This window comes from Tubulanus polymorphus, unplaced genomic scaffold (genome assembly GCF_964204645.1).
Source record: "Tubulanus polymorphus unplaced genomic scaffold, tnTubPoly1.2 scaffold_8, whole genome shotgun sequence".
NCBI classification, from domain to species: domain Eukaryota; kingdom Metazoa; phylum Nemertea; class Palaeonemertea; order Tubulaniformes; family Tubulanidae; genus Tubulanus; species Tubulanus polymorphus.
Window position 1 is genome coordinate 16018 of NW_027437463.1, and position 72089 is coordinate 88106.

Consider the following 72089-nt stretch of genomic DNA (forward strand, 5'->3'; position numbering starts at 1 on the left):
TGATTACTTGGAATAATACATCACATTATTAGAGATCACCTTAGCATGTTATAAGTATACATTGCCGATACCAATTATATTAAACTTGATATGATTTCAGATTTTATGTCGACATCTTGATGATCATAAAGCAGGAAGAAAGAAAAGGTGGAAGTATGAATAATGGGCCATATTTGCTGAATGTATCTCTTGACCAAACTACAGTGCCAGTCAGTAGTGGAGGTTTTATTGATGTTTGTATCTTCGCGCGTTGATAACTTTCTGTTTGAATGGTCTAAAGGTTATCTTGGTAAATGAAACAATTACGTTGCTCACGCATGATAAACCCCGAAAATATAGCACTTCTGCTGCACTTACAGCATAAGTCACAGTAGTTTAGGGATATCTTTTTCAATTGACCTTCCAAATAAAACATGTTGTATCTACCAATCAAATGAATAAAAGGGGCCAATTTTTAGATGAAAAAATACCCACAAGAAGCAAAATTTTCAATTCAATCATGATAAAGCCCATTTTTGGAAGGATCATTTGCTAGTTCTTTATATGTGATGAATCGTTGTGTCTAAGTTTGTTATAGCCAGGTTCCACTGTAACTACATGTAGATTTTGATCTAATATGTTCATGTTTAAATGGATCTCTTACAGTGAACTAGACGTACCAGATAACATCGCAACTGTACAGCAACAATCAGTGTGACCTAATTGTGAAACGTAACTGATATATATTGTCAGATGCACATGAAGGTACGTATGACTAATCGTAGGAAAATACATGTACATGAGTATCATCTTTAAAATTTTGATATATATTTGTGTCTTCCAGTAGGCAAATATGGATTATGTTTTTCGTGTGCTTCTTCCTGAGACACTCATTATAATATATATGGAGGTTCATGGAATCACTCATGATAAAGCCGAGGAGCAAATAGTTGAACTTCATAGCAATGCAGATGATTGTTTAAGGTGGCTGCAAGTGGAAATCATTATGTGATGTTTATTGTTTTCTGTAGAGTGTATTCAAAATCAGTCATTTACTTCAATCTGGGAATATTTTTAGGTATTGAAAGGGCGCTTACTAAAATTGAAATTAGATTGTTTTTACAAAATAGAATTAGATTTTATGCGGTTTCGGATATTTAGATAACACCTGATAATAATCCCTTTGTAATATGGTAACTGTTAATTGGTACCATAAGTGTTATGTTGATAAATGATAAATGGTAAGTGTTAAAAGGTTTCCTCATTTTTAGCTAAACTTGGACTTAAGTCCCCGTGGGCAATTGAATAGCCAGATAACGTAGTATTTTCATATTACGTTGATATCTGGGCATATTTTGTTACAATAAATGCAAAATTGTAGCTCATGACAAGTTCTAGTGGTAAATTCCAAAGGTTTCTGTATAAGAGGCATAGAATTTGTCTGATTTTTGGGCATTCCATATCACTTTCCGAGTAGGCATAGTGAGTAATTGGAAAAGTAGGCTTTCAGATCAGAGTACGAAGTACGAGACACCACTCATCACCACAAATAATTTTTTTCCTAACACTCATCACCACAAGTAATTTTTTTTCCTAATAAATGGGAGATAGAAAAGCATTCTTAGCAACGATAAATAACAGAATAAAACCAGCAAAAAAACAATTTGAAATAAAAAAGTTAGTTGATGTTACAAAAGAAATTGAACATAAAATATTGAAATTAGAAAAGATAAAAACTAAATATGGAGAGAAAGTATCAGCTAATTTAAGCTACTGTAATGTTAGTACATCGCGAGAATTTAAAGTGTTTTTACCCGATAAATGGGTTTCATTGAGTACGGAGGAATTGAAAGATTTAGTAGGATTTAAAATAATATATCATGGGAAAAATGAAGACGGTCATCATGATTTAGAAATTGTTGATTAAATTTAAAAAAATAAATTAATAAAAATTGTTGATTAAATTTAAAAAAAATAAATTAATAAAAATAATGAATATCTAGAATCCGAAATGACTTATCTGGACAATTTAATTGCTCCACATAGATAGACAAAAGTAGTGAGATATTCAATTATTTTTTTTGCTTTTTTTCTAAAATATTAATCCATTTTTTTTATTATCAATTTTGGAATTTCAGAAGAACTTTCATTTTTGATAGCAGTTGGTTCAGAATTACTAATATCATGAATTTTATTTGATTTCTTATACCAATTACACCCAATCAAAATGAATACAATTACAAATCCAACTGTAAAATATAAATATTTATCAAATATTCTACTATCAGAAGGAGTAGAAATAACAATATTTTCACCATTTTTATTAACATTTTTATTACTTATTTTTTCTTTTACAGCTTTTTTATATTCTTGTGATTTAATTCCTAATTGTCGAGACCATTCAATTTGTTTCTGAGTTCTCGGTTTTTTCTTCACAGTTAATTCCTTCACTTCTTTCACTTCGCTCATTTATTATAGAAATATTTTTACTTTCAATATTTGAAAATGTTATAACCCCAGTTGATAATAATGTCATAAATCCACCTAATTGAAATGATAAATATCCAATCCATTTATTTAATTCAGTCATAACTAAATAATCATTTTTTAAATCGGAATATAATCTATTTTCATCTTCAATTGCTAGTATATAATTACATAATTTACTATAACCTTTTACTACATTTTCTGATATCGCGTCATTAATTCTAGCTGTTCTCGCGGCTTCATAAATCTTAAATAATCTAATAATTTCATCTGATTTCATTGTATCTAATTCATTATAAGTTAAATTTTTACCGATAAAATTTTTACATTTTCCAGATGCTATTAATATTTCTAATTGATGTTTACATTAAAGATAATATTCATAATTATTATTTGTTGTAACAATATTTAAAGCACCATCATCTGGAGTTAATTTTGTTTCTGTTATTCCTAAATCATCTAAAGTTTTTTCAATTGGAACATCACCATTTTTAGATTTTATTTTCTTTTCACCTCCCATTTATAAAACAAATAGATTAATTGTGTGATGTTGCAACTAGAATTCAACTAGAATGTAACTAGAATTCAACTAGATTAACAAGCTAGTTGAAATATTGTTGTTTTTGTTTATTTCTTGTTAAATCTAGTTGATTTTTGTTTCAACTACTAACAACTAGAATTCAACTAGAATGTAACTAGAATTAGACTAGATTGACAAGCTAGTTAAAATATTGTTAAATCTAGTTGATTTTTGTTACAACTACCAATAACTAGAATTCAACTAGAATTCAATTAGATTAACAAGCTAGTTGAATTTAAATAAATTCATATTTAAATGGGTGTTGTAATCTAAATAGTAATTTTGATCTTTTAATATTTTTCAACTTATCCATATATTCATTATGTAAATCATGTGGAATAATATCATTTTCCTCAAGTGCATTTTTCATCGATTTTCTATCTTTATTGTAGAATAAAACTAGAAATCTAATGTTTTCTCTAAAATCTTTAACAATTGAATTATATTTTTGATTTAAAACCCAAGTTGTTATCCCAAAATGTCTTCCAGAGAAAGCCAAATAACATAACTCACTTTCTCTAACTTTTGAATCATGTAGATTAGCACAATCATCAATAATAAATAATGTATTAGATCCTTTATAAATATCAATTGCTATTTTAATACAATTATCTAAATTTTCTTTTACTGTTTTAGGATCTAATATAATAAATTTATTATTCCTAGTAATATTTCTATCATAAGTTTGATTAAATTCATATGTTGGACAAAATAATACTATATTATCAAAATAGTTTTCATAAACAGTTTCTAATAAATTTAATATAAAATAAGTTTTTCCACAATTTGTTACGCCAGAAATTAACATATTATGAGACTCAAATATAAATAATTCCTTATTCATTTATATATTTTTAATTTTACTTGATAATATCCATTCATTAAATTTATCTGGCCATCCAACCCATTTTACTAAAGAATATTTTTTTCTTTTAACAGTTTTTGTTTTTAGTACTTTTTCAATTTTATATTCTTGTTCTAGATTTTCAGTAGTTAAACTTAATTCTTCTTCGTAAAAGTAGCCATCAACTTCTTCACCATCTAAATCTTCTAATTTATAGACATATGGTTTTGTTGTTATTACCTTTTTTATTTTATATATTTCCCTAGTAAAATTTCGATCGTATCCTTTATCAAATATCTTTTTATACTTAGAAATTCTAACATTTTGACCAACTTTAAATTTAGGTTCACCAAAATCATCTATAAGAAATGCTCCATATAAATTATTCCAAACAATTTCAGCATTTTCAGGTTTTCTAGCATCAATAGGTTTCATTCCAATAGAAGAATGATAAGAATTATTATATCCTTCTATCAATTTTGGTAAAACATCAATCCATTTAAAAGTATTATTTGCTGTAAAATATTTCCACATTCTTGTTCTTAATGTTCTATTAAATCGTTCAACAACTGCTGCTTTTTTATCTGATTTTGTTGAAAAATATTTAATATTATGAAAATCTAAAAGTCCATGAACTAATGAATTATCAAATTCTTTTCCATCATCAAATTGTATTTTTTCTGGTTTTAGTTTACCACCTGAAAGAAATTTTCTTAAAACATGTGATGTTTGTGCAGCATCTTTTCTATAAAGTGGGAAGCTCCATACATAACGACTAAAAATATCAATTATATTCAATATCCACCAATAATCATTATTATCTTTTTTAAGATTTTTCATATCAATTAAATCTCCTTGCCACTGTTGATCTACATAACTTACTCATAGTTTTACGAGTTTTATATTTTCTAACAATTTTTTTATGTGTTGTATATGTTGGTTGTTCTAACATAAATTCATTTATATCTTTATATTTAACTAAATTTTGTGGGATTATCTTATCTAATTTATCTTGTTTTACTTTACGCCATATATTTTTAGTAGAAGAATAAGCAACCGAACTCTCAGGGTTGTAATATAAATTTCTTAAATATTGTTCTTTAGTATTAGGAGTTTTTTTACCACTCATTTATATATCCTTAATTTTAACTTTATATTTCTAATATTGAATACTATCTAATTGTGAATTTACAATATTTAATTGCGCGTCAGATATAATATAAATATGCATTTTAAAATTTTTGATTCCTTTATTCTTTGTCATGAATAATTGTATTCCATCTTTTGTATTTTGTAGTTTTTTCCCAGAACCATGTAATGAATTATCTTCAGTTGTTCTAAAATCTAACCATAATGCATATTTATTACCGGTATAATAATCAATTTGATTAATGTTACAATTTTCAAATGATTTTATTTTTTCATTCATAAAATGTTTTTTAATTTCTACCCATTGATCAATCATTCTCATTCCTTGACAAAATATTTTATTTGCTATACCTTCGATAGTTATTTCTACTTTTGTTATTTCAGGATTATAATAATTATCAACATTTATTGCGCCATTAGTATACGTTCCAATAGTAAAAAATATTAATATACCTTTAATAGATCTTCTAGGAAAGTTAATATTCTCATTAATTATTTCATCATTTGCATTAATAGTTACAGTTTTAAATTTATCAATATAATCATATAATAATGAAAATCCTTGATTGTATTGAGTTTGAATTGTGCTAGCAATATTTTCATTAGTTACTGTATCATATTCTAAACATATATTCGATAATTTATAACTCATATCTTTATTACCGCTAGATATTACAATTTCATTTACAGGAGCAAATGTTATCTCAAATATAATATCTTCTTGAATTGCGTATTTATATAAAGGTGCATTATTATTTATCAATTCAAAGTCTAATGGAATTTTATATTTGCTTCCATATATACTTTTTATCAATTTATCTACATCATTTGTTAATATTGCACTATTAGCTTCTGATCTTAATTTATTTTGGTTTTCTGATTGGATGCCTTGAAATATCATATTATTTCTATTTTCTTTAGTTAACCATAAATCTTTATAATGCATAAATAAATTATAATCATCTAATGAGAAAACTGTTTCTGGACCAATCTTTATTGTTAACTTTTTAATCAAATATCTTCCAACATTATCAACAACATAATTATTATTATTACCGATTACTTTTATATCAGCTGATAAATAAATACTGTTTGGAACATAAAAAGTATTTTGTGTTAATCGAGGGATTCTAACGTATAAAGTTTCATCGGGATTAATATTAGAAGGGTTGTGAGTAATTATATGATGTGATCTTTCTGCTTTAATAGCATTAGATATTCTAGAAATCTTGGAAGGGCTTATATAACTCCCACTCATTTATTTAACAAAAAAATTAATTATTTATTTTTTATCATGGTTTACTTGATATTTTTTGATATCATATTTACAAAACCAAAAATAATAGCACTTACAACCGTAATTAAAAATAAAATAATATGTTCAGCAGCAAAGTTAATAATGTTTCCTGCAGATTTCAATATAAAACCAACAATTGAAGCAATAACTCCTGGCAATGCTGCAGCAGATTTTTTAGATAGTTCCCATAAATATTTTGCTAATTTCTTTAAACCATCCTTAACTTTATCTTGTATAGAATTATTACCTGGAGGTTTATCTGGTTTATTGGGAGTAGGAGTAGATTTCAGTGAATTTGATATAGCTAAACCTATTGTTGTGAATAACATAGTTACAGCTGTTAGAATTGAAAGAACTGTTATTCCTTCTAATTTAAATAATAACTTTATTCTATCTTTTAATGATATTTCAGAATTTGGTTTAATCAACAAATCTTTAAAAATAACTTTTAATCTATTAATATTATAATCATATGATTTTAACAATAATTTAATTTCTTCTTTTTGTAATTCTATGTTATATTCTAAATCATCTTTTTCTTTTTCTAAACGTAACTCTTTTTGCCTATATTCTATTTCATCAATTACTTGATGATCTAAATCAGACTTTAATTGTTCTATTTCTTTATTTTTATCAGTTAATTCTTTTTCTAAAGTTCTAATTTTAAAATCTCTTATACTTTTATCATGCGCAATTTTATTAGATGCAAGTCTTATACTAATAATTTCTCTAATTGCTTTATCAGAAAATATATCTAATTCTTTATCTGTTGCATCAAGTAATCCCTTCGGTAAAAGTTTTTCAGTTTGAACTTCTCTTGAATTAGGTCTACTAGTTTTGGAAGTTTTATCTTCTTTAGGAATTGTTTCTGGTTCTAAATTTTCATTAATTATCTTCAAAAAATCATTATTTCTTCGATTAAATTCTCTTCTATTTTGATTTATCTCTTCTTCTGTAACATCAGTTATAATATCATTATTGATTTTTTTAATTCTAGATTGTTCTAATTTAATAAAAGTTGATTTTGTTATTATTTTATCAAGACTTTTATTAGAAGAAATCTTAAAATAATAGTCATCTTTCAAATGCCAATAATAATCACCATTTAAATATTTCAAATCTTTTACTAAATAATTCACACCTTTATTTGTTATATTGAATCCAGATTTTTCTAATATTGGTTTGAATTTATCTGTTAATTCGTCATATTCTAGTTCTTTTTTCATTAAATCTGGATTTTCATTTTCAATATCCAATCTTGAACGTGCTTTATTAACATATTCATTGGTATCAGGTCTTGCTAAATTAGAATTATATGCTGTTTCATTTTCGTTACTGAAACTTGTTTCATCAAAATCAGGTGGTTGTTCATCAGTTATACCAGGTTCATCAAAAGGATCCATTCCAATATCTTCTACACCTTCTACATCCATTTATATAATAAAAAAATTAAAATTTAAAATATAATATTCCTCCGATTACAATTCCTATACAAGTTATAGCTAATTTAGTATTTTCATGTGATTTATTATCATTATCAGTTTTAATTATATCATGTTGAATTTTATCAGTTTTTATATTTTCTGATGTATTGTAATCTTTTATTTTGGAATCATTATCCAATTTAATATTCTTAGTTTTAGTTTCAGTTGATTGAATGTGTTTTTTATTTTTTTCACCTTCCATTAATTTTGGAGCAGTGATAATCTTTTTATTTATATCATTTAACCCAAATGAATTATTTATTGTTGCAGTTTTAATTAGATTATTATAACCAATTATGTTTCCCATCTTTAATACTAAATCATTAGAAATAATTAATAGATTAGGGCCTATACAATAATTTAGTCTTACATGAGATTTATCTAAATAATTTTGATATCTTATAATGTTTTCTGGAATCGATCTATTTTTATCATTATGAATTGAATCTTCAAATAAAACTTTAAATTGTTTTTGTGTATCGAATGATGTATTCAAATTTCCAATTATCGGTGATCTTGTTTCAACTTGTGATCCTAGAATACAAATCAAATAAGTTCTAATAGATTGATTTATTCTTTCTATACCTGATTTAGTAAAACCTTCACTATTCTCTAAAATAAAATAAACCCAACCATTATTGTTTTCTTGTTTTAAATTATCATAAAATTTCGGTAATTTATTGAAATTTAATGTTTCTAAATCCTTTGTTTCTATTTTACCATAACCTAATTTTTTATTATAGATATTATAAAAACTATTAGATGGTATAGGAAGTGCACAATATTCTGCAATCTTTCTAGGGCAAGGAAGTGATCTTATTGTTCCAGTTTTTGTTCTAAAATCAGAATTATTTATATCTATATTAAATTCATTACAAATTTTATAAAACTTTGATAAATTAATATTATTATCTAATTCTTTAAAATATCTAGATCCTGGTAAAGCGCACTCTAATTCATTTAATATTATTCTGATTTGAAAGTATGTATGAAATCTAAATAAACTTTGAATTAATTTATATTTAGAATTATTCAAATGATCATTCCAACTAATTCCACATCCTGTTGTTGCACAATAAACAGCAAAATTTAATTGATTCTGCCAATACTTCATATTAGATTTTAATAACCATTGTTTTTCATCTTTCAATTTTTTAAAATTAATTAAATATACATGAAATATATTTTCCATCTTTGCATTAAAATTATTAGTTTCAGTAACATAAATATATAAATCAATTAATGAATCTAAAACTTCATTTCTATATGTAATATCTTTATTAAAATCTATTGCTGGAATATTATATTTAATTGATTTATTATATCGGAAAGCTTTTGGAAAACTATCTACCATTTATATAACTAAAAAATTAATAATTTATCAATTCTTTTAATAATTTATCTTGTTCTTCAACTGTTATATGACCATTTAAACTTATTATATAATCTAGTGTGTTCTTTAATTTATTAATTTCTTTTATATTAGTTTTAATTTTTTCTTTATTACTTTTTATATTTAATTTTGAACTTATACCAGTTAAAACACTTGAACTTAATCCTAATACACCAATTGATATAGCTAAAGGTGTTAATGGACTGAATATTGCTAGAAATGTTATTACAGAACTAATTGTAACCGAACCACTTATAATCAAATAATATATAATTTTACTTTTTAAATATTTTTTCTTTTTTATCTTTAAGTCACTTTCAAATTCTAATATTTGTTTTTCTAAATATGTTTTTAATTTAGTTTTATTTATATCATGAGGAATAATATCAATACTATCAACTTTATCTTCCATTTATTTAGAATAAAAATTACTAATTAGTAAACTTATAAGCAATAAATATAACAATAACAGTTCCACCTAAAATCCATATTATTTCATATTTCTGTTGTTCTTTACTTGGGGTATAATAATCTGATAATTTAGGTTTGTATAGATGTAATTTTTCTTTATTTGTTACTGCGTTATATAAACTCATTGCATCATCAACTGATTGAAAATCTCTATGTGAAATCTTCTGATTATATAATTCTTTATTGATGTAATCCATATAGTTTTGTCTCTTTTCTCTATATTCTTCTGCAGCTTTATTGTATTTCTCTAACGCTAAGTTATGTCTTCTTTGTTCTCCTAATGAACTATTTTTATCAATATGTTTAAATAAATATCCACCACCAGTAAATGCTAAAGCGTTAACAATTGCCGATCCTATAATAGTTATAATTGCAGAAGCCATTTATTTAGCAAAAAAAATTATGCATTTATATGGGAGGAATATATTTTTGTTTTTCCAAATAATCAATAGTTAAATTAGATAAAGTAACTGCTAATGTTAACTTTAAAATATCATTTATATCAAATCTATCAACATTAACACTTCCCATTTTGAATACTTTTTTTAATACCATTGAATAACCAACAGTTCCAACTGATAGTAATGCGCCATTATATAATCCAGTTATTATCTACTTATTATCACTCATTTATTTATCAAAAAAATTACTATCATCAAAATATTTAGTTATCTTAGTGATGATTAATTCAACATTTATTTCATTACTACTTTGATGATTATCATATATTTTGGATAATATGTTTTTGATATCATCAATAATTCCATCTTCATTTAATTCATAATATTCTAAAGGTGATTTAATTAAATCAATTACTTTTTCTATATTATACTTTTCTTTATCAATCATTGATGCATTGTTAAATGATTTACTTTTTATATCAGTAATTACATCATTTAGTTTAATTCTCATTTCTTTACCATGTTTAAAATCAAACCCAAAACATATACTCGGTCCAACAGTTATATTCATTTATATAGTGAAAAAAATTACTCTTTACATCTTATAACTAATTCATAAATTACAGGGAAATTATTTAAATCAATTAAGTATCCATTATGATTTCTAATTTCTAATCTAAAATTATTAAAACTAGGAATGCATGGTTTGAAATCACATTCTGTTAAATTATAATTTATTTGCGTTCCAAATTCTTTAACATTCTTCAATGGTAAAATGTTTAGTAAACCAGAATTACAAGTTATATCTTTAGTTGCTTCGAATGTTTTTGTAGGATCGATTAAATTGCAATAAATATAAAAATGTGTGTAAGGTATTAAGTTTGGTGTAGTAGCGTCAATATTTGTAAAAGATCTATCTGGAAGAATTCCTAACAGTTTAGCTATAGGTTTTTTTACCATAATTTTATGTTTTTCACTATTAGACAACCTTATCTTTATTCTATCAGAACTCTCACTTTTTAAAAATCTAATACTAAACCCAGAACTACTACCTAATTTGTGCCAGGCTTTTCTATTAATTTCTTGTGCTAATGTATCTAAATTATATAACCCTGGTTTTAAATATATATAGACCCATTCATTTTTATTTCTAATATTAATTAAAAAGACTCTATGTTCAATAGACTTATCCGATACATTGTAAAAAGAATTACATAAACTTATATTAACTAATTTTAAATCTACACAATTCTTGAATTCTCTATCTAATTGTACTAGTAAATTATGAGATTTATAATTTGTAAGTTTTCTAGAATCAACAAATATTCTATATTCTTTTAATTCCACCATTATTTATAACATAAAAAAATTACCGCTCATCACTAAAAATTAATTTTAATAAAATTTTTCCTTAATAAATGGATGAGAAGATAGCATGCGAAATTTGTGGTGAACTTCTAAGAAAAAGTAATATGGCTCGACATATGAAAAAACATGATGAAAATTATAAACCCCCTAAAATAAACTGTCCAAAATGTAATAAATTATTCTCAAGAAATTATGTTAAAAAACATTCAGAGAAGTGTAGAATTAATGGCGCAACGGCTAATGTTGATAGTAATTCTGCTGAAGTTGAACCTGAAGTTATTTGGAAAAGACCTTTCTTATTCTATGATAAGGATAATATAAAAGATCATTTCTGTGAGCCTTGTCAAGTAAAATATAGCCCTGAAAATATAGAAGATTGGGAGAATCATCAATTTCGTAAAGCACATATAGATAAAATTTCTAATAAATTTGAAACTGAATTCAATGAAAGAAAAAATAATTTATTAGAAAAAATAAAATATGAGAAAACGTTACCAGATAATAAAGAAACAGTTGAAAAGTTAGAAAAACAATATAATGAATTAACAAGAAAAACATATTATTGTAAATATTGTAAATTGATTATTACAACAAGTAATTCAAATCTACATAATAGAACAATAAAACATAAAGAAAACGTAAGAAAATACCAAGAGCTTAATGAAGATCTATTACCAATAAATTATAAACGAAAATGCCCACAATGTAGTTATGCGACCTTAAGGCAAGAAGGTACTGTGTTATTTTGTGTTGAATGTGGATGGCAAAAGAATTTATGGGGTGAAGAAAAAACTAGAGATTTTCTCATAGAACCAAAATTAAATTATCTAGATGAAATTTTTAAAATATTTTCTATAGAAGATTATACACCAGAATATATGCAATGGCTTGAAAAAATGAAAATAATAGAAAATAAAAATGGTGAAATAACTAAAAAAGATATTATAAAAACAATTATTCCACCAACATTTAACACAAAACAAAAGAAAATGTATTTATATTTATTATTTAACGATTATTATGAAAAACCTAAATTAACAGAAGAAGATATGGAAAATATAAAAAAAATATTTAAACAAATATTAATGTATCATTTGGAAAATAGAATAACAGATTCAATAAATTATGAATTCTTTTTAAATAAGATTGTAAATTATTTAAACCTAGATATTATAATTCCATTTGATGAATTAACAAACAAAAAGAAACAAAGAGAGCGAGATGAAATGTGGAACAAGATAGAACTTTATTTAAATGAGAAAAATGGAATGGAAGAAGAATCTGAACAATTAAATGGAAATGAAGAAGCCAATAGTGATTTCGAGTTTGATGATATAGATCCATTTTAATAACCATAAGGTAATGTTTTTATACCATCATCTGAAATATGCCTTTTATCATCAAATGGATTTAAATTAGTTTTTTCAACTTCATTAATGTACATCTCATGATTTTCTGATCTTAAACAATTCATCTTGTGTTTCATTACAATTGATTTATATAAACACTTTATATAATCTTAAAATTCTATATGTTTATCAACCACATGTTTTGTTATTCCTTTTAACTTTTTAGCTTCATGATCTTTTGTTCTGTAACTATACATTTTACTTCTTATCCCAACAAATTCAATCATTTCATCACCTCCTAATTCATCTTTAAATTTACCAGGAATCTTTTTATTATCATTGCTAAATAGTTCATGATCTTTAGGATAATTGCTAAAATCAAAATGATGTTTTAATGTTTTTAAGTCTTTTGTTATGTCATTTGTCTTGATTTTTAGTATGTACGCATCCGTATTTTTTTGGATTAATGGGAACCCAGAATTGAATGTTCATCTGTTGATAAATCATAAACATAGTCAGTTGGGTTATATATTTCAAATAAATCTTTAACTTCTTCAGTTAAATCTTTTTCTACATGCCTTAAATTAAAGCAATTTGGTTTAGATTTAATCAATCCAATATTCATATTGAAGCCTAATGAACTGCATAACACATTTAACCCACTTATTGCACATTTTCCTTTCTGTGCAAAGGTTATCGTTTTATCCTTTATAAATTTTTTAGTACCATCGGCTGCGTAGAACCCAATGAAGAACCATTTTCTAAGATTATATTCTGAATTTAATATATAATCTGGTACTATTTTTTCTTTAGTTGAAGTATTACTTTTCACTATTGCATGAATATAGAATTCATCATTATATTCTATAGCAAAATCTTTAGGATTATTTACAAGTATTCTATAAACTGCTGATGATTTCATAACATCCATGATTCTAAATGTTTTATGTGAATAAACTTCTTCACAGAATTTCTTAATTCTTTCTAATAATTTTAAGTCTTGATTGCATAAATACCAACAATATTTATTACCCCAAACATATTTATACACACCTGCTGAACCATCACCCATGAAAAATCCTTTGATAAAATATTCTTTTTCTTCCAATGTTTCAGGTTCTATATTATAAATATTATTAATTATTTCATCAAATGACATATGATTCATTCTTGGGAAAAATCTTTTATGTAATAATTCATCTCCAATTTTTATATCAGTTGGTTTTATTTCATCACCATTTTGTTTAATTAAACTGTGGTCTTCAGTAACATCTACAAACCCTAATTTAGTTCTAACTCTATAGATTTTCTTATTTGTTTTATGTCTAATAATATTCTTTAATTTTTTCCATCCATTTCTTGTCCAAACATCTATTAAACCATTTATTTGTATCAATTCTTTTTCTCCATATGAAATATAACATTCATTTTGTTTTGGAATTATTTCTGAAATTCTTCTTACTAATATTTTATTATTACATTTTAATAATATTGGGGTGTCGGCCGTTACAGAATCGAAGTACAGAATTTCTATATGTTTTTCCCCAAACAATGGTTGTAATACATTGTAATAAAAATCATACATTAATAATTTTGATATTTCTAAAACTGTTGAACCAATGAAAATGGGTTTATTAAATTTCATTGACGTTCTTTTTAATTTTACTGCTGTTAAATAATCTTCAAATCTTTTATTTCCTAAATGTCTAGGACTTGATTGTAGGTGTCTCAATCGTTCAGAATTATTTACTAATTCAATATCATTTCTATTTCTAATATTTTCACATGTTTTACCATAAAAACTATTGTTCATTAATTTGAAGAAATCTTTTTCAAAATCTGTTTTTGATATGGTTCTCTGTTGAGTATTGAAATCTATATATTTTTCTAACCACTTGGATTGATTAAATTCAATATATCTATGTACTTTCTTTAATTTCATTCCTTGTTTTAGATAAAATTTTAACATTCTATAATGAACAATATAATTGTATTTATTATTTTGAGTAAGTATTAATTTTTCTGTAAAAACATGATCTTTCGGTTTTATTTTCTTCTGGTATTCACTTAAATAACTATCATCTACAGTTAAATGTTCTGGGCAATAAGGTAAGTTTCTTGTTTTAAACTTTATGTTATCAGGATATTCTAAATCAACTACAAAGAAATAACCAATTGGTGCTTCATCTTCTAAACTCATAATTGCGCTTTCCCAATTAGTTTTATCATCATTTTCAACTTCTGTTAATATAAAATTTTTATATGGTTGAGGTTGCATCATTGCCCAACCATATAAATTATTGGCGTCAATATATAATAATTTATATTCATCATTTGCTTTAAAATACCTATCTCCCATAACACCACTAATTCCACCTCTAATTGATTTTTCAAATAATAAAACCATATCTGGTTCTTTTAATAAATCTAATTCTACATTTGTATATTTTAAACCACATTGCCAGGTTAAACCAGGACTTGAATAACAATAACAAGGATCAACATTAAAATGATTCAAATTAACTTCTCTAAATTTTTCAAATATGTCAGCCAATATCATAACATCTGATTTTAAATATAAATCAACTAATTCGCCATGATTTTTCATCTTAAAATGGTTCCAAATATTTAATGTTCTATTAAACACTTCGTCTTTCACATACTCCTCTTTTAATTTATCATAAAATTGATCTTTTAATAATTCTGTTACATTAAAATCATCATGTGTTTTATAAAATGAATAAGGAATTGCGCCTTTATATCTCAATAATTTAAAATCTTGTTCATTTGGATAATAATATCGAGTTATAACAAAATCATTATCAACTAAACTTTTTGATAAATTATCTAATGAACTTGCTAGAAATCTATAAGAATCTAAAAATCTAATGCAACCAAATTGAAATGAAATATAATTTTCAGATGTTTTAGCTAATAGTTTAAAATCATATTTTCTTACATTTGCTTCATTCATAGCATTATATTCTTCTATTTCTTGATTAATTGCACCCAATTTTCCCGATAATTGTTTTATAAATAGATGGGTATCATAACCCGATAAATTATGAAATAATATTGGTACGAAATTAACTTTCTTAGCTTGTAAATTGCAATCTTCATGAGCAGCTCCACGATATTTTGAATTCAAATGATCATGATCTCTAACTCTTTTATCAAATGAATAAAAACGTTTTTCACAATAACAACAATGAGTTGCATAATTAAAATCAATTTCATCTTCTTTTGTCATAACTATTCTTTTATTTTTGTTTAATAATTTTGTAAAATCACTTTCTAATTCAATCATTTTATCACAAAAATCATTAACTACATTTTCACCTCTAAAAGAAATATATTGACTTTCATATAATTCGGGATAATTTGATTTGATGTAAATTCCATAAGCAGCAGCTCTTTGATGAACTTTTTTAATTGTATTTATAATTGGCGGGTCTTGTATTGTGTCTTCATTTAATTCATTTCCTTTATCCATTGATTTTAATAATTGCTTTTTGTTATATATTTCTTTTCTATCTTGATCAGTTAATTCTTTATTCAACGATTCAAAATCCCCATAAATTACAAATGGAACAATATTTTTAAATTTATGATTAGTAAATTTCAATTTATAATCTTTTTCTGTTGGCATTATTAATTTACAGAATCTTTATTATCACATAATTCTTTATGTTTTAATAATGTATTCTCAGTCATAAATTTGGATAAACATTTTCTACATAGATAAATTTTATTATGATGATCACTTTCTGTTCTAAAGAATAAATCAATTTGTTTTAACCACATATAATGTTCATTTTCATCTTTTTTGTAATATAACAAATCTATAGCATTTTCATCATCATAATATTCTGTTAAATATAAAGCTTCCAATGTATAATCTTTAATATTTTCACCTTTTGTCTTTGGTAATTGCATTAATTCGAATACATTTATTTTTAAATTATTAACTTTTTCTATTTTAGGAATCATTTTTATAGTTACTGGATATTGATCAATTTTATATAATGTTTCATATTTCCGATAATCTGTTATTCTACAAACATTTTCCTGTGTTGGATGTAAACAACTAATAATTGACCATAGAAAACATTTATTATCTTCATTTTGAACATTTATTACTGCTTTTGTTGTAAACGGTAATTTGATATAACTTGATGCTTTCATATCCTTTTCTGTTGTAAAGTTTGAATCATTTTTAAACATTTTATTACTTTTTGATGTTTTATTCCTTTTTGTATTATAAACATTTAAATCTAAATATATAATTTCATTCAATGTTAAGCCAGAACCCTCAAAATATCTTTCTTCAATATGACGTTTAAATTCATTTAATATTTTTTCTAACTTCTCTTTTATTTGTGTTTTTGAAATTATTTCTTCAGAGTGTGTTTGAATATTATAATCCATTTTTTCTTCTGACTTTATAAAACTTACTTTCCCAGAGATACTAATTTTTGGATATTCAACATCTGTTATCAAATCTAGTATTTTTTCTATTATTTCATTAAATTTACTATAATCTTCTATTGTTGTACCTTTAAAAAATCTAAATATAATAGCTGCAGGACCAATTTTACTATGTAATGTTTCTAAGATTTCAATTGTATCTTTTATTTCTAGTGAATCAATATAATTTCTAATATTTTCCATGTAAGGTTTATTTGAAATGGATTTAGTTTTTGAAGTTGATTCTTTTACTTGTTGAGGTTTATCATCAAAATAATCTATTCCTAAAACATTATTTCTCAAATTTTGATGGTGTTTTTCTGTTTCGAGATGTTTATTATAATTCCTTTTTGTTATAAATTCATCACAAACTTCACATTTTATTTCATCCACATTCATATTTTCTAATCGTTCTTTTCTTTCAATGGAATTTTCTGGAGTTTCAAAATCTATAACATTTTTTATATGATTTGAAGATTTTTCATGTTTAGATTTATTAGATTTATCGATGTATTTTTTACAATATTGACAATAATATTGATTTTTATTGATATTATTGTTTTCTAGTTGGTGTTCATTCTCCCCCATTTATTAGGAAAAAAAATTACTTGTGGTGATGAGTGTTAGGAAAAAAATTACTTGTGGTGATGAGTGGTGTCTCGTACTTCGTACTCTGATCTGAAAGCCTACTTTTCCAATTACTATAGTGTTCCTGGACCCCTTTAAAAATGTACTCTGAAAAAAGAATATTCTCTATTTTGTTATGTCATTGAAGATTCTCTTCTATGAGGTGCCAACGCAACTTCTTCTAATTTTGATTCCATGTGTGAATTTGTATAATTGATTTGCATTTGAAGGTATGAACTTGTATTGAATATTCAAACATTTTTGTCCATTTGAGGATTATGAGTGTCCATAGATGGAATCAGGTTTCTTTTTAACGTTTTCATTACACTTTGATGTGTTGTCTTGATGCCTTTCCTAGGGGCATCGTATAATTTTTATGGACTTTTGCTTTACTGAAGTCCATTTTTGCTCATGTATGACACGTGCCTCCATTGGTACAAAATAACTTGCGAAAGAAGCTTAGTTTCTCATCTGATCTTTCAAAATGTTCAATGTTGTAATAATCTCTAACCCTCCTGCACCACCCTCCTGTAAGGTTTGTTAGAACTCTACAGCCGGTAAGTCTTAATAAATCTTCTTGAAAGTTTGTGTATGAGTTGGAACAGGTAAGAGGTGATATTGAAAATGGTGATCTATCAGCTAGATGATATGTCCAACATGACAGCCATGTCTGCCATCTTGAATTTTTCATTGGCACCATACAGCTTGCCAACCTATATTGATTTCCTTGACCCTGGTGTATTAGCAGGTAAGAGGTCTACCCCTATTAAAATTGGTGACCACCAATTGTCTAATATTGCTGCTATATTATCCAATGTATGATTTTCTTCATTTTCAATAATCATTAGCACTGTCACATGTTATATAGCTGTAGAAATCTGTGACTAATGAGTATACTCTACACCAGGGGAGTTGAAAATTTGAATACACTACTACGTATTAGTCAATTTTTATGAAAACCATAGTTATGTATTGATAATGATGTTAAATGGCCATTTGTCTACAAGGTATATATTGATTCCCCTATGTAGATTCAGTTATTTTCGATTTGAGGAATTTCTATCAACCTCAGATACATGTATATCGTACATAGTTTAAAATGACCCTTGTGTAAAAGATTAATTTTGTGCTGTAATTATCAAAAGTGTCGGAATATTCATTATTGCCATACCACGTAACAACCATTGTGGGAATAGATTATTTCAGTTGCATGGCATGTTGTCTCTACTAAGAGAATGAAAAAATAGTTGAGAAAAAAATGTTTCGGTTCTCCATCGTAGGTTTGACACATATGTATTAATGTTGTAGTCATCGAGAATTAATCATATCTCTACAGATTTTGTGCATATTTACATGTCAATAAAGATATTTTCAAATAAGACCATAGCGTTGTGTTTCCATTGCTGAAAAGGAATAGGATCGATTCGATGCAGCATACTTGATTCCTTATACGACTAGGGCCTACATATGTTAAATTCCCCGACATCAATTTCCGAAGTTCACGTTATCGTATTGGGTTTTAGTTCAACATTTTAGTTGAGTAGTTTATGCATCTATAGTTTTGACTGGAAGACAACACCGTTGGGCAAATATCTCAAATATATAGAAGGAAAAATATCGAATTGTGGTCGGCCCAGACTGCAGATCGATTCTCATGTACTGCCAAGGCTTCTAATGCAATATCTCGAGGCCCCCACATCGCTGCTGCAGACCAGATCTTTGATGCAGAGCCCAACATATGAATGACCTGTTCAGCCCTACAAATACATTTTTCTGGCATTCTATCATATCATTTAATGATAATTACTCAAGTAAAGTAAAGACGTAAGCCCCAATACGAAATATTTTGAAGCATGAATTTATTTTTATTGTTTCAATCATAATATTACATGTAATGCATTCACATCGTGATGTTACTTAACCTAAATGTTTAGAATAGTTATTAAGATGAGCGCAACATACATAGCATCAAAATTTCAAAATTCAGCCATCCATTTAACATATTGACTCGTTGTTCAGTGGGGTAACTAAAACACATTTTAAAAAATAATTTCTAGTTTCGAATCTGTAAGGAGAGATGAAGTGGGGTTTCTTCCGACTTCCTGAGCTATGAATAACTAGTTTTAAAATTTAAAAGTGATTTCGACGGTTTATCCGAAGTTTAAAAGCCTTGCGTAAGTTGGATCTTTTGGGACCAAGACAAATCCTTCGACTTCGAAAAATTCCGATTTCCAGCCGTTTCCAAAAACTATACGACTTCCAATTAATTTCTGTAAACGGAAAGATTTAATCCATATCTACAAGAATGATTAAAAACACTGAAATATTTCGGGTTCAATTTTTCCAATATACTCTCACAACTAGAATAACGACTGTTGACATGTATCATCGATTTACAGCCAGAAAAAAAGGGTCGGGACAGAAAAGAGAATAGAGGAGAAAATTCTGGACCATCAGTATTCATGTGATATAAATGTGATCGTGATATAAGCGAGTATCCGACTACGTAAATTCCTTGTTTCTGAGTTGAAATCATCGCCCTTTTATTTCCGCAAGTGACTTTTTAGGTATTTTCCGAGTTTCTGAGCTGAAATCATCGCCCTTTTAATTTCGCAAGTGACTTTTTAGGTAAATTCCGAGTTTCCGAACTGAAATCATCGCCCTTTTAATTTCGCAAGTGACTTTTTAGGTAAATTCCGAGTTTCTGACCTGAAATCATCGCCCTTTTAATTTTGCAAGTGATTTTGTAGGTTAATTTCGAGTTTCTGAGCTGAAATGATCGCTCTTTTAATCTCGGAAGTGACTTTGTGGCTAAATTCCGAGTTTCTGACCTGAAATCATCGCCCTTTTAATTTCGCAAGTGACTTTTTAGGTATTTTCCGAGTTTTTGAGCTGAAATCATCGCCCTTTTAATTTCTTAAGCAACTTTTTAGGTAAATTTCGAGTTTCTGAGCCGAAATGATCGCCCTTTTAATTTCGCAAGCGACTTTTAGGTAATTTCCCAGTTTCTGAGCCGAAATCATCGCCCTTATAATTTCGCAAGCGACTTTTTAGGTAAATTCCTTGTTTCTGAGCCGAAATGATCGCCCTTTTCATTTCGCAAGTGATTCTGTAGGTAAATTCCGAGTTTCTGAGCTGAAATGATCGCTCTTTTAATCTCGAAAGAGACTTTTTATGTATTTTCCGAGTTTTTGGGCCGAAATCATCGCCCTTTTAATTTCGCAAGCGATTTTGTAGGTAAATTCCGAGTTTCTGAGCCGAAATCATCGCCCTTTTAATTTCGCAAGCGACTTTTTAGGTAAATTCCTAGTTTCTGAGCCGAAATCATCGCCCTTTTAATTTCGCAAGCGACTTTTTAGGTAAACTCCTAGTTTCTGAGCCGAAATCATCGCCCTTTTAATTTCGCAAGCGACTTTTAGGTAAATTCCGAGTTACTGAGCCGAAATCATCGCCCTTTTAATTTCGCAGTGACAACCGGGATCACACACAACTCACCAGAACAACAATGGATTCTTTTCAAGAGAGCGATGTCACAACGCTACATTTCTGAAGTGAAATCATCGCATTTCACAAGTGATTTAGGTAAATTCTGAGTTTCTGAGCTGAAATCATCTTTTTTTAATTTCGCAACTGACTTTTTAGGTAAATTCCGAGTTACTGTGAGCTGAAATCATTGCCCTTTCTGAGTTAATCATCGCCCTTTTTTCACGAGTGTTTGTGTAAATTTAGAGTCTCTGAGCTGGACATCACTAGTTTAATTTCACATTAAGGGATTATTGGTAACTTCTGACTCGAGATCTAGAATCATTATAGTTAGTGATTTTCGAGGTTTATACCGTTTATGAGCTAGGAATGATTACATTTTAACAAAAGGGAGTCGATTGACGAAACTAAGACTAGGAATCAACTATCTTAGATTTCAAAAGTTATCTTGATCGCCATCGTACGCCAAAATCTTTCCTCGTTTTATTCCGAGTGAAATAGGAATAAATTCCACTATTGCTATTTTCGGTATGATTCCAAGTCTGTGAGCTATTCAACTTAGGGAAAGTTGGACTTAAATGCCAATTCTAGGAAATTATCTGACCGCTGATTTTTGTCCCCGAAATGTTTGTATGATCGTCGAATTTATTCATCACATCGGCATACCAAGGACTGCAGTTGTCACCTTGTTGTGTTTTAATATGCAGTTGAGGTTCGTCCATATTTACCGTCTGGATGGATTATTTAGAAGAACGGCTTTATGATAAGCCAATAACGAACTTCATGGTACAGGCTTACTAACGAGGATATCATCCACCCTCTAAGCAGTCTTTACTACGTGATACTAAACTATAAATACGTACTACTAATACCGGTACCATTCTATTCTCAGAAGATTGATTTTTCAAAATCCCCACATCATAACTGGGAGATATAAATTGTATTAATTCCAACGAACGAATTGGCGGTTGCGGGGCCACCAAGTGTAGCAAAAATTCAAAAAACAATCGGATCCACCCGCTCGTAATGAATGATTTGGCTTCCGTTTATATAATTTCTTAATCTTCTACTTCATATGAGCTATTTTTCTTCTTTTCCTGGAGAGAACGATGATTCATCGTGCCACCTTTGAAATCTTCAATTTATAATAGTTTGAATACGGGGTGATTGCCACTTGGGTTGTGACAGAAACGGACCATTTTCAATTCAATGCAATTGAGTACTTTTCGTTCTGACCACAGCATCCTCCCTCTGCCGGGACTCGAACCTGATGGCATCGCTACACTCAGCCACGGCACGAACCCCTGCATCAGTAGACCGGGTGCGCAGGTACATGCGCAGCTTTCCGAACGAAAACTGGCGGCACCAATCAGATTGCTCGTTGTATAATCGTTGAGGCAAATTTCAAGGAAGAACTATAAATGGGAAGACCCGGGCTAAAATAAAACGGGATTTCTGATTGGCTAAAAATCACATCATCTGAACTGCGCATGTATCTGCGCACACGGTCGATTATGGCAGGGTTTCATGCCGTGGCAATCTCGATGCCATCAGGTTCAAATCCCTGCCGGGGGAGGATGGACCACAGGGGTTTGGCGATGGGCTTGGATTTTATTTCCGGGTTGTTGATAATCTCGCGAGAATGGCGCTAAATATGAACTGCGAATAAATTCAAAATATCACGGAAATACCTTGTGTTAATATTGTTTATTTATCCGCTATAAAGTTCTGATAAACAATTGGTCGTTAAGAATCATTATCAGACGGTCGTCAGATGGCTACGGGATGAAACGCCTTCAGAGTTGTGCCAGCCAGAAAGTTGGGACAGTCACGTGACTTAACGCTTCTTATTTGACGCGAACCTGAAGCATATAAGATGGAAACTATGATACGAAAATTATTTGAGAATAACTTACATTCAAATGCATTTTTTACTATGAATTATATATTTCATCATAATTTATTTAGTTATTTATTTCATATGAATCATAATCTGACAATTGATATCGGTCTGTGAATATGTTAACTTTTCGTGTTGAAGTTTTAAATGCGATTACGTCATCAGAATGTCATGTGACTGTCCCAACTTTCTGGCTGAAAATTTAAGTACAGCGGAGGCCTGGCGTTTCATCCCTTGTGATTTTATATAGAAGCGTGACGACCGGTCTGATAATGATTCTTAACGACCAATTGTTTATCGAAACTTTATAGCGGATAAATAAACAATATAAACACAAGGTATTTCCGTGATATTTTGAATTTATTCGCAGTTCATATTTAGCGCCATTCTCGCGAGATTATCAACAACCCGGAAATAAAATCCAAGCCCATCGCCAAACCCCTGTCATTTCGGTCTGTCTGCAGAGTTTCCAGAACCTGTCATGTCAGGTCTTAAGACACAGTATAATCAGTATTAATAACAATCATTATACTCATTATGATTAGGCCCTATATTATTATATATTACTATTAATTACTCGCAATATAAGCTTAATTAATTCACCAAGTGCACATACAATTTAAAAACATTTCAGTGCAAGCTTATAAGTTGACATAGATAAATTAGACATAACACTGATTAATTAGTGAGACCTCACACGGCAACGCGCGCCATTTTGCAGAGCTTCGGGACCTGTGGTGACAGGTCTGCTTGAAAACTGATGAAATGGAAAAAAACTTTATTTTTTATGGTATCTTTATAGTAATGAATATAATATAGATTGCTAACCATGGATATAGTTAATCTTAAGTTACTATAAAACAATAATTTTGAAGCGAGACCTCACACGGCAGCTCGCGCCATTTTGCAGAGCTTCTCGAGACCTGTGGTGACAGGTCTGCATTAAAACTGATGAAATGAAGGAAAACATTAATTTTTATGGTCTCTTTATAGTAAAGAGTATAATATCAATTGCTAACCATGGATAGAATTAATCTTAAGTTACTATAAAACAATAATTATGAAGCGAGACCTCACACGACAGCTCGCGCCATTTTGCAGAGCTTCTCGGGACCTGTGGTGACAGGTCTGCTTGAAAACTGATGAAATGGAAAAAACTTTACTTTTAATGGTATCTTTATAGTAATGAATATAATATAGATTGCTAACCATGGATATAGTTAATCTTAAGTTACTATAAAACAATAATTTTGAAGCGAGACCTCACACGGCAGCTCGCGCCATTTTGCAGAGCTTCTCGAGACCTGTGGTGACAGGTCTGCTTGAAAACTGATGAAATGGAAAAAACTTTACTTTTTATAACCTTTATATAGTAATAAGTATAATATAAATTGCTAACCATAGATAGAGTTAATCTTAAGTTACTATAAAACAATAATTATGAAGCGAGACCTCACACGGCAGCTCGCGCCATTTTGCAGAGCTTCTCGGGACCTGTGGTGACAGGTCTGCTTGAAAACTGATGAAATGGAAAAAACTTTACTTTTTATAACCTTTATATAGTAATAAGTATAATATAAATTGCTAACCATAGATAAAGTTAATCTTAAGTTACTATAAAACAATAATTATGAAGCGAGACCTCACACGGCAGCTCGCGCCATTTTGCAGAGCTTCTCGGGACCTGTGGTGACAGGTCTGCATTAAAACTGATGAAATGAAGGAAAACATTAATTTTTATGGTCTCTTTATAGTAAAGAGTATAATATAAATTGCTAACCATGGATAGAATTAATCTTAAGTTACTATAAAACAATAATTATGAAGCGAGACCTCACACGGCAGCTCGCGCCATTTTGCAGAGCTTCTCGGGACCTGTGGTGACAGGTCTGCTTGAAAACTGATGAAATGGAAAAAAACTTTACTTTTTATAACCTTTATATAGTAATAAGTATAATATAAATTGCTAACCATAGATAAAGTTAATCTTAAGTTACTATAAAACAATAATTATGAAGCGAGACCTCACACGGCGGCAGCTCGCGCCATTTTGCAGAGCTTCTCGAGACCTGTGGTGACAGGACTGCATTAAAACTGATGAAATGAAGGAAAACATCAATTTTTATGGTCTCTTTATAGTAAAGAGTATAATATCAATTGCTAACCATGGATAGAGTTAATCTAAAGTTACTATAAAACAATAATTATGAAGCGAGACCTCACACGGCAGCTCGCGCCATTTTGCAGAGCTATTCGGGACCTGTGGTGACAGGTCTGCTTGAAAACTGATGAAATGGAAAAAAACTTTAATTTTTATAACCTTTATATAGTAATAAGTATAATATAAATTGCTAACCATAGATATAGTTAATCTTAAGTTACTATAAAACAATAATTATGAAGCGAGACCTCACACGGCAGCTCGCGCCATTTTGCAGAGCTTCTCGAGACCTGTGGTGACAGGTCTGCACTAAAACTGATATAAATAGAAAAAAACTTCATGCTTTAAATTGTTGATTTAAAATCAGTCTCAATAAAATCAGTCTCTTTATTGCATTCGGCTCTTTTACATGCACGCACATCATAAAGACAATGAATATAAATAGTGAGACTTCAGGACTTCAGGACAGTGAGGAGTGTTGCCGAACTGTGATAGTGAGCAGATAATTTTCAGTGTCTTATTGCGGAAACGAAATATCAAGACCTCGATTCATCTAGCGAAAATATTCTCTTATAATGTGCTCTTATTTCTACATTAATTAATTCATCTATGCCTGAAACTTATTTTTTCCCTTTAATACAGAAATAAGTCATAGTTTACACATAAATATTTTCTTCTTATAAATCAACCTTTCAAATGAATTATTTGTCAGAACATTTTCCTTATCGTTATTGTTGAATCATTTTCGATATTAACGACGGGTCAGAATATTCATTCAACTCAAAATGTTCTTCCATTCGTCTAACACATGCCTAGATATTTCGCCGTTTCGTCAAATATTGTCATGAGTTTGGGTTTTTTCGGGACCTGACATGACAGGTTCTGGAAACTCTGCAGACAGACATCAATCACCCCTGTGGTTCTGACGGTGGCAAATGTTAAGTTCGGCGGACGGAGGTTTTAATACAATATTTCTTGCTGTTGATGTTCCCAAACAACTTAGTGGGAACCGTACATCGTCTGGTTAACTATTCAGACTACATATCCTGGTAATTGATGTCTATTTAAACACCCTTGACTTTTTTTGAGAGAGCTTTCTTTTATATTTCTACAGCGACTTACAAATTCGCTGTGGCTACTCGTACGGACGTACCGATTACTCTGGAGGCTATTCGTACGGAACTAGGATAACTGTCGCTGATTGGCTGATTAACGCCGCGCACACAGGGACTTGTCACAATTGATTGTGAATGAATAAAACCAATATCAATGACCAGGTCCACTATCCCTGTATAATATAAAAAACTATTATTATTGTTATTTTATTATACAGTTGCAGGGATACTGGTACCCCCATCATTGGTCTCATCCATTATCAGTCGTGACAAGTCCCTGTGTAAATTACTAGCGCAGCATCATAGGCCTACCACTAGACCACCGAGCTCGCTGACAGTCGGCCGAATGTTTTAACTACATAGGCCTATAGCCTCACCTTACCCTCTAACCCTATCCCTTCCCGTACGAACATACAGTAGTAATCCGTACGGGTGCGTACGAATAGCCTACAGAATTATTCGTACGTGTCCGTACGACTAGCCACTTCGTTACAAATTTCACTTTTGAACTGTTTGTTGTTTAAAGTAAACCAATGTACTGAATTGCTGGTGACATTTTGACTCTGAAACAGTGATATTTAATGTAATTGATTGAACCATTTACGAGAGATGCGGATCTGCACTTACTGAACTGCTAGTGCTAGTGTATTGCTTATTTTAGTTAGTGTAAAAGTTGAGATCACATCAGATCAGTTAATCCAAACTTCGGTCTTCAGTTATCAGAGTTCGTCGACTATGGTCGAAACAGATGCACCAGCCAATGAAATTCCCTGTCCTGCGGGTGCCGGTAAACGAAAATTAGCGCAGGCGCTAGGATCGCTCAATCAGGATTGTTTCCCTGCTACTGGTAATGTTATTTTTATCGCTGCCGTAGAGCTATGGTAGGTATGTTCATATCCGGGGGGGGGGGGGTGCATTATCGATTGTGATCCGCATTTTTAGTCGAACAAAATAGAAATAGAAAAATACCCTTTTTCAAGAGCTAAATTCGTCAGCTTAGGACCCGGAATAAGCGACGAATCATAAGGAATCGGAAGGTTTAGGATCTTAAAATTCAAATACTGAAGACCTCATGATTATATTTCGTGTCGGGGCTGAGCGATCGCTGCCGGAAAGTCGATGTCTAAGTTTTGCGTTGAAGCGAGCGATACAAAATGGCGGCCGGTACTTGTTATTGAATGACGACGCGCCGCGCTGCTCAGGATGAGATCAATATTTAACAATTATTCATTGGTCTAGCGGTGAATTATTAGAGTTTTCCTTAATGAATTTCTTTTTTTTATTTGATCACAGGTCCCTTAATTCGCTCAAAGATCTATGATATTTTGTGTGATTTTCTTTGTCACGCCAAACACTGGGTACTGGAAACAAATTTCTTGTGTAAAAAATATACAACTATTGAAGCCGTGAAGATTTAATGTAGGCGTACTGACGATACGGAAAAATTTATTCTCGTATGAACGATAACAAAAATAGGCTTTCAATTTGTAATCAACATTCCCAAAGTATGTTTTTTTCGCAAAAATGAAATTCTTTTCTATTGATCATGACGAACCATCGCTCATAGCGGATCTTCGATATTTTGGACAATTTTCTTTGGCCACGGGCCACGCCAAACACAGGTGCCTTCAACGAAACCTACGTTTTTTTTTTACAATGTAGAATTCTATGACTGAAGAGCCACCGGCTCGCCTCTATTTACTCATTATAACTTAAATCTGGCTGTGCGCTTCACCAAGTTTTTTAACTTTTAAATTTTCCACTTTCCAGCCAAAATTTTTCATAAAATGTAACTCCTCTCAGATTCGACTACCAACAGCTAATAAACGTAATTTTCAATTATGAAAATTTCTTATTTTCCCATTTGTAATTATTTATCACTATATTTCTGAATATTAGGACAGATTTGGCAAAATGATCGCTAAACATTTTTTGCGTGCGCGGACCGCCACTATGCTCCCGTCAGTAAAGGGGCTGTTGAAAGAGGGAGGCATCTAATGGGATGAATTGAGGCTTGTGATGGGCAAAAATAGAGGCTTGTGATGGGACAGTGAGGCTCCCGAGGGGATTTTCCAAAAGCAGCAAAATTGAATTATATATTAAATATTGCTGAAATCTAGCTCAAAACAAAACAAATGGATTATTATTTAGTTATTATTATTAGTATTATTACTATTGCTTGGTTTATGTTTCTAACCTGATTGATTTTATTATGATATCATGTATATATATTTCAAATTTCAGAGTTTTGACCCTGATTTTCTGCTATTCTTTACTAAAATTCATTTAGCAAGTAATAATATTAATAATTGGTATATTTAAATCAATTCGCAATATAGACCTGACTGACAAGCCTTGACAATCATGTTTGATTCATTTCAATAATTATATAGTGAACAAAATTATTTCACCTGAAATCATATAAATATTTCTCGATATTTCACAATTTCTTGTCGTTACCATGGAAACCAAATAATAATAATCTATATAATAATAGATATTCCTAGATAAACTTAGGGCAAACATAAACTATTGATAACTAGTTATTCTATCCCCTTAATACATCATAACTTTTGTTCTAACATCGATATTTTCATTATTTTACCCTTTTTAGGCTGGTTTCCATGGAAACCATAGGCATTTGGGATCAGATAAAAATTTTGGGTCTTTCAACTTTATCTGAAACTGCTATGAGAGTATTGCTCTTTAAATTTTTAGTCCATCTCTTTTTCGTTTAAGAGATATCGAAGTTTGTTTACATGAGATATTACCTTCTTAAGAGTTTTTGTGTATTGAAACATGAAGACACTTTTTGCTCAAATTTTCGAACTTCAATTTGCAATATCTCGAAAACTACTGGAGATAATTCAAAAATTTATAAAGCATATTGTTATTTGAGCCTTCCCCATTCCAACAAGCCTTCAGTAAGACTGGAGCTATTTGCACGAGCGCTGAAGGTGCGAGCCCTTAAAAAAATTTTTATTTCTAGGTGCTCAGATTCGTTTTTGCAGCATTTGGGGGCCATAAGTAACTAGTTTAAATTCGGTAATTTTCATGTAGCAGCAATTGTCAGTAGTTTGTTCGAGGCACTTTTCTGCCGTATGTTGGTAGGCTTATGTGCATTAAATAGTTCTATGTTCTCATATCTGTTAATATGATTTAATTTTATCATTAACAGCTTAGAGGAAGCATTTATTAATTCAATTTGCAAAATATTTTGGTGACTTTGATAAGATATGATGATGAAATTTTTCGTCTCAATAGGAGAATCGATGCCTATGTATTCAGCGCGCGCTGAGCGCAGTGGTGTGACCTTTATTGGCATTGATTTCTTTTATTTTTAACACACGGGGAATTCCCTGGATATTTATAGGCCCTACCACCGGCAGTTCAATACGCGCTCTGCTCGCGTGAAACTATACAATTATTGACGTATAGAGGCTTTACTAAGTAACTATGAGAATGTGTTTATACAATTATTGACGCACTGGTTATGAAATTGAGCGTGTGAACCTGACAGTCTTAGAAAGCTAGATAAGTAAATAAACTCCCGATCATTTTTTTTAAGCATGGCATATCTTTTATTTGTATGGTGGTAAAGTGCCGTAACATGGCGGGCCGCCGTGCTAAAACCCCTTAGCGAGAACACTGTTGACATCTGCAGTTTGAGAATCGTAAAAAATCTGAAATTCGATTTCTCTAAACGGTATCATCAGAAAAATATATCAAAGCAATGTTTGAAAAAAGTGTCTAATTGAGCTCTTAAAAACGGTAAAAATATGAATTTATGGAAGTAAAAAGTTTGTTGTTGAAGATGACGCTAGCTAGTGCTGTAGATCACTATGGGTTGACGTTGCAGGTGAGGACGTCGGCGCTATTTGACGCTGTGGATCGGGTCCGTACATAAGGACTATTCGCTAAAGGTGCGCTGTTACCGGTATGCGATCCACTCATTTTTTCGCTGGATCGCCTCTGTCCTGGCGCTATGGATCGCTAATTTTCGTTTCCCGGCCCCCATAGGGCGGGAACTTTCTTTGACTAGTGTATAAGTGAAACAGAAAGTCAAAAAATTAGTTGGAACTAAAGTATTCTTGCAAATGGGTTTACTGCACAGTACAGGGGCGTGTTTTCGAGCAACCGCCCGATTTGCTTAGTGCAAGACGAAAAAATTGCTCGTCTTCGGCAACGGGAGGCGAAGATTGCTCGTTGTCGAAAAGAATTGTGTGTGTATCAGTTGGAGACGCCAAGCAATGAGCAACTCATCAACTTCCCAATGAGTGAGCAAATAATCACGCATGTATGTGATACTTTCAAATAGGGCGACGAATCACATTATACTGATGTATTAAGCGGGAAAGATGATGCCTCTCTGTCTCCAGTGATAACACACAGGAGATGGCAAGCCATCGATTGCTCAACAGTTGCTTGCAGAACTGGTCGCAGCAACCGACGACTAAAAATTGTCTCGTGCGCTCCAGGAAAATTCTGCCATGGAGATTGTTTAGTTTTATTATCAAATAAAGGCTTTCTAAGGCTTTGGGGTCATTCATTTATTACGTACGCATTAGGGGAGGGGGGAGGGGTCAGTGCAATTGCGTACTGTTATGCTTAATGTATACGAAAAAATGGCCGATTTTGCGTACAGAGGGGGAGGGGGGTTGAAAAATTCAAATTTTATGCGTACGTAATTAATGAACGATCCCTTTCAGGTTCACATGCTCAATTTTATTACCGGTGCATTTATAACTGTATAAGCACAGACTTCATAGCTCCATGTCACAAGCCTCTATACATCAATAATTGTATATTTTGGCGCAAGCGCCTGTTGCTTTACCGGAAGCATAAATATCCAGGGATTTCCCGTGTGTTTGAAATAAGAAAATGAATGCCAACAAAGGTCATACTCAGCGTTCGCTGAATAGACGAACTAGCAGCCTCAATTTCTCCTATCGAGATGAAAAAACTTTATCATCACAGTCACCAAATCAAAATTTATAAAAAGGTTTTCTCAGCTCAAGTGGTAAAATTAAATTATATGAATAGATGTGAGGACATGGAACTATTGAACCATGAATTTTGACCATGACTTTTGAAAACAAACAGTGCTTTTCGCCAATAATTCTGAACCGATTTTTTATGAACTTTTTGAAAGATTAGACCCTGAACTAACTTCTGAATATCGTTATTTCTGTTTTGATTGATAATCCTGTCCAAAGGGAACATAAAAACGGGTCGAGATTTTAAAACGGCTCGAGATTTTAAAACGGCTCCTTTCATTACTGAGGTCGCCTCATGGTGGTGCCTGCTGACAAGTACCGCACTCAACGCAATGTTTTCTAATCACATTTTCATGTATTTTAAGGTGTTAATGTTTTGGCTAAGATGTTACTGATCTGATGCATGTTCTATGACAGCGTATACATTCCTTTCAAAGAACATTTTGCCAAATGCGGATTCAGACATTGAATTGTGCTTAGTGCCCGCATCTTTTGGCTAACCCCTGTACAAAAGTACAGTACAGAAGCTGCTATAGTGTATCCTATTTTATGTGTTTTAGAGCGATGGTTGAGAAATGAATTCGAATTTGAGATTGATTGATTTTGTGCGTGCGAAGCTTGACCAAATTGAACCTGACACAAATGATAAGGTGAATTTGGATGGAGAGGCGATTAGTAGTAATCAAAGAGGAAGTGAAGCTAAAGCATTCTATGATGATGTCATCCAGTCCGTGCCACAGTCTTTGGCAGAAAGCCCTCGGCGTGAATTGAAAGAAAAATCTTTGAGTGTAGAGCCTGAAATGACGAAACATCACACTAACAGCAATGACAAAAAAAGGATTTTTCATGAATTTTTGCGTTTCGCGCAAAATGGGAATTTGTCCAAATTGAAAGAAGTGTTTGAAAGTGGTCATGTAGAAGTAGATACAGTTGATATTTTTAACTGGACAGCGTTAATGTGTGCAGCATGCAGTGGTGCATTAGATGTAGTTGAGTATCTTGTTTTGAGTGGAGCTAACCCTCATTTGAGAAACAATCAGCATTTAACCGCCTTGGATTTAGCGCGTAAAGCAAATAGACATGCTGTAGTTCAGTATCTTGAAAATTCAAAATGCGGTTTGATAGAGGTTGATTCCGTTGTGACATCCCTAAAATATGAGCTGAGGTCCGATGACCCCTTTTATTGTGAAACGTGTAAAATGAATTTCATCGAAACTTCAAGAACTAAGCATGAGAACTCAACAGTGCATTTATTTAGCAGCAAAAAGTTCACAAAAATGAAAACTATGTATCATTTACCCGAAAGCAATAGAGGATTTCAGTTGATGTTGAAAAGTGGCTGGAATCAAGACAGTGGCCTTGGTCCGGAAGGGAAAGGCCAAAGATATCCTGTTAAAACAGTTCTCAAGCAAGATCGCCAGGGTTTGGGTCAGAGCTCCAATCTCAAGAAAGCGCGTATTACACATTTCGGTCCATATGACAAAATGGCTGTAAAAACTAGAAAGAAACATCGTGAAATGACAGTAACTACTCTGTCAAAAAAGAATCAAAAGGATAAAGAACACAAAAGAAAACAATGGGAGATTAGATTGAGAACATATATGAATTCAGAATAATCTGTAGATTTCCATCAATTCAACTCTGTGAAGAAGGTATAAGCACTATGAATAATTCAGATGTCCAGAAATTTATGTAGAATCCTTTTTTATGTTAAATATTCCATTGAGGTCTAAACACAATACTGTAGATAGAAGCATTGATAATATTCCAATGACACAAGTCTCAGAAACTAAATTTCTAGGTCTTATCATAGACGATAAACTTTCCTGGAAATCCCATATTAATGCTCTATGCACCAAATTATCACGATTCATTGGCAGCCTAAATCAATTTTTGACCAAAACAACTCTTTTTAAATTGTATAACTCTTTTTATCTACTGTCATCTTAGTTATTGCAATATTGCTTGGGGTTCTACATACCCATCCACCCCCAAAACGTTTAGAAATCTTACAAAAGAAAGCTGTACGTAGAATTTATAAAACCGACTATCTTGCCTCTACTTCACCCTTGTTTAAAGATGCAAAGATTTTGAAATTGATTGATATAATTTATCTCCAAATGTCTCAATTTATTCATCAATATGTTAACAATGAATTGCCAGATATCTTCAGAAATTTCTTCAAAGTTAATAAGTACTCGCCATAATACAAGATACAAAAAAACATTTCTAGCTCGATCCATTTAAAACAAACCTTAAACGGTTCTCTGTCAAAGTCAAAGGCCCAACTATTTGGAATCGTTTAGACAACAATATTAAATGCTCCCCTTCACTAAATTCATTTAGACGCAAAATTAAGGACGCACTTACCACGAGTTATTGATATCTCCTTTCTCAAAAAAATTTCTTATTTCTCAAAATGATTCTTAAGTTAGCTCTTTTTGAATATTCCTGACAAATATTTAGTGTATACACCGTTTGTGTTGTACCGTCAATTTGTTTGTCCGGTTAATTGTTTGTCCGTCTCTTTGTTTGTCATGTTTTTCAAGTTTAATTTTCTAGGGTGTTATATCCTATAAGCACTGCTTCTTTATAACTTCCCTACTGATATATTGTAGTATTCTATATGATTATTCTTTTTTGAATTCTGTATATACTGTACTACAATTTACAGGAAATAAATAATAGATAAATAAATAAAGAATTAACAGATTGTCGTAAAACATTAAACCCACCGTTATGCATTTTTGACTGACAAAGAGTGCAGTAATGACCCAAAATATTTCTATAAGCTTACTGCTGATAAATATTTCTATAAGCCTACTGCTGATGAAATATTTTTGTAACAGTTTATTTCATAATTTTGGATGTTTAAAGGCCTATTGGTTGGTCTAGCCATTAAGTGTTTTCTATGGCTGCTTCATGGGTGGTTTTTCGAGCTACTATTGAAGATTTTGTGGAGGAGCTCCTGGGGCAATGGGAACCCCTTCGCTTTCCTTTATTGAAAGATATTTAGGTGTACTGTGTATTTTACCAGCGATAGGCCCAAGTAGGTTATGAAAACTCTATTTTTAGATTTTGAATATTTGAAGTTTTGGAATCTAAATATAGAATTAGAAGTTTAAGACACATCGCTTTGACCTCAACCTAGAGACTTTCGGCAGGTGTGGCTCAGTTTTTATTGCCCAGGCGCTCGGAATTCTGTTTCCGGGTTCGTTCCTCATTTCGTGTTTCAGTCTTTATCTCCGATGGATCTTTTTGATCCGGTTCAGGAGGTCTGACTGTTAATTTGAGGTTATTTGTGATTTTCCCTGCTCTTTATCGGCATCTCAGGGTCAGGTCCTCGGCCGGTAAGCGCCTGGGCGAGTGTTTGTCAATCGGAACTCGTCCGGGAGACTCACTCTCTCAGTGCAGCAGATATTATCGACATGATTTTCATGTTTTGTTTTATCTGTTTATGAATATATATCCTGATACGTATATATATGTGCATGTATATGTGTGTATGTGTGCATATGTATATGTGTACATGTTTATAATATAGTCCGTGCACTCCAGTTTCTAGTTCGGAATCCCTGGGCTGGAGTCAGATGTCTAATTTTTACCGGGCGTTTTTGCCTTTGTAGCCCAGGTTTAGCTCGGGTTTTTTCGTCCTTGTGCTATTTGCTGGGTGAATTTTTACGTTTGTTGAACGTGCTTTTAGGCTTTTGCCTTTACACATTTTTTGGGAGCCATATCCACCGCATGGTGCTTGGCTAATCCTTCTAAAATTTGCCCCACGTAATGTATCCTGAAGGAAATATCATAATTTTCCGCAATAAAATTTGTATTTCTGAGGGATACTTACGTGGGGCACAGGATATTCCCACCCGTCTTCCCCGCTCTTTGCGCAGAGTTTCAGAAGAAATTGAGTCTTGGGCCCGTGGCGGCGCCACCGTACGGTACGGGGTACTCCAAAAAATGTTTAGCGGAATATTTCCCAAACTAAGGTAACTTCTAAAATGTGCCCCATGTAAGTATCCCTCAGAAATACAAATTTTACTCCGGAAAATTATGATGTTTCTAGCGCGAATACTGATACTCAAGGCGTATGATATAATGATTTATTGTGTGCCATGTGTTCAATGATTCATGTAGTTTTGAAACCCGTGCATAAGGAAACATTCCATCAAGATATCTGACGAAAGTCTGGTTTCAAATTATGGAAATTTACTCCTGTGAAAATATTGAATCGTCTGTGGACAATCTCTGTCAGTAATATTGGGTCAATATATTGACGTTTTTATTAGGCCAGCCATGGGCTGAGCCTATAACTATACAAGTGGAGCGAATATAAATGGTTTCCAGAGTAAAGGCTCTTTGACTGTGCAACTGAGCATATATTCATACAAATCATTCATTAGAGCATTATCCATTCTCCAACCCCTATGAAGCTGAATTTTGAAAGAGGGCCTCGTTGAAATTTTATCTGTTTTAAAAAGCCAATCAGAAAGTCTCCTCTATGATTGGCTTAGCTGCAGAGATTAGCAGGTGTTCACGTGAACCCGCGGTATCGTCTACCGTTTTACTTCCGGGTTTTATTTTAAGATCTAAAATTGTATTTCAATATCCATTTCTGTGAAATCTTTAGTTGATTTGGTTTTTGGGAGGAATATTTTTATTTGTACTGCAGAAAATATTGACAATTGTGCCAAGTCTTGTGCAAAATAGCTTTTTCTCAAATCGGATGGATGACCTTGATATGCTAATTAGCCATGTGCTCAAATTGCAAATTCAATCCTTTTATTCTGCAAAAAAATATCAAATCCAATTCAATATTACTTTTTTGAACAAGGTTAAACATCAAATCCAATTCAATTTTGTTTTATTGAGCAAAATTCAGAAAATTCAATCTGTTCTACTTATGAAAACACGATCGAATTGTGTAAAATATTAGCCTGGGATTGACTAGTCTATGAGCTGGGAGTGTATTTGGACAAATCTAACCCCAAGAATGCATCATTTGCTGTATTATGAAAAGCTGACAGGCTGGTCATAGTGTCCCTTGGTGCTCTTGTTGAACATGAATGAGCCGCTTAAGCAAATTGTGTTACCACAGTCAATTGGAAAGTTGTAGCTCATAACGTGTTCTATGATGATTTTGGTGAGTTTCAAGGTCATTGGTTTTTGTATATGGCCACCAGGGGGCATTGAATAATACAATAACTTTGTATTGCTATATTATATTTGTACCTATGCATATTTTGTTACCACAATCAATTGCAAAGTTGTAGCTCATGACATCGTCTATGATTGCGGTGAGTTTCAAGGTCATTAGTTATTCTATATGGTCACCAGGGGCGTTGAATAGTAGAATAACTTAGTATTTCCTTATTAGATTGGTACCTAGGTATATTTTGTTACCATGATCAATTGCAAAGTTGTAGTTCATAACATTTTCTATTATTGTGGCAAGTTTCAAGGTCATTGGGTTTCGCATATGGTTAACAGGGGGGTTGAATAGTAGAATAACTTAGTATTTCCATATTTAATTGGTTACGAGGCATATTTTGTTATCACAATTAATTACAAAATCGTAGCTGCTGACATGTTCTATGATTGTGGTGAGTTTCGGGGCCATTGGTTTTTGTATATGGTCACTAGGGGGCGTTGAATTATGAAAGTGTTAGATCGTTTAGCATTTGAAACCACCACCCAAGTGGGCATGGTGTCCCAAGACCCCTAGTTATTTGAAAATCATTATTTTCTGGTTGGTTTGGATCAACAAGATTTTTTTCGCTACATGCGTCGTCCTCTACATATGCATGTGTGCAAATCTAATCTAAATATAATGTGTGAATATTTACTTTCTAGAAATGATACCACCATAGACAATTCACCAATTTAGTTAATACAAAAGTCCTGCCTAGTTGAGCTCTATCTTATTACCCCTTCTAATTCAAGGCTTGTCAATTCTAAACAATACAAGGGAACTTAGTGTGTCTACATTGTATTGACAGAAAATACCGTCCATGCTGATGAAAGATAGGACCTATGTCCTTGGGCCCTTGATGGCTTGTCCTATATGTAATGTACAGCCATCCGAAATCTACCTTCAGATATTATCTTGATCGGACACAACGGCTGCTACGGCCCTGTTATGTATGTTCCAACTGTCGATCTAAGCCTAAAAGTCATTCTTTATACAACCAATTGGTATTTTCTCATTCTAGTGATGGCTGGTACAAATACTGATTCTGTTTTAAACTATTTAACACAAATTGAAGAACTTGCTGAAGATATTCTTGTCGACAAAGAGCGGCTGATCGATTTAGACAGAAGACGGCAGAAAACCCGAGAAGCAACACGGTAATATTTTTTGTTGCAATCACTATTTTGTTGAGATATTTTGTATTAATGGGGAACTGCAGTGCCGAAACTAAAATCTCTCATTCATTGTTATTCAGCATGATGTTCAGTTCGGTAACAGTTAAAAATCCCCCCAAATTTTATTTCACTGTTGAAAAACTTTAATAGTTATCAAAAATTTCACATATTCCGTGGTGTTTTTTACAATATTCACCTTGGATAATCTGTGACTTTTACCAAGCTATGTGCATAAAAATGACATTATTCTGTGACTTTTAGCTAGCAACATGCATAAGAAATGATATTATCGTAGTTTCGAAAATTTCTATGAAGAAATCTAGTTTAAAAGTAATGCAGTAGACTCAGCTCAACTCGAATTCATTGGGACCAGAGAAAAATGCAACGAGTTAAGTGGAATTCGAGTTGGGGTTTTGGTGAAATTGGCAAAAAATTATTAAGAAATTGAACCTATATATACCATTCTGTATTGATCCTACAATCAGATGCTAAATAGAAATGATTTCGTAAAGCTTGTTTTGTCTCTTTTTTACCACCAAAAAAATTACTTGATGCGAAGAAAAATAACGATTCTAAACTGCAGCTTGAATCCTTGGTGAACTTTATGGTGCGAAAATAGACAAAACGACTTCAAAGATGACTTCAATGATAGAAAAATCAATAAACAATTGGCTGTTAATTTTCGGTTTTTGAATCGCGAGCCATGCTGGAGATTATGTATGTACTGAATGACTGAATGTCCCTGTTTGGGATGTTTTGTCTTTATGTGTAGAGTGGATCTTCTATTACATAATTACGAAGCAGTAAACACACGCACACTATTACTCGATAATTGTGGTTGCTGCCGGGAAGAAAATAGTTCGCGTTGAACAGATATACGAGTTGAGCAATTTCGAGTAGAGTGAATTTGAATGTATGGTTTGACATAGGAGACAGAAAAAAAATTCTACACATGCCGAATTGAATGGATTTTCGACTTTTCGTCTACAGTAGTAAAATATCTTTGTACCCTAAATATTATTGTAAAAAGTAGTATCTGTTTTCGTTTAGGGTTTTTAAGTTTGATAGAAAACTGAAAATTGGGGGGATTTTTACTGCGGGGTAAAAACGAATAAAGGAAAGATTTATAATAAAGGACCCATGGTCCTTTATTATACTTTGGTCACTGACTCATGAAATAAAAGTATAAGAGTACCGCCGGCGTCAAGGTACACGAAGAACCGTAGCGTATTAACTTCCACTAGTCGCTGGGTATGATATATGTACCAGTGAGGGAGGTAAGTGTTCAGTTTCTTTTGATAGATTAATGAATTACATCGAATGAAAAGGCCTTACTTTTTCATGACTGAACTTCGTTTGCCCAGTGAATCGGAATACAAACTCCTTTCAGCTATTTCGTTTGCTACTCGAGTCGTTTAGAAGAAAAATATAATCTGCCACCCCCTTCACTACTCAGTGGGCTTGCTAACCTTGCGATTGCGCAAGACCGATTAATGATGACGGCACCGACTAATGCCAATGAGAGCTCTCCACATTTATCGGCTGTCCCTGAGTCTATTTTAATAGCGATAGTGAAAGTACTGATTATTACTGAATTAACAAATTAAAAGACCTTTTTTAGCTATATTGTTAAGAAACAGTGGGTTTGAATTGCCTTCTAATTGTCTTCTTATCTGTCGCTACATTTTGCGTGTGCATATGACAGTTGCTTCGATAATTTTGATGGAACATTGCAGGCGTTTCAAACCTTCCCTTGAGTTGAGGGTGGCCAGACTGTATTTTGAGATGATAATATACGAACCGAATATTTTAGTGTAATTTAGCAACAGTTGCTTCGATAATTTTGACGGAACATTGCAGGCGTTTTAAACCTTCCCTTGAGTTGAGGGTGGCCAGACTATATTTTGAGATACTAACTGAATATTTTAGTGTAATTTAGCAACTTGCGATATTTGGTCATGCTTAATTAGTTGTTAGCATCAATAACACATATATTTTCTCTTTCTTTAGGTGGTGATCTAATGAATAGCAGTCATTACGGCGTTGCATGGAAGACCATAACCTAGATACATGTATAAGGGTGCGTCTAAACTATTGAAGATTCAAGTTATTGTAAAAAATTTACTTTTTATCTTGCGAATAAATAAAACATGTAATTTCGATATTAAAGTGTTACCTCACTATATTCAAGGTTGTTTGTCAACTTCGCTTTAATACCCCGCCCCCCCCCCCCCACCCATTACGAAGGCAAAGTTCAATGTTGTCACAGGGATTAATTTTTAAGATTTACATTGCCATAACTTATTGGGACCAAGTCAGCAGCAGAAAAGCCTAATTTTTGAACACTTATTTCACTTTCTTCCTTTTCTTCCCAGAGTATTATGTTGGTGAGATTCTCCTACGAGAGGCCGCCAGTTGCTGCTCTATTGTTTCGATATAAGCCCGCTTGCGACGGCAACCCGACGCCTACCAGGGATGATATTTTTCTTCTGTTCAGCGGATTTCCTTTTCAATCAATTTTTACCTTCATGACATATATCATCATATCGTAGTACAAGTATGACGTAGAGGTCAACGAGACGATACCCGCACAAAGGCTTGATCGTAGTGAACAAGCCGCATCAATTCATGCGTTCAATTTCAACTATATGCTACACAATGTTGGTCCACCAGTATGGAGTTTTTTACCTTCATGACGTAGTCATGTATTTCCCTAAATTATTAGAAAATACTGATAGTAAGACCGCGGGAAAGTTTTTATCGTTGAATGGGCGAATCACGGCGGCAGAGTGCACCTGTGATAAGGCGGAAATAATTCCATGTGAAGGCAAAGCTTTTAAATAATAAGACAGTCGGAGGTGGTTTATCAACTTTTTTCAACTATAGTGCTGCTTTTTTCCCAATCAAATTGCTAGATTTCGATGGTTTCTCATAAGTCAACACTTGTAATTCAAGTGTGATTTTGATGTGTGTAGAGATACATCGTGACTAGCGTATTGAATGGCGGCGCCATGTTTAAGCTGCGCGTTGATCGTTGAATAGTGGAATTATAGGGTGGAATTATCTTGATTGTATCCATACGAAGTTTATTAAAGGTTAGTGTCAACAAATGGTCCATTACAGTCCCTCTAATTTATGTGGAGAGACGCTCTTAACCGGCAAAACCGTGGTCTGTTTCGTGTTATCGTTGGCCTACGTGACTGACCTTGCTTGAGCGTTCGCTGCCGGTGCGCCGTTTCAAAGTTATGAATAAAGTATTATATAACTGATTGTTAATGACATACAACAAATAAACCTTTAAAGAAAGGTACCTAGTGTCTGACATTCTACTGAAAAATTCCGGATTGATTCACTGCATAGTTTGTTCATAGTGAGCATTTTAGTATATGAATCAATTAAGATGATTGATGGACGCGGGTGCGGTTGTTTCAGCTGTTGAAGACGTTCGATGTAAACAATAATTTTAACCACGTGTGCGATGAAAACAGGGACATCAAACTAAGAAGCACTGAATTTTTTGATTACATGTGATTTGAATAGGCGTTTGTGCTGGTTTTTCAAAAAGTCGAATCTTAATTGACCCCTATTGCACAGGCCTAAGCTAGGCCCTCTGGAATTGAATTGAATTTGACACAGTAATTCACCTGTAATTTGCGATGAATCTTTTTGAAAATAAGCTTGAAGATTGGGTCTGGCGAGATGTCCACCCACCCCTATTGTAAAAAATGTCATTGGTGATCAAATATGGCTGGGGTTGGCGTGGCCATCTTGAATTTCTTGTTTGCACCATGCAGCCCGCAATTCTTGATGGATTTCCACAAAATTTGGTGTGAGGATCAGGGTAGGTAAGCTGTCCATGCCTTTTGTATATGGAGGTCATGGGCTTTCAAATATGGCCGCCAGGTCAGCCATCTTGAATTTCTAGCACGAAGCGAACTGCAATTCTTGATGCATTTTCATGATACTAGGTGTAATAATTTTTGGTAAAATGTCTACCCCTTATTGAAAATTGAGTTCAAGTATGGCCACCAGAGTTGCTATCCATCTTGGATTTCTTATCAGCACGATGCCTACGCCAATTCTTGATGCATTTTTTCATGTAGTGTGATCTTTGGGGAAGCTAGAACGGGCCTGTCTTTTCATGAAAGGATATATAAACAGAAAATGAACATTATCACCACATAGCCTATACCGTCTTAACTATTTTAAAACTTGTTACATCGTAACAATGTAAATCTTTCTGTAAAACTTTGAATACTGAATCATTCTTCTACTTCGTCATGAAGGTATAAGGCCCGTGGGCCTCTTGTTACTATTTCTCAGATTGATGCAAATCCGTTGCAAAAAATGGAGGGGGGTGGTGAGGATAATAGCATCTTAAGGATAGATTGGTACCATAAAAGCATTTCCCAATCAGTTTTTAAATGCGATCATTTTTGTTAGCGGCATGTGTATGCTAACAAAGTTTTATCTATCTGTTGCCCGAACGTGGTCTGTGGATATATGTAGGCTACATTAATGATTTTTCACCGAGTGTTGCTAGTGTAGTGCTATAACACGGCTTTTGCGGCCCATAACGTGGCGCTGCATACATTGATTTCTTGTGCAAATGAATAGGTGATGACCATCCTGACTCGTCTTGGAACTAGCAGTGTCTTAACGGTAAAACGTGGACGATGTAGTTTGATTTTTTGAGCTAAATTTCAATGTGAAAACTGCTGAAAAACGATCTGAGAGGATGTGAAGAACCAAAATTTTTTCCAAAAGAGATATATTTATTTGCAAAAATTTAGATCTATTCTCAAAATTCCATCATTTTGCCATCTTTAATCGGTAAAGTTGCCAGTAATGGTAAGGGACAAAAGCAGGCGAGCAAATGGGAGGATCTCGTATCCCGCTCATCGGCCTCAGTTGCTTTGATTCGGAGTGCAGTCGACATAAGCTGGGGTGCGATGGCGGTTGCTCTCAGTTGCGTTGGGTTGTCGCGTCGCTTGTCGACATAAGCCAGCTTTTAGACCTCTCATGAACATTTGATACTTAAAATTCTCCTAGTTAACCCTTTCAGTGCTGACCAATCAATACCCTATAGTGCGGGAGATAAATTGAAAATTTAAAAAAATTACACCCCAATGTGTTGAATAACAAGCGTACCACTACAGTGCGTCTACACCCGGCACGGTGTAAGGTGAGTTACTAATATTTCACTATGTTTGACAGGTGCTGTCATCTTTCGATAGAGATAAAAACTAATTACTAATTATATCAATACACTGCAGTCCAGTGTACTAGCAAAATCCATCACGGATTCATACATCGCACTGCGGTATAGACGCACTGAAAGGGTTCAATTAAACAAAAATGGTATTCCTGGAGTCATGCTGAAGTTCTTTTCCAGCTAACTCGAAATCCAACTTCAAGAGAAATTCAAATTTGAATTAATCTCAAAAATTAACACGGAATTCCAGGAGGTTCGATTTTAGGTTTTATACTTTATCTTCTGTATATTATTGACTGTATCAACAGTTCAAAATTATTTCAGTTTGTAATGTCTGCAGATGATACTAATGCCTTCATATCCCATGAAGATATGAAATCTCCGGAATTATCTAAGTAGATACGTGGTTTAATAGTTTATAGACGTTCACCTAAAAAACTCAAGAAAAGTGAATTGAAAATATCTATATATGGAATGATGATAAAGTTTATAGAACCAATTTTTAGGCCAGCCATAGGCTGAGCCTATTACTATACAAATGGAGCGAATTTAAATGACATGGTTTCCAGAGCAAAGGCTCTTTTACTGTGCAACTGAGCATATATTCATACAAATCATTCATTAAAGCATTATCCATTCTCCAAACTCTACGTAGCTGAATTTTGAAAGAGGGCCTCGTTAAAATTTATATGAGCTTTTTCACGAATATCTGATCGCAAAAATATTGGTTTTGAAAAACCAATCAGAAAGCAAAGACTCCTCTATGATTGGCTTAGCCGCAGAAATCAGCAGGTGTTCACGTGAACCTGCGGTATCATCTACCGTTTTACTTCCGGGTTTTATTTTAAGATCTAAAATTGTATTTCATGATCGATTTCTGTGAAAGCTTCAGTTGATTTGGTTTTTAGGAGGAATATTTTTATTAGCACTACAGAAAATATCATTGGCCATTGTGCAAAGTCCGGGAAAAATTGCTTTTTCTTAAATCGGAAAGATGACCTTGATATGCTAATTAGCCATGTGCTCCAGCTACAAATGCAATCAAATTTTATTCTGCAAAAAAATATAACATCCAATACAATTTTTCTTTATTGAACAAAAAATAACATCAAATCCAATTCAATTTTTTTTATTGAGCAAATTTCAGAAAATTCAATTCTATTCCGCATTAAAATCAATAGGGTAACTGACACTTTTTTTTAAATTTCAAAATATGATGTATTCTATTGATCTATACACTCATCTTCAACCGTTCTGTACCAAAATGTTTAGTTTACGCGCAATTTGTGATTTTGAAACTAGATTTTTGACCTCATTTCGTTGTTTACATCGCTTACTGTTCAGCGTCGGCTAAATCAGCAGGTGCGCGCTGCAACGTCATTACAGGCAGAGCTGAGAAATAGCGTCTATAGAAATGTGTTAGATTTTGAGGAAGCTGCGTGTATTTTCTGTTATATCTCAATGCCAGATTGTTTTACAGCTTTGAAACTGGCCAGGGAGGCAAAAGGATCTATTGTCTATAGCATGAACCTATTTCAAAGAATCAATGAGTAATTTGAATAGGCTAAATCGATCAAATTGAAGAAGCAGATTTCAATCCGCTGCTATGAAGCTATTAAAGTACACTATGCTAAGCTCTCAGCACTGATACTGCTGCTGCATAGTTCACCTATAGTTCAGCACCACAAGAACACTACACAGTGTCTTTCTTATAAGCGATCACAGATTTCGATCTCGCTAAAGAATAAATAGATTTATATTCGTTTACTATTTACTATTTTTCATAGTCATTTAAGACTATAGTTTGAAAACTAAACATTTCAAAACTCTACAAAAACTTTCATAAATTTCTACAAATATTCAAAGGAATAATGTTTTTCGATTAAAGTTTCACGCTGCAGAAGAGTTTTGATAGATAACATCACAAATCTTTCACAAACGTTATTTCTAAGTTTTAAAATAGGAATGATGAGGAAATATTCTAATTTTGTGACCAAAGTCGCTACCAATACCAGGTATATTTCAAGAAAACAATTGAAATTGTTCTTGCGGCTAATTCAGTCTAAGTTTCATCAGTTCATAAGTCAAAATATTCTTAGATCTAACCATGATCTTACTATCACTAAATGATAATACAAAACGATGATTTAAACATCCGTGGTCCTTGCTGTCTACTAGAAAATGCCATGGATTGCTATTCAAATCCTATTTTTGCACTTAGTTTGAACGGATATGGTCCGTTCAACAGCTAATTATAATCATTAATATGTAGACTTTCAAAATCAAGAGGCATTTTGTCTCAATTCGAATGCCAAATAGGTATAAAATTAAGTTGAATTGCACTTGTAGCTTATTTCCTATTCATTTCTATAGACATCATTTCCGAGCCGTCACTTTAGTGACGTAGTTCTATTAATAGACACAGTACCACGCGTTCAGCAGAAGCAATGTATACACTGAACAGGTGCGCGAACATCAAAATCATCAATTCTGACTAGATTGAAAAGATTTTTCCAATTATAAAATCACCTAGCCTTATTGTATACTATAATATATCGTTTAGTGTAAAAAGTAGAAAATCTTTGAAAAAGTGTCAGTTACCCTATAAGACCAAGGGAAAAGATTTATCTGAGGTATTTGTTCCTGCCAGATCCAGTCGCTGTCTGTGCTACTTTTGTATTCTACGATTCTAATACTACGCCCCAGTGTTATAGCTTCCGCGGCCATACATTGGAAGAGGTTTCGTTCTAAGACTCAATATTCAGCCACCCTCTGATATGTGACATCATATGAATTTTATTAGAATATTTTTTCATCTGGAAAAATATTTTTTTGAAAATATGAAATAGTTTCCCTGCTGCGCCTGCCTGTACCCTACGAAATTTTGGACGTAGACCATAAACAAATGTTTATCTTTGGTCTACAAAATAATTCTTTAAGAAAGATAGAATACAATATAAACTTCTAGAACTTTGAAGTCACGAATTAAAAAGATTTTTCAAGCAATGCCTTTCCTCCAAACAACACTAGCTTTCAAGGTAAACCACACTTTGCCCATGGGCAATTTATTTTTCCGTGTGATGGAATAAGACAATGATTTACAGCGAAATATAAGGCGGCATGTAGTAGCAATGTGTATTTATGAATCGATCAGTGATTATTATAGTAGTACAGACCATAGATGTTGCATGCAAGGATCCCACAGTACAGGGAAATTGGGAAAAATTTCTGAAATTCATTTACATTTCACATAGGCCTATTGCATTTGCCAAGGGAATTTTCTTCAGCGATTTCCCTTGAAAATCATATTTATCAACCAGTCACCACTAAAATGTTGACTGTAGTATGATGGTATCTGTTCATTTTCCACTTGGGAAAATTAAAAAATCACCCATGAAATACTTGGGAAAACCTTTTTATTAGGATGACGGTACGTAGTACACGTCGTCCTATTGTTATCGTGAAATCCGTCATGTCAAACGATTACGTCCGTTTAACGCCACACATTCTATGCGTCTGGAACTTTCACAGTCGCTTAAATATGAAACATAGAAGGTCGAGTTCATATATGGTGAATTTTTGTTATTTGGTTGATTAAGTATTGGCGAAATAAAAAAATTGAAACTCTAAAGTAGCGTCACCCCTGTCTAGAAATAAAACTGTATTAGTCCGTGCTTAAAATAGTGCCACGCATACATTTTTGAAATAGCACTTTACATAGGCCTATTCCATGATTTAGTTGTATATTTCTGTATTGTCGTTTATTGCCTGAAATTTCCGTATTTCCTTGGTGTGTGTGTCAGCGGATTAATTGAATGTTTAGGCATTGGTGATATGGACTCAGCGAGTACACGTGCTACATCGATTCAACATTAGCTGCTGAATCGATACTCGTACGTCGAGCAACGCCGAAACTATGTTACTATTACTAGTAAAATGATTTATCGTCATTAATTCTTTTGGACTTTCTCGTCAGCGATCGGTTTTTAGAGCCCGATTATGTGTATGTGGAGACCACGAATTGGTATTGTATTATACCTATAGAATACCTATAGACCTACGTATTATAATCCAAGTCTTTACAGCACTTCGATGACCGCATTGTACTTGTCACGTGATTTCAGTAACAACGGAAGCTTTTCCCTTGCCTCGTTCATTTTACGTGCAAGTCGCGGTAGGAGCTGCTTGGTAAATTTTGTTATCCCGGAATCATAACGTGTCAAAACGTGAAGTGAATTATTGCGAATATTGTCGTCTGGTCGTCTCCAGTCGTGGAGAACTGAATCGAACTCCGCAATAAAAGTGTATTGAAACTGAAATAAACATATTTGTACCAAGAAAGAACTTGTCACTCGCGTCATCGGGATATCAGCCGTTACAGTTTGACACGAGATCCCACGATTGACACGTATCATCGAAGATCACGCGTTCGACACTATGACATCACCGGTCGATACCAGCTCTCCTACCAGCATTACCGGACTCAAAAACAGTCGTCGCGGCTATAAGGCCAGCGTAACCAGAAAGCGGAACGAACTTAACACTTTATTCAAAGAGGAGACCGTCGACTCCGAAAGAATCGAACTTTATAGGGAAGAATTAGTCGTCGCATGGGAAAGATATATTAGCAGCCATAAAAAACTGATGTCATCTCTGACCGAACAAACCGAGATCGACGACGAGGATGCCTGTTTTCTAGAAGAAAACGAAATACACGAAGATTTCTGAAGAACATCGATCACATTATTACTATACCGCAACCTGCACTAGAATCGCCTAGTGAAACTACCGTCCAACATTTAACAAATCTCGTCAGTCTACAGCAGCGCCAAACGCAGAACCAGATGCAAGCAATCGAACGAATGATGTTTCAGCAGTCAATCGCGGCGAATTCCCTTATGTTACCGAACCCTGACGTACCATTGTTTAGCGGCGACCCAATGGAGTACTGTTATTTCATCCGAGCCTTTGAAAGTCTCATCGAATCGAGGGTCACTGATAGTAGAACGCGTTTATACTATCTCAACCAATACACCAAAGGCGAAGTTAACGAGCTAGTGAGAAGCTTCATGTTCAGCACATCGGAAGACGCATACGCCAACGCCAAGGATACCCTGAGGAAACGGTATGGTCAGCCATATAAAATTGCAGCGGCATACGTCAACCAAATCACCACTGGAGCTCAATTGAAGAGCGAAGATCGAAATGGGTTACGGAAGTACTCAGTCCAACTGTCTAGCTGCCACAATGCACTTCAGGATGTCGGATTTCTGTCGAAAATAGAAAATCCGGACTGTTTAAGAAGGGTAGTAGGCAGACTGCCTTATGACTTAAGGAAACGATGGCGAACTAGGGCTGACGTTATCAACGAAATGCAAGAAAGAGAGATCACGTTCAAAGACATATCGGATTTCGTCGAAAAAGAGGCTAGAGTAGCACAAAATCCTATTTTCGGCGACCTCAACCCGTTCGAGAAGAAAGATTCGAGGGAATCACATCATGGAAAAAGAAACTTTGGTTTAAACACCCAAACGTACAGTTCGAATACTCAGACGAATAAAAGAGACGGCAGACCATTAAGATGCTTTAACTGCGAAGGACCACATCGTATAGACGAATGCAGTCATTTTAAGGGGATGAACTATGAAGAGAAAGTGAAGATGATTAAAGACAAGGGACTTTGCTTTAATTGTTTAATTCCACATCATACAGCTAGAGAATGTAATAGCAAACAAAGATGCAGTGTATGCAGGTTTAAACATCACAGCTTGGTACACAAAGGGACGGATAATTCTAGTTACGACGCGACTGAAGTAAAGGCAGAAATAGTTGGTAGTACTCAAATTACTCTTAACCAAGGATCCAAGAACGGAGCCGTGAAGTCAGACGGCAAGGTTGGGTTGCCAATAATCCCAGTCAAGGTGAAATATCATGGTGAAGATCGGTACGAAACTGTCAATGCGTTACTAGACACGGGTTCAACTGCAACGTTCTGCACGGAGAGTTTGATGAGTAAAATTGGGGTTACTGGTTCAAACGCTGAAATCCATCTCACTACCATGGGAAATTGAAGTTATTCCAAGCAAGAACGGTGGCCCATACGCTGTCCGCACTCTATTTGGATGGGTGACAAATGGTCCATTGGGAAGAGCTGTTGGTCGTAAAGTGAAGTCGTTTTCCATCAAAGGCCTAAGCCTAACGGATCAGCAGTCAACTAATAGTCTAACCGAGATGTTCGAGAGCTTCTGTAACAGAGAATTCCAGAATGATGGCAACAATGAAGAAGCTATGTCACAGAACGACAAAAGGGCACTCAAAATTATGGAAGACACAGTTCATCTCGTCGATGGTCATTACGAGTTGGCTCTTCCATTCAAGACACTTCCTCCTCAGTTGCCGAATAATCGTTGGTTAGCAGAAAAAAGGCTATCCTTGTTGAAACGAAGATTAATAAGCAACTCAGAGCTAAAAGTTGGTTATCATAAGTTCATACAAGACTTGTTCGTAAAAGACTTCGCTGAATTGGTTCCAGAAGATGAACTTAACTCTACAGAAATAGAGTGGTACCTACCTCATCACCCGGTCTACCATCCTCAGAAGAAGAAACTACGGGTGGTATTCGATTGTTCAGCCAGTTTCGCGGGAATTTCACTGAACAACCAGCTGTATTCCGGGCCAGACCAAACTAACGCACTGATTGGTGTACTATTAAGATTTCGTCAGGAAACGTTCGCTATTGTTGGTGACGTGGAAGCTATGTTCCACCAGGTTAAAGTCGTGAAAGAACATAGAGATGCACTACAGTTCCTATGGTGGGCGGACGAAGACATGGTAAATACCAGCGTATATCGCATGAAGGTGCATCTATTTGGGGCTACGTCCTCTCCCAGCATATGTAACTTTGCATTAAGAAGAACAGCGATTGATAACCAAGATAACTTCAGTAAGATGGCAACCGAAACCGTAATGAAGAACTTTTACGTCGACGATCTTCTTAAATCCGTCGAATTAGAGAGTATCGGATCAAGCTTGATCAAAGAAGTTGTTAATCTTCTAAAGCTTGGCGGATTCCGACTGACCAAAATAGCTTCAAATTCAAGGGCTATAATTGAAGAAATACTAGAAGAGGAGAGAGCACCCACGATGAAAAACCTCTGCCTTGAATCTCTACCAGTAGACCGCGCCCTCGGAGTACAGTGGAATATGAACAATGATTGTCTTGGATTTCGAACAACGCCTGGCGGTCAAACTCGGACGAGAGGCGGTGTACTCTCCGTTATGAGTGCAATATACGACCCCTTGGGATTGGCAGCGCCAGTAACATTGACTATTAAAGTCCTTATGCAAGTGATGATTCGACGTAAGCTAGGTTGGGATGATATACTTCCCGAAGATCTGATGAAAATCTGGAAGAAATGGTGCACTGATTTGCCGAAATTGAGCCAATATGAAATCAAACGATGCATCAAACCACGGAATTCCAGAATTATAAGTAGAGAACTTCACCACTTCTCCGAAGCTTCAGAGAATGGTTATGGCTGTGTATCTTATCTTCGTCAAGAAGACGAAAGTGGTAAGATACATACGTCTCTGATGATGGGAAAATCTCGAGTAGCACCCTTAAAGCCAGTCACAATTCCTCGAATGGAACTTTCAGCAGCAACATTGTCCGTAAGAAATGATATGATCCTAAGAAGAGAACTAGAAATCGACATCAAGCCATCCTATTACTGGACAGACAGCATGGCCGTGATAAAATACCTTCAAAACGAAGATAAGAGATTCAAAGTTTTCGTGGCCAATAGAATCGCACTAATTCGATCCGTCTCTACTCCAACTCAGTGGAATTTTATTGACGGGAAGTCTAATGTCGCAGATTGTGCATCAAGAGGACAAGATGTTGATACGTTCTCGAAAAATGAAGAATGGAAAAATGGCCCTGAATTTCTACGAAGGCCGAGTCTGAATGGCCTAAACAGCCGGGGAATGATTTATTGCAGTTGAAAAATGATGATAATCTCGAAGTGAAACAAGAGAAGATTCTTGTAAACCCTATAAATGAAGGAAACAGGAACTTTTTACATGACTTATTCCAGATGTTTTCATCGTGGTTCAAGCTGAAAAAGACAATTGCTTGGCTACTTCGTTACAAGAAAAAATTGATGCTCGCTGTATCCAATCGTCATAAGAAAGAAGTTAAGTATGATAACCTCATCGAAATTCGGCCGATTACTGTTGACGAGCTAAGAGCGAGTGAACGTTTAATACTTAAAGTTACGCAGAATGTCCATTTTCCTGAAGAATATTCAACTATACTAGGAACGAAAAGTCCGACGTCCGATAGAAACCAATTGAAGTCTATTCGCCGAAGCGTGAAGAAATCAAGTCCTATTAGAAAGCTGGACCCAATCAAAGTCGATGTTTTATTGAGAATCGGAGGCCGATTACAGAGCGCACCTATTTCCGAGTCAGAGAAGCATCCGATAATTCTACCAACGCTATGTCACGTTACAGAGCTTATAATTCGTCATTACCACATCGCTACAGCTCACGAAGGTAGACAATACATGCTTGCTACAATAAGAAAAAGACTCTGGGTAGTCAAGGGCGACTCTACAGTTCGAAAGATAATCTCCGGATGTGTACCTTGTAGGAAAGTCAAAGGGAAACCAGTTCAGCAGAAAATGGCACCATTACCAGCCGACCGTATCACACCAGCGCCACCATTTACCAACGTCGGTTTAGACTTCTTCGGACCGTTCGAAATTAAGAGGGGTCGAGCTGTCGTCAAGCGATATGGTTGTATTTTCACATGTCTGGTCGTCCGAGCAATTCATATAGAAGTCTGTGATAATCTGTCAACTGACTCCTTCATCAACGCATTACGGAGATTCATGTCGCGTCGCGGATATCCGGATAAAATAAGATGCGATAACGGTGCCAACTTAATAGGTGGATCGAAAGAATTAAAACGAGAAATTGAAGCTTGGAATCAGAAGAAAATCCACGAGACTCTACTCCAGAAAGAAGTAGAATGGTTGTTCAACCCTCCGAGCGCTTCGCACTGGGGAGGAGTCTGGGAGCGCTGTATCAGAACGATACGAAAATCGCTCAGTTTTGTGATGAAATTGCAGCTAGTTAATGAAGAGGAATTTAGAACGTTGATATGCGAAGTCGAGTCGATTGTTAACGGCCGACCTATAACTCCGGTAACCAGTGACCCTGACGATTTGGAACCGTTGACACCAAACCATTTACTGCTGCTGCGTGGCGGATCCAAACTTCCACCCGGAGAATTCGCATCAGTTGATCAATATTCGATAAGAAGATGGCGCCATGTACAATACCTTGCGGACCAATTCTGGCGGCGATGGCAACGAGAGTACATCCCTTTACTTCAAGAAAGACAGAAGAATCAAGACGTTGTTGGTAACATTAAGAAAGGAGACATCGTATTGGTTGCTGATGAAAAAACTCACCGCTCCGAATGGCCCCTAGGACGTATCGTCGATGTCCACACTGGTCGTGACGACTTAGTTCGATCCGTTCGTATCAAGACTGCAAGGAACGTACTTGTCAGACCGATCGTCAAATGTATCCTTCTAGAAAGTACATTAAACTAAATCCCATCGTTATTACGGCGATTAGAATTAAATGGTTAATCCGTGAATTCATCTATGAACAATTAGATATCGAGAAACAGTTAATTAAGTGACTCAGATCGATAATTAATTACTATTCGCGAGTTCAATATCGCTTAGATTTAATGTTAAACTAATAACTTCGATATTCAAGTCTTTAATTATTGATGAGCAGATTTGGGTTGATTTGATTTATTTTGTAATTAGTTAAACGCCCAAAGTTCGTTTAAAGGGGTCGGGATGTGGAGACCACGAATTGGTATTGTATTATACCTATAGAATACCTATAGACCTACGTAATATAATCCAAGTCTTTATAGCACTTCGATTAAATTAGCTGAAGAAATATTATTCACGATAACTTTTACTATAAAAAATTCCTTTTGTGAAGCCATTAAAACCTTTAAGTCTGTAACTTAATTTCGTCAGTAACTAGTCTTAATTTCGACTGTAGCCATATTAGTTTCATGTTTGGAAATTTTCACAAATATCCCATTATGAAAGCTTTAACCACCATCGATTAGGTAACTTCTCGTCAGTAACCGGCCTACACCCTCATCGTAGTTGTTTTGTACCATTCTCCTTGATCTATCAAACATTTTTCAAGTCAAAGATTCCCATAATCAATCTTTAAGATATCATGTAAGAATTCTAATGAGACTGCTGGTAAATATTCATTCTGTTCCACTTGGTCGATCGTTTGACTAGCTCCAGGGCCTAAGGGTACAGTTAGCAGTTGACCTATGGTTCAGTCTGTGAACAGCTTTAAATAACTGTGGTAACTGATGGATGTGAAGCTTGTACCCCATGGACTGCATGGTCATTGGCCTGCGTCATGGGTTCTTGGCGATTGTGCCGAGAGCAGACTGTATCCGGTGGTCATGGTAAGTATAAATTTGATTAAACATGCACCGATGGCTAAAATGATACCTTCGTTTCTCAACCCCTCTAATTGTATGTTGGCGAACAATATTTCGAGCCTTTGGACCTTTTTCCCTCTAGTTTTCAAACTTGCAGGGATGCTAACTGCTCCGTTTTGCCTTAAATCTCTGTAATACCTTCAACTTGCATTATATGTTCAACTCTTTGTCTAACATTGTGGAACGTCGTTTGGACCTGACTTGCAAATGTGTTTGAAAAGCACTACAGTGTGTAAGCCTTAGCAACCAACCTAACTCGTCATTACCCTGAGTTCCACTTTTAATTTCTATTCTCTGTCGTCGTCCTATTAAAAAGTTTCTTTCTAGTTTCATGTACCTGTGGGAACTATTTCCATGTGACATGCTAGCCTACGATGACCGTCTAGCCTACGATGTTTTTAGGCCAGCCGAAGACTGAGCATATTACTATACAAATGGAGCGAATTTAAATGACATGGTTTCCTGAGCAATGGCTCTTTGACTGTGCAACTGAGCATATATTCATACAAATCCTTCATTAAAGCATTATCCATTCTCAAAACTCTATGAAGCTGAATTTTGAAAGAGGGCCTCATTAGAATTTATGAGCTTTTTCGCGAAAATCTGATCACAAAAATATCTGTTTTAAAAAGCCAATCAGAAAGCAAAGACTCCTCTATGATTGACTCAGCTGCAGAGATCAGCAGGTTTTATTTTAAGATCTAAAATTGTATTTCAAGATCGATTTCTGTGAAATCTTTAGTTGATTTGGTTTTTGGGAGGAATATTTTTATTTGCACTAATTTGCACTTGAGAAAATATCATTGACAATTGAACAAAGTCCGGGAAAAATAGCTTTTCCTCAAATCAGATGGATGACCTTGATAGCCATGTGCTCGAACTGCAAATTCAATCAAATTTCATTTTTATTGAACAAACATCAAATCCAATTCAATTTTACTTTATTGAGCAAATTTCAGAAAATTCAATTCTATTTTGCGTTCAAATCAATAAGACCAAGGGAAAAGATTTATCTGAGGTATTTGTTCCTGCCAGCTCAAGTCGCTGTCTGTGCTACTTATGAAAACACGATTGTATTTTGACAAATTTAACCTTCAGAATGCATCATTTGCCATTTTATGAAAAGCTGACAGGCTGGCCATAGGGCCCCTGGGGGCTCTTGTTTCTGATATGCGCCCGATGTTTGTTATGTAAAACGTTTTTGAAAGGTTGTTTTTCATTTAAATAAAGTTTAAATAGTTACATAGCCGTAATTCATCAAAACAATATACATCGTTACAATATACATCGTTACAATATACATCGTTCTGACCAAGACTTAACCCCGTTTTACCACCACACTCTACTTACTACCAAATTGGGATTCACCAAGGGTGGCATTAAATCGAGGTATGACTGTAATGTGAAATAGATCCTCAGTGATATATTGATATTTATTTATTCACTTATATTGTATTATATTTTCTACCCAGTAACATGTGTCTCTAATGATTTCAATGATTGCCCCTTTATAACACAGTCCATTTTAAGAATTCTAAAATTGTTCAATATTGTAGAGCATTTCGAAAGGATAAATCTAATGACAAACAGTGGATATGCATGGGAAATATGTTTTTTAAGTTTCCAAAAAGAGATGTGTCGAAAATGTTAGATGAGGGTAAGTAGAGTTGTATATTTCAATACACAATGATAGGAATAAATGTTAGAATTTTTATTTCGTATTTACAATTTCAGATATTACTGAACTGGAAAAGGCAATTGATAATGTTAATAAGGGCCTGAAGACTAAAATGGAGAAACTTCACGGTGCAGAGGAACGAGAAAGTCCTCGAGGTTTTAGTTTGAATCCATTGACTCGAAAAGAAATGATAGCTGTAAAAAAGTGTCTGTGAAATAGTTTAGTATTTTTCAACATGAAAGCGATTATTTGTAGTTGATCTATGCAGTTGAGAAACATTTACAGAAGACCTGGCATAATTCTGATCAGTTGATAGTGATTGATTTAATTTCATCAGGCCAGAAGCATGGGGGGTTATGACAACTGCCCAAAATCCATGTCCCACTTGACTTAAAAGAAATGGATTTAGAGAAATTGGATAAAATCCTATGTTTGTCCAGTGTACTCCTGAAAAGAATGGAAATTAAGTGCTTATACAGGCTCTGATCTAAGGAATGAAAGCCACTTGCCCGGTGGGCAAGCATATCTGAAATTTCGCTTGCCCCCTCCAAAAGCTACTTGCCCTACACAGGCAGTCCAATTGGTGGCACTATCATCCGTTGTATCGAGTGGGAAAAAAGCTTTGTGTCATAAAATTGCACTAGCCTGGTGGACAAGTGATAATGGTAACCTACTTGCCCTGATGAGAATATACTTGCCCGGACAATCGGTGCTTAGATCGGACCCTGTCATAAAATCGGCCATGTTACGGACCGGGCCATAGTTCACATACATGTAGGCCTACGCATTGATGGACTATAGACATTGCACATGGAACAGACATTTAGGATAGGCTTGGGTCATAACATGCCATGGAAATGGCTGAGGCGCCGAAACAACAGCGGTCACAGCGGCAATGGTAGCCCCGGTATTTCTGCCGACGACCATGTTTTTTTGGTTTACCTTTGTCAGCAGTATGAGGTTGGCATTGGACTAGGTGCCGTATATGTGCGAATTTTAAATGCTCATTGCTGGAGAACATAATCATTTCACATATCGCCATAGGTATTGTTTCATTTTAATACCCAGTGAATGTGTTGATTGAGATTGAAGTGAAGCGAACGTTCACTATATGTCAAGGCCTCCACGTGCGCGGGAGTGCTAACATTAGACTGTTGCGCACACAAACACACGCTCATACAGACTTCTATATGGTGATGCTGTAACCCTGCTTGGCGCGTGCACGTTTGGTATGATAACAGGCTGAATAATCGTCGTAGCAGATGAGCGCTGTGTTTTCTGTTTGATAGAATTTGTATGTAATAAATTGTAAATTTCTTGTGACCTGAAAATACTAAGCAGCAAACTATAGGTATACGCCGAGGTCTGAATATTGTAGTGGTAAATTCCAGGATTTAAAACTACCTAATACTACGCCCCGGTTTTAGCTTCCTCGGCCATACATCGGAAAAGATTTCGTTTCCAAGACTCATTATTCAGCCACCCTCTGATATGTGACATCATATGAATTTTATTCGAATATTTTTTCATATTGTGAAAAATATTTCTTTGAAAATATAAAATAGTTTCCAATGCCGCGCCTACCTGTACCCTAAGAAATTTTGGACGTAGACCATAAACAAATGTTTATCTTTGGTCTTATTTGACTACAAAATAATTCTTTCAGAAAGATGAAATGCAATATAAATTTCTAGAACTTTGAAGTCACGAATTAAAAAGATTTTTCAAGCAATGCCCTTACTCCAAACAACCTCTAGCTTTCAAGGTAAACCACACTTTGCCCATGGGCAATTTATTTTGTTGTCACTTTTACTTCAGCATGATTTGACAGGTAGGGTAGGGGGCCCTTTATCCCAACTATAGCATACTGATGTTCAGTTGGCACAACTATGACTTCAAGTTCTGGCCCCAAAGTGCCTCGTCGTACACATAGCTCCTGAAATTTCAATATTTTTCAGCACATCCCACTCTCACGTTGACCCTGCATTAGGTAGCTGCTCGAATCAAAAATTGCTTCCAACCCTTACGAAAATGGTACACGTGTAATTGTAAATAAAAATACACGTGTAAAATTTGCCCAATTTTACACGTGTACTTTATCCCAATTACACGTGTATTACACGTGTACTTCATCCTTATTACACTTGTTTTTCATATTGTATTACAAGTGTACTTTATCCTAATTACACGTGTATTTCATCCAATATTACACGTGTCTTACACGTGTACTTCATGCTAAATACATGTGTCTTCGATTGCCATTTTTGTTGAATTCAAATCAAACCACCATGTGAGGAAATCTCCTTAATCCATGTGCTGTTTAGAACGAACGAGATTCACATTTTCCATACAAACTGATTTATTCATCTTCATAAATTTTATAAATCTTTGAGTAATGGCATTTCTTATGTTGGCCTCTTTCGCACCCTTCTCCTTTCAACATTGTTCTGATATGATAACCATTTGAAAAAAATTAAGCAAAAGTATACAATGATTTCTTTATGAGGATAAATAAATCAACTTCAGCAGCTTGGGATGATGATTAAATTCTGTAGCTTTTTCTAAGAGTCTTCTGCATATAACAACAGTAAACAGTTTTTGCACTCTTCAATGACTTGATTTTAAGCCATATGGTGAACTGCTTGACAATCTGGAAATTTCAATGTTCAACGCCACCTGATGAAAAACAAGGGGTCTAGGGACACCATGCCCATATGGTTTCGAATGCTAAACAATCAACATAATAAAATAGAAACAGGACATCGAAACTCACCACAATCATAGAACATGTCACAAGCTACAATTTTACAATTGATCGATGTTATAAAGTATTCATAAGTACCAAAATAAATTAGACAAATTGTATATAATTCAATATTCAACTCCCCTTGGTGGTGAGAACAAAAACCTGGGTAACCCCAATTCCACATGAGATGAATACTACAACAGTGGTAACAATTATCAAATATCAAGACTATAAGTCAAAACCTGTTGATATTTTCCTTCAAAAACCTTTTTCTATCTACGAATTAGAACTGATGACACTAAGATTGCTGCCAAATGTGTCACTCTCGTATGTGTTAGATTGTTAAGAATGTATACCCATCAGAAATTTCAAAGAAAAATTGCAAACCATGCCTTCGCATGGCACAATTGCACTTACTTGACTTACTTGCTAGATGAAAATAACTAGAAATATAGCAGTGATTATACAGGTTTTCTGCTTTGCTGATTTAAATTGCTGTAAAATTTCAAAAGAAGATATTTTGTCTTTTTGTCACTTGGGGTAGAAATCATATCTTAATATGTGTCCGCTTGAAACCTTGATAGTGCAAATGTTACCGGCTGCAATTCTTGATTGGTTTTTCTTAAACTAAATATGAGGATAAGGGCATTCCTAATGGATTTCCATGAAACTTGGTGTAAGGATTAAGGCAGGCTTTTTGAAAATATAGGTCATCAGACATTTGCTGCCGGGGCATTCTCCCCGGCAGGGATTCGAATCTGTTGGCATCGAGATTGCTACAGTACAAAACCCTGCCACACTAGCCCGAATGCGCAGATTAGTGCTGCAAGTTTTCGTGTGGTAAATTAAACCTTGCAGCACCAACTTGGGCACGTACCTGCGCACTCGGTCTATTGTGGCAGGGTTTCGTACCGTGGCTGAGAGTTAGCAGGTGAGATGTTTACCCTTATCGAAGATGGAGGGTATCGACTATCATGTCGGCTATTAAGTAGCCATCTTGAATTTCTTGTTAGCCCGATATAGCCAGTAATTCTTTAATGAGTTTTCATGGGACTTTTGCAGCTATCAGCCTGCTGTCTGTACACACTACTATTCACCGTATGCATCTATAGTAGTCTTGTGAAAAATTTTTTAAATATGTTTATCCAAACTCGAGAAAAGCCCTTGCAACGGGACGCTTGCGTTTGCGCGGTGATGTTGATGACGTCATTCTGAGAACACATCGCCTGCAGCACACTCAGAAGCGTTATAATACAATGCTGATATTCGTTGAATATCGCGCTAATTCTACCGTCTTTTGAAATGCCTTGTGTGTGTAGCTATGAACTGTTCCCACAAAGGCAGCGACAAATTTTAGTGGCCAAAACCTAAGATTTAGCCCTATGATGATGGACCGTAAGAGCGAAAAACACCAAATAAACCTTAAGGTATTTAGTATCGGGTATTGTACCGAAAATTCCCGTTTGATACACTACATAGTTTTTCAAATTAGCACATTTTTAGTGTAAACCAATTATGTTGATTGACAGGCAGGCTCAGCTGCGCGTCTCATTTTATCGATGATGTCAGATGTAAACAATAACATTACCACATGCGCAATGCAAACGGAAAACATATTGAATTTTTTTCATAACAAACTACTCTAATGGAATATCAATTTTTTTTCATAATTTGCCTTTCTTTCATGTAATTTATAATTTATACATCAGACTTTGCTTCTTCGAACCTCAGGACTTAATAGTCCTCTTGTCAGAGTTTAACAGAGATTTGTTTTGGAGTAAACCGAATAGCCTTACAAATACCAATTCCACATGGCTTAACGGTCGGTGTCTATGCTCTTCGGGACAGTAGTAAAAGAGTTTTTCATTACAAACGCACGATTTAAATTGGTCTCCTAAGCTAATCTTTATACTTTCTTTCACTTCTCTATTATATTACATAACTGAGTAATTCTTACATTTGATCGGCTAACTACAGGTGGAAAGAGGTCAGATGGCATGAAAATTGACTGTGGCTGAGTAATTGGCGCGAGTAGATAAAGCATTGAGGTTTCGAAAGATGTCGCCAAAATGCTTGTATCATCAGGGGTAGACAAATTATCCAAAGATAAATGAAAACTCCACGTTGTTGATCGTTTTTCATTTTTATATCTTTTATTACAAATTTCACAACACTTAATATTATTAATTCCATCTGATAAATAATTTATGTTATCTTTTAATTCAGCGTATCTAATTTTGCAATTATCATAAAATTCTAACAACTGTTTTATACTATAAAATGAAAAAGAAACTAATCCTGTAAGCATAATAATTGATTTAATATTCTGTTGATTTTTATATATAAGATGTAATAAGTTAAATATATTTTCACTCATTTTTATAGTAAAAATATATGAAATAAATTAAATTAAAAGATGCGGTCTTAATCCTCTAAATCATTTTCTAAATTAACTTTTTTATTGTTATTTTTCCTGAGATTGTTTCCATTTAACTTCTTTAACTTTTTACTCAATTTCATGTTTTCATTCATTAGATCCTTACTGATATTTTCATAGTAAAAGTAAAGTGCAGCTAATATTAAACCTCCAGCAACTAGATAATGTTTCAAATCACTTTTTCCAATAGGAATGCTGAAACCATCCATTTATTTAATTAAAAAGATTAATAAGTAATTTGAAATATCTTATTATGAATATTTAGAGTTTAATTATTATTTTTGAGTTATGATATTTTGATTTAAGATGGTGTGATTTATTGCTTCGAGTATAATATTTTCCACAATTACATAAAACGCTTTCATTAGGATTATATTTAGGCGTAACAATTTCATTATCTAAGTTACATTGAGTTCCTATATCTTTGAATGATTTTTCATTATCAAATTCACATTGAATACCAATATTTGATGAATTTTCATTATAGATAATTTGTTTTATTTTGATAATTTTTTTAAATAAAATAATTGCCTTTTTTCAATTCTTAAGTTAATCAAATCATTGTTACCTTTAGAAAGTATTAAATCACTATCTCTTTCATTGAAAGGAGTTTGAATAATATTTATTATGTTTTCATCTAAATTACCTTTACAATTTAAAACTGTATTGAATATTTTAGGATTTTTAGCGCCATTATCAAACGTATCAATTAGTTCAGTAATTAAATATGTTTCATTTGATAATATTTGATTAATTACAGTAATATTATCAATTTTATAATGCCTCTCATACACTTAATTTGATGCTGAAATATAATTCTTAATGTTAAACTGTGAAAATGATTTATTGGTTTCTTTTATTTCGATTTTGAATTTAGGTTCTTCTTTCTTCATTTTAATAACCAAACTTTTATTAAAACTCATTCAAATATAAATATTCAATGTTTTAAATATGAATTATTTCACTCGTTAATTACTCATTACTTTTTATATTGAAAATAAGAATTTAACACGTATAAATATAAATATTCAATGATTTGAATATGGATTATTTCACTCGTTAATTACTCATTACTTTTTATATTGAAAATTGATTTTTTATTATTCGAAATCTATATTTGATCTTATTTTCTAGATTATTATGCTAATATTTTACTCTCACTTTTAAAACATGAATATTTTAAGAGTAATTGGTAATGTCTTGTTTCAAGTCAAAGGTTGAGGGGGCGAGTGAGTCGAAAAATGAAAATAAATTAGTTTGCTCCACTTCGCTACCGCTCCACTCCGCGACCAATTGATTTATTTACAATACACAAATTCATATAATCAAATATATTTTAATAATAATAATTCTATTATTCAACTGAAAAACACACGGTTATGAAAATATATTATAGTTTTAAATTACTTTTAATATTTGTTTTTAATGAACTCGACCCTTCAACCTTTAACCTGAAAGCCCATTACCCCTATTACTCTTAAAATAATCATATAAATGAATAACATTTAAATTGACAGATTATTCAATATAAAAGTACATATTTACAACATTATTTCAATATTAATATTTGTATGAGTTAGATTTTTAAACATTAAAAGTGTTAGTAAAGTGTGATTGAAATAATGCATATATAAATCATTGAACTTCTAAAATCAATTTAAAAGAAAAATTTAGTATTAAAATGGAAGCAAATAAGTACTACTGCCCAACATGTATTATCAATATAGATAAATCCCAAAAAGCAAGACACAATAAAACTAAAACACATTTAGAGAATAAATTGAAACTAGAATATAAAGATGATATATTAGAAACTAAATTAGATCAATTAAAGAATGAAAAAGAAACATACAAATGTGATACATGTAATCAATCATTCAGTGATAAAAGATATTATAATGAACATTTAAAATCTAAAAGTCATATTAGAAATAAGAATAATCATATTTTAGGTGAAGATTATTTTGATAAAAATAGAAAATCATGGGCAATTAGTAGATTTATATTTAAAATCAGATGTATTATTATTAACCGATATATTCGAAAGGGTTAGAGATGTAAACCTAAAATATTTCAATATTGATCCTTGTCATTGTTATTCAAGTCCAGGATTAACATGGGATTGTGGATTAAAATTTACAGATATAAAAATGGATTTCTTAACAAATATAGATCAATTACTATTATTTGAAAAATCTATAAGAGGAGGAGTTTCAGGTGTATTAGGTGATAGATATTTCAATGTAAATGATAACCCTGGATATAAGTTATTATATATGCAAATAATTTGTATGATTGGGCAATGATGGAACCACAACCTTATGGAGTATTTGAATTAACTGAAGTTTTACAGAATGAAAATAATGATAAATTTGATTGGAAGAAAAGAATCCTAGATATTGCAGATGATTCAGATACTGGTTACTTCTTTGTTGTAGATTTAGAATATCCTGAACATATTAAATTTAAATCTAGAAATCTAGCATGCTGCCCCGAACATAAAACTGTAACTCATGAAGAATTATCAAATTACCAAAAAAGAATTAAACCCGAAAATCATATTCATACAGAAAAGTTAATGGTAACTCAAGAAGATAGATATAATTATGTAGTGCATTATAGAATGTTAAAGTTTTATCTAAAACAAGGAATGATTCTAAAAAAAGTACATAGATATATTTCATTTAGTCAATCTAAGTGGTTAGAAAAATATATAGATTTTAACACCAAACAGAGAACTGAAGCTAAAACTGATTTCGAAAAAGATTTCTTCAAGTTAATGAATAATGCATTCTATGGTAAGACTTCTGAAAATATTAGAAATAGAAATGATATTGAGTTAGTTAGTAATGGTAAAAGAATTAGACATTTACAATCATATCCTAAGTTTTTAGGTAACAGAATATTTGATGAAAATTTAGCTGCAGTTAAGATGAGAAGAACATCAATGAAATTTAATAAACCAATCTATGTTGGTGCTTCAGTTTTAGAAATATCAAAATTACTAATGTATGAATTCTATTATAATGTATTACAACCACTTTTTGGAGAAAAACATATAGAAATATTATATTTTGATACAGATTCTTACATATTAAAGATAAAAACTGATAACATAACTGATGATTTAAAAACATTAAAACATCATTTTGATTTCAGTAATTATCCTAAAAATCATGAATTGTTTAGCAATGATAATAAAAAAGTTCCCGGTAAATTCAAAGATGAATTAGGTGGTGAAGAAATGATTGAATTCATCGGTATTAGATCTAAAATGTATTCATATAAAACTAAAGAACATGAAGCTAAAAAGTTAAAAGGAATAACCAGAAGTGTAGTAGAAAAGAATATTCATTTCAAAGATTACATCAATTGTATATTCAATGAAGAAGTTAGAAAACATAAGATGAGATGTTTAAGATCTGAAGATCATGAAATGTTTATTGAAGAAATTGAACCCATTTGATGATAAAAGATATATTTTAGATGATGGAATTCATACAGTTGCTTATGGTTGTAATTTAGATGAATACTTAAATTTAAAAGAGAAGAAACAAAAGAGAACGAGATAATGAATAGGATTATAACGTGTTAATCAAATTTTAATAAAAATATGTATTATAAATGGAGAGTAAACAAGCGCACAGTGAGAACAACAAATCATTTCTAGATAGAATAAAAGATACTTCAAATGTCAAATCAGTAGATTATAAATTCAAAAAGTTAAAAGAATTAACAATTCATAAGAAATATTTAATTACATATATTGATACAGTTACTAATAACTATGGAGATAAATTAGTTATACACTTAGAATATGAAGGATTAAAAGGAAATACACATAAATTCAGAACATATTTACGAGATAGATTTCATAGATTATCAAGTGAAGATCTAGAAGATTTATGTTCTGGTGATTTCTATTTCGTATACAAAGGTAAGAATGAAAAAGGGCACCATGAAATAGATTTCGAATAAGAAAATATGTAAAATAAATGGTAGAATTAAAAGAATACAGAATATTTGTTGATTCTAGAAGACTTACAAATTATAAATCTCATAATTTACTAGTACAATTAGATAGAGAATATAAAAATTGTGTAGATTTAAAATTAGTTAATATAAGTTTATGTAACTCATTTTACAATATATCGGATAAAACTATTGAACATAGAGCCTTTTTAATTTTTAATAAAAATAAAAATGAATGGGCCTATATATATTTTTAAAACCGGGGTTATATAATTTAAATACATTGGCACAAGAAATTAATAGAAAAGCCTGGCACAAGTCAGGTAATAATTCCAGGTTTAATATTAGATTTTTAAAAAGTGAGAGTTCTAACAAAATAAAGATAAGGTTGGCTGATATTGAAAAGCATAAATTTATGGTAAAAAAACCTATAGCTAAACTGTTAGGAATTCCTCCAGATAAATCTTTTACAAATATTGAAGCTACACCAAACTTAATACCTTTTACACACTTTTATATCTATTGCAATTTAATCGATCCTACAAAAACATTCGAAGCAACTAAAGATATAACTTGTTATTCTGGTTTATTAAACATTTTACCATTGAAGAATGTTAAAGAATTTGGAACGCAAATAAATTATAATTTAATAGAATGTGATTTCAAACCATGCATTCCTCGTTTTAATAATTTTAGATTAGAAATTAGAAATCACAATGGATACTTAATTGATTTAAATAATTTCCCTGTAATTTATGAATTAGTTATAAGATGTAGAGAGTAATTTTTTTCACTATATAAATGAATATAACTGTTGGACCGAGTATATGTTTTGGGTTTGATTTTAAACATGGTAAAGAAATAAGAATTAAACTAAATGATGTAAATTGCTGATATAAAAAGTAAATCATTTAACAATGCATCAATGATTAATAAGGAAATTTATAATATAGAAAAAGTAATTGATTTAATTAAATCACCTTTAGAATATTATGAATTAAATGAAGATGGAATTATTGGTGATATTAAAAACATATTAACCAAAATATATGATAATCATAAAAGTAGTAATGAAATAAATGTTGAATTAATCGTAAATAAGATAACTGAATATTTTGATGATAGTAATTTTTTTGATGAATAAATGAGTGATAATAAGTGGATAATAACTGGATTATATAATGGCGCCTAACTATCAGTTGGAACTGTTGGTTATTCAATGGTATTAAAAAAGTATTCAAAATGGGAAGTGTTAATGTTGATAGATTTGATATAAATGATATTTTAAAATTAACATTAGCAGTTACTTTATCTAATTTAACTATTGATTATTTAGAAAAACAATAATATATTCCTCCCATATAAATGCATAATTATTTTACTAAATAAATGGCTTCTGCAGTTATAACTATTATAGGATCGGCAATTGTTAACGCTTTTGGTGGATATTTATTTAAACATATTGATTAAAATGGATCATTAACAGAACAGAAAAGACATAACTTAGCATTAGAGAAATATAATAAAGCAGCAGAAGAATATAGAGAAAAACGACAAAACTATATGGAATATATTAACAAGGAATTATATGATCAGAAGATTTCACATAGAGATTTTCAATCAGTTGATGATGCAATGAGTTTATATAACGCGGTAACCAATAAAGAAAAATTACATCTATACAAACCTAAATTATCAGATTATTATACCCCAAGTAATGAACGGAAGAAATATGAAATAATTTGGATTTTAGGTGGAACTGTTATTGTTATATTTGTTGCTTATAAGTTTACTAATTAGTAATTTTTTTTGCTAAATAAATGGAAGATAAAGTTGATGATATTGATATTATTCCTCATGATATAAATAAAACTAAATTAAAAAGATATTTAGAAAAACAAATATTAGAATTTGAAAGTGACTTAAAGATAAAAAAGAAAAAATATTTAAAAAGTAAAATTATATATTATCTTATTATCAGTGGTTCGGTTACAATTATTTCTGTAATAACATTTCTAGCAATATTTAGTCCATTAACACCTTAAAGGCCGAGGAGCAGTAATAGAGCCCGATCAATGTCAAAGATGGCAGTACCCATGAAGCAATAGTGCAGTGGAGAGCTCCAACGGTTGAAACTGGAAATCTCCTTTTTTCTCTGTCAGTTATCCGATTTGGACCCTCCTTTTTGTCAGACATATGTATTAATGTGTAATATATTCATTTCTGCAATGTGTTTTAGGCCCTCCTCTACGAGAAATTAAGCTTTTTAGTTGGTATTTCCTTAAAAATTTGAATCTTTGAATGACATAGAGGGAGGAGTTATTCAGTGAATTAGTGTAGCTCACAGAGCACATTAACACTAATTTGATACCTATAGTCATCAGTATACATAAACAAAACATAGCCTCATTCATAGTACCAAAATTTGGCAACATCAAAACTTTTTCTATGGTCAATGGATCAGTCTGAAATTTCGTACACTTGTTTAGCTATCTACCATCAATGTTTCAAAAAAATTTGAAATGTCTCTAAAATTTTTAATCTTGGCCCTATCTCTACAGAAAAAGATCGCTAGCATCAGATTTTCATTCCCACTATGACTAGATTATTTAAAATTAGTTTCGAACTTGATATGAAAACTTTTATGAATTTGTCAAATTTTACTGTGTGTGACCTGCTTTTCTGTTGTGAGCCAACCTCGCTCACTCTAAACATTTTAAACAAGATACTGTAAAAGTGGGACGGCCGATCTCAAGTGTTTGCCACCCGGTTAACTAGCATCCATACTCCTCGGCCTTTAAGCTATATCAATTTGTGTATTAGGATTAAGTTCAAGTGTTTTAACTGGTATAAGTTCAAAATTAAATATAAAAAGTAATAAAGAAAAAATTAAAACTAATATAAAAGAAATTAATAAATTAGAAAATACACTAGATTATATAATAAGTTTAAATGGCCATATAACAGTTGAAGAACAAGATAAATTATTAAAAGAATTAATAAATTATTAATTTTTTTATTATATAAATGGTAGATAGTTTTCCAAAAGCTTTCCAATATAATAAATCAATTAAATATAATATTCCAGCAATAGATTTTAATAAAGATATTACATATAGAAATGAAGTTTTAAATTCATTAATTGATTTATATATTTATGTTACTGAAAGTAATAATTTTCATGTAAAGATGGAAAATATATTTCATGTGTATACAATTAATTTCAAAAATTTAAATGAGGCAAAACAATGGTTATTAAAATCTAATATGAAGTATTGGCAGAACCAATTAAATTTTGCTGTTTATTGCGCAACAACAGGTTGTGGAATTAGTTGGAATGATCATTTAAACAAACCAAGTTTACCATTGATGTTATCACTTTTTAGATTTCATACATATTTTCAAATAAAATTAATATTAGATGAATTAGAATGTCCTTTACCAGGTTCAAAATATTTTAAAGAATTGAATAATAATATTAATTTTTCTAAGTTTTATAAAATATGTAATGAATTTAATATTAATTCAAATAAAGATTTTAGAGCAAAAATTGGAACAATGGGTGGATTAGGAATATTGTATACTAAAGAATTTGGAAAAATAATGACAAATTCAGATATAAGAACTATGAATGAATTACCAAAATATTATAATAATATACAACAACAAAACAATAATGGTTGGGTTAATTTCATTTTAGAAAATAGTGAAGGTTTTACTAAAGCCGGATTACAAAGAATAAATCAATCTATTAGAACTTATTTGATATGTATTTTAGGTGCGCAAGTTGAAACAAGATCCCCAATAATTGGAAATGATAACACATCATTCGATGCGCAGAAACAATTCAAAGTATTATTTGAAGATTCAATTCATAATGATAAAAATAGATCGATTCCAGAAAACATTGTAAGATATCAAAATTATTTAGATAAATCACATATTAGATTAAATTATTGTATAGGCCCTAATCTATTAATTATTTCTAATGATTTAGTATTAAAGATGGGAAACATAATTGGTTATAATAATCTAATTAAAACTGCAACAATAAATAATTCATTTGGGTTAAATGATATAAATAAAAAGATTATTACTGCTCCAAAATTAATGGAAGGTGAAAAAAATAAAAAACATATTCAATCAACAGAAACTAAAACTAATAATATTAAATAAAATAAAAGATTACAATACTACAGAAAATATAGAAACTGATATTATTCAACATGATATAATTAAACTAAATGATGATAATAAATCCTATGAAAATGCTAAATTAGCTTTAACTTGTATAGGAATTGTTATAGGAATATTATATTTTATATTTTTTTATTTTATTATATAAATGGCTATAAATGGCAGAAGATTTTCCATTGGGTTCTTTAGATGAACCCGGTATAAGTGATGAACAACAACCTGATTTTGATGAAGCAAGTTTTAATGATGATAATAAAACAGCATATAACAATAATTGAAATAATGATGAAGATGATGATTTTGATGATGATGATTATGATGGAATTAATTCCGAATTACGTGAAAAATTAATTAAATATTTAAAAGTCCCTGAAAGTGGTAGAATTTCAACTAGAACAGAAAGAAAAGAATTTATGAAACTATTAGAAAAACAACAAGAAAAATGTCCTGATAAACCTATGGAATTATATAGAATGAAATCTAGAGTAACAGATACAATTGTTAACGAATTATTACCAAAAGTTGTAATAGATGAAATTGATTCAGAAGGTGTTGTAGAATTTTAAAAGATGACCCATTTTTCATGAATAATTTTGGAATTTAAAAATGATTCATGGTATCTTAATCTTGAATTAAATAGGAATATTGTAACAATTCAATTATCTAGAATGGGTCAAGAAAATATTTTTGAACCTGGAATGCGAGCATTATCTACAATTGAAGGTTCAAAAGGTGGTAGAGAATTTCTCAGAATTATATGGAATTCACTCGATAGAATAAATAAAGAAGAACCAATTCCTAATATTGATATAAACAAATATTCACCATTTAAAAATCCAAATCCAAATCCTACTTTTGTTGATCCAGAAACTGATGAAGATTTTGCAAATCGATTAGATAAATTAAGAAATTCCGAATTACGTGAAAAATTAATTAAATATTTAAAAGCTCCTGAAAGTGGTAGAATTTCAACTAGAACAGAAAGAAAAGAATTTATGAAACTATTAGAAAAACAACAAGAAAAATATCCTGATAAACCTATGGAATTATATAGAATGAAATCTAGAGTAACAGATACAATTGTTAACGAATTATTACCAAAAGTTGTAATAGATGAAATTGATTCAGAAGGTGTTGTAGAATTTTAGAAGATGACCCATTTTTCATGAATAATTTAGAATTTAAAAATGATTCATGGTATTATAATCTTGAATTAAATAGGAATATTGTAACAATTCAATTATCTAGAATGGGTCAAGAAAATATTTTTGAACCTGGAATGCGAGCATTATCTACAATTGAAGGTTCAAAAGGTGGTAGAGAATTTCTCAGAATTATATGGAATGCACTCGATAGAATAAATAAAGAAGAACCAATTCCTAATATTGATATAAACAAATATTCACCATTTAAAAATCCAAATCCAAATCCTACTTTTGTTGATCCAGAAACTGATGAAGATTTTGCAAATCGATTAGATAAATTAAGAAATTCAACACCAGAAACATCGAGAAGAGACAATCAACAAATTGATAATGATTCAAGTCAATTACAATTAACATTAGAAAAACAAATTGATAGTTAAAGAGATTCAGAAGTACTGATGAATAGTATATCAGATACACCCGATACTGAAACTGGAATAAATCGAATACAATCTTTACTAGAAAAAGGATTACTTGATTTAACTGATGATGAATTAGAGGCATATCCTGAACAAACACGTAGAGAAATTAAAGGTGTACAAATATCAGCTGGTGAAATTGCTAATATTAAGATGAGATTTTCTAAAATAACCATGTTAGAAAAAGAATTAGCTAATGCAAATGAAGAATTAAAACAATTAGAATTAAATAAAAAATCTTCAAGTAATAGAGGAAGCTGATTATGAAAGCAGAAAGTTAGCTTTAGAAAAAGAAATAGATGATTTAAAATATAACAAAGAATTACAGGAAAAAGAAAGAGATACATTATTAAAATCATATGATCTTAATCATATTAAAAAATTAAAAGTTATTTTTAAAGATTTGTTCATAAAACCAGATTCTAAAATATCATTGAAAGATAGAATAAAATTATTATTTAAGTTAGAAGGTATAACAATTCTTTCAATTCTAACAGCTGTAACTATGTTATTTACAACAATTGGTTTAGCTATATCAAAGTCACTGAAATCTACTCCTACTCCAAATAAACCAGATAAACCCCCAGAAAATAATAATTCTATACAAGATAAAGTTAAGGATGGTTTAAAGAAATTAGCAAAATATTTATGGGAACTATCTAAAAAATCTGCTGCAGCATTGGCCGGAGTTATTGCATCAATTGTTGGTTTTATATTGAAATCTGCAGGAAACATTATTAACTTTGCTGCTGAACATATTATTTTATTTTTAATTACAGTTGTAAGTGCTATTATTTTTGGATTAGTGAATATGATATCAAAAAATATCAAGTAAACATGATAAAAAATAAACATGATAAAAAATAAATAATTAATTTTTTTGTTAAATAAATGAGTGGGAGTTATATATCAATCCTTCTAAGAATCATAAAATATCTAATGCTATTAAAGCAGAAAGATCACATCATATAATTACTCATAACCCTTCTAATATTAATCCCGATGAAACTTTATATGTTAGAATTCCTCGATTAACACAAAATACTTTTTACGTTCCAAATAGTATTTATTTATCGGCCGATATAAAAGTAATCGGTAATAATAATAATTATGTTGTTGATAATGTTGGAAGGTATTTGATTAAAAAGTTAACAATAAAGATTGGTCCAGAAACAGTTTTCTCATTAGATGATTATAATTTATTTATGCATTATAAAGATTTATGGTTAACTAAAGAAAACAGAAATAATATGATATTTCAAGGCATCCAATCAGAAAACCAAAATAAATTAAGATCAGAAGCACATAATGCAATATTAACTTATGCTATAGATAAATTGATAAAAAGTATATATGGAAGCAAATATAAAATTCCATTAGACTTTGAATTGATAAATAACAATGCACCTTTATATAGATACGCAATTCAAGAAGATGTTATATTCGAAATAATGCTCCTGTTAATGAAATTGTAATATCTAGCGTTAATAAAGATATGAGTTATAAATTATCGAATATATGTTTAGAATATGATACAGTAACTGATGAAAATATTTCAAGTATAATTCAAACTAAATACAATCAAGGATTTTCATTATTATATGATTATATTGATAAATTTAAAACTATAACTATTAATGCAAATGATGAAATTATTAATGAGAATAGTAACTTCCCAAGAAGATCTATTAAAGGTATATTAATATTTTTTACCATTGCAACATATACTAGTGGTGCAATA

At 32.2% G+C, this 72089-nt stretch overlaps 2 protein-coding genes and 1 long non-coding RNA gene across 6 annotated transcripts; all 3 read left to right on the forward strand.

Moving 5' to 3' along the window:
- Positions 1–159: 159 nt before the first annotated feature.
- On the forward strand, positions 160–889 carry LOC141914629 (uncharacterized). The gene is made up of 3 exons (XR_012620861.1): positions 160–289; positions 646–744; positions 824–889. It is a non-coding gene; the product is annotated as an uncharacterized LOC141914629 (long non-coding RNA).
- Positions 890–26345: 25456 nt separating this feature from the next.
- Positions 26346–55613, forward strand: LOC141914628 (p53 and DNA damage-regulated protein 1-like). 4 transcript variants are annotated; one of them, XM_074805879.1, is made up of 6 exons: positions 26346–26489; positions 27272–27436; positions 32113–32202; positions 37765–37900; positions 55251–55351; positions 55429–55613. In XM_074805879.1, the coding sequence occupies exons 4-6, from the start codon at positions 37767–37769 to the stop codon at positions 55584–55586; spliced, it is 393 nt and encodes a 130-aa protein (XP_074661980.1). In that variant the 5' UTR covers positions 26346–26489; positions 27272–27436; positions 32113–32202; positions 37765–37766; the 3' UTR covers positions 55587–55613. The 4 variants fall into 4 exon arrangements, with proteins under 4 accessions (XP_074661980.1, XP_074661978.1, XP_074661979.1 ...); XM_074805877.1 differs by lacking the exon at positions 27272–27436; XM_074805878.1 differs by lacking the exons at positions 27272–27436; positions 32113–32202.
- On the forward strand, positions 32128–33168 carry LOC141914627 (G patch domain and ankyrin repeat-containing protein 1 homolog). Its single transcript, XM_074805876.1, has one exon. The coding sequence runs from the start codon at positions 32128–32130 to the stop codon at positions 33166–33168; it is 1041 nt and encodes a 346-aa protein (XP_074661977.1).
- Positions 55614–72089: the final 16476 nt, after the last annotated feature.

Bases quoted from the DNA above. Each gene is read 5' to 3' on its own strand.
- LOC141914627 (XM_074805876.1), top strand. From the start codon at position 32,128: ATGAATTCGAATTTGAGATTGATTGATTTTGTGCGTGCGAAGCTTGAC.
- LOC141914628 (XM_074805879.1), top strand. From the start codon at position 37,767: ATGGCTGGTACAAATACTGATTCTGTTTTAAACTATTTAACACAAATT. The intron at 37,901-55,250 runs GTAATATTTTTT...TCAATATTGTAG, and splicing joins AAAACCCGAGAAGCAACACG to AGCATTTCGAAAGGATAAAT. The intron at 55,352-55,428 runs GTAAGTAGAGTT...TTACAATTTCAG, and splicing joins GTCGAAAATGTTAGATGAGG to ATATTACTGAACTGGAAAAG.